A 72089-nucleotide genomic window follows, 5' to 3' on the forward strand; every position below is an offset into this window, starting at 1 on the left:
GGGCCTAAGTCATACGTCCACTGGAAAAAATAAAAGGATCAAATTGATCCAAATTTGATCCTTTTGCAAAGGAAGGATCAAATTTCAAACACTGAATGCTCATTTATCATAATAGAACATGTTAATTTGATTCATCCTTTCAAAAAGGATCAAATTTGGATCAATTTGATCCTTTTATTTTTACCAGTGCCGGCTTTGAACCGAATTTCATTGAAATCGGTTTAACCATTTTCAAACAATATTAATAAAATATCAAACTTGTAAATTTTCATAGTTATTAAAGAACTGACAGTTTTTTTGGTCATTTTTTAATCATATACCAAATTATATAATCACCAAATATGGCGAAAGATTGGACCACTTCTCATACATTTTTGCAAATAAATTATTTTTTGAATATTTATTAATTTCATTTTTCTTTATTTTAATTAACCTAGGAGGTTTAAAGAGGTAGGGGGCAGTAGGGCACCTTTCAAAGTGGGGCACCTTTGAAATTGGGATTTTTCACCTATTTTTAAATAAAATTGAGCCTTATCGTGATATAATTTAGCTGCACAAACATATTTAAAATCTAAAATATATCCCGATTAGGTTCAATTTTATTTAAAAATAGGTAGAAAATCCCAATTTCAAAGGTGCCCCACTTCCCCTACATTTTTAGATTGTTTGGCAAAAATTTTAAGGTCCTGGGCTTTTTGTCTTGCCGATACCGAATTTTGAGATTTTGAATATGTCATATTTTTCCCCAAGTTACCTTTCTAAATTATTCCTTTTTTTTAATATCAAACAATAATAATATTTCTGTTTATAATGATCAAAAAGTTAAAGATAACAACTATTGGTCTTCAGTTGCCACACAAATTAATCTTGATTTTAATCCTACTCTTCTAACTACCCTTAAGAAATTTTGCCAAGATTAAAGTTCTTTTTCAAAAAGAGACAAAAATTTACCAAGTAAAATTGAATTCAGTTTGAAAATGAAATTTTCTCTAGTGAAAAGCAACTCTATTGACAAAAGCGAATGGGTAAGTAAAGGGACATCATCTAATTGTTGTGTATGGAAGGAAGATAAATTAGACACAGGGACAAATTTAATTTCAACAAAAGTTTAGATGAAACTCCAAGACTTTTTGTCAGACATATCCGAGAGAGCTTCATTAGTGCCAATCAAATAATTTTCTCTTTGAAATAATTGTCTGTAATAAAATTGGGACTTTGAGAACTTTTGTGGTTTTAGTGGAGTTTCTTCTGCACAATCTCTTGAGTCTTTTCCCATACAATTTTGCGTGCAATTTCCCAAAGGAGAAATATTCACCACAAAACAATGTAAATTGTCAAAGGAACACTTAAGAGAGGAAAGAATTTTCACTCTGAGAATCTGAGATTGTCACATAATGTGGGAATATTGAACTAGTTAGAGATTAGTTTAAGTTGATTATCTCTGTGTTTTATGTACAAAATTTTGGGTTTTATTCAAAAATAAAACCATCTCCATTCATAAACGTTAGGCATTAGAAAGCTCTTTCATGCTTTCACTGTGAAAAATGATGACGGTACAATGGGTTGTAGCCAACAGTAATTCAACCCATTCATATTCATGGTCCAAGTGTGTCCATAAAACGTCCACATTATTGTTCATTTACTCCATAAAAGGATACTCGACTCAACTTCAGTGAGCGTCATTTGTTTAAACTGATTTCAAAAAGTGAATTTTAATTTACCCAGAGTAAGACACACTCAATCTGAAGTGGAATCACAATGGTCATCCCTCTCGGCTATTAATCACTTAATTGAGGTGTTAGTCCTTCTAAGTCTCACACTACCTTTCATTCAGTAAAGTGGACAATTATAAATGGTCTGCTTATGGGTATTTGAGCAAATATTTTGCTTACGAAGAGAAGCATGAGACTTATCGTTTTGTGATCGATATTATATTTGCCATACGCATTACTTCCCGAACATTACATATACAAATACAACAATATAAATCCCATGACTTAATCTTAAAAATTTCCATTCTCATAAGACTAAAACTGAAACAAAAAAGAACAGATTTTAGAATATTTAAAAAGTATCCATTTTCCGATAAGCCCAAATGAGTTCTACTTGGTATTGTCCGATTACGAATCGATATTGAATCAGCAGTTTCCTTTCGAACTGTTAAGCATGTTGCCTCTTTCATGACTCAAAACGCTAAGAAACTTCGTGAAAAATAATTTCAAAGGAGGTGCAATAGAAGAACAACCATTTCATGGAATTAATCAGAAAGATAACGTTAGTTGGATCAGCATCTGTCGTAACTTCCTCATCGTCTCATCAGCACTTCGTCTAACAACATGGAAATACACACGCTATACAAGAACTGCTGATGAGGTGATGAGGAAGTTACGACAACTGCTGATCCAACTGACGATAAGTACCCAAGAAGCAATTTTTTCTCAATATAGTCTTGTAAAATTCCCCAAGTCAGGCATTATAGAACCAAAAATCTTTTTATTTGCTTATAACGCTCTTGGTTCCATCACTGAGATTACTATAAGTAGAGTGGCGCACTCTTAAGGATCTTAAGAGCTTCTATAGGTAATTCAAAAGAAAATTCTCACTTTTAGTCTTTTAAAAGTGCACTTAAAGACTTGTTTAATACTTGGTTCTATAAGGCAGCTAATTTGTTTCTTGGGTAACCATGACTTTAATCGAATTTTACGAAAGTCAACCTATTTCAAAAGAAGTTTTGATCAATTCAGATTCATCATCAAAAGTGCAAAATAATGCGAAAATTTTTGTAAGTCATGAGAAGAGATAGAATACCTTTTTTATATTCAATATTACAGACTCGTTTTTAAAGCGAAACAGATATGAATATCACTGGTTTATCATTTTAAGAGTCTAGATTTAAGATATCAAATACTTTTTTTTAAAGTTTTTTAAGATAAATTTAAGATATCAATATTAGGAAAGTCTAGATGAAAATAGTTATTCAAAAAATTAGGTTTAAAAAAGTTGCAATTTGAGGCACTCAAAACAAGCGTGAATGAGATGGAACACCCCTAAATTTAGCAAAATATTTTTATTTTATTTTATTAATTTACGAATTAATTTAATTTTTCACTAATAAATGATTTTTTTTTGCGGAAATGTGGCTCATCTAATTCTATGACAATTCCACTTGAGTGTACCTGAATTTTAGAGAAAATAATATGTTCAGATTAATTTGAAAAGATTTCGAAGAACATTAACCAAAACTCACACCGGAGCTATTGCCAAAACTATTGTGTTCCATCTCTCCCCAACTTCTCGTGTTCTTATACAAAAATAAAAATTTTTGGCCATTTTTTGTACACCCAAAAATTTATTTTCAATCTTATCGTACAAATTTCAAGGTAGAAAGCTGTAACGTGGGGGTTTTCATTAGAATGTTGAAGGGCTTAAAAATATCAATTTAGGTGGAGATCGTGCGTAGGATGTAGGCGGGAGACGAAGTGGTCCATCTCTCCCACTGTTCCATCTCTCCTCGAATTACTATATACATCGCATGATAGTCTCTTAATTTTATAAAACATCATCATTATACATAAATTTCCACAATATAACGTATCTATATACTAGTAAAATTATAACGAAATAAGGGAAGAGCACCAGCGATCGGAAGTGTTCCTCGGATCGTCAAGTTATTGTCATATTATTGCACCAATAAAAATGAACTTTCAAAAATTATTAGCTACTTTTTACCATTTAATTCTCACAAGAATACAGTGCATTTGCATTAGTGTAGATTTAATTTATAAAACCAATTTTCCGTCAGACACCTGATTAAATTCGTGACGATCCGAGGTACAGAGTACACAGTATCAATTACATCTATTTTTTTTTACTAATTTATTGTAAAATTTTGAAGTTCAAATGCACAGATATAGCTAAATGGATCATTAATATAGCGATTGGCATACACAAAAATACCAAATAGTATTTTGAGACTTACATTTTCAACTAAATATCGAGCATGTCTCTTAACATTCCGATCCGGGGTACTTTTCCCTTACCTGTTATGGCATGCAAAATTATATTTATCAGGGAAAAAGACAATTGTTAAGTTCAATGATAAAGGGCATTGGGCAAAAATAGTCAAAAATGGGACTAGGCGCATTTTATAGATAATTGTGTAGGATGAAAAACAACCAAGACCCAAGACGATATTCGCCGGGAGTCCTTGTAAAAACGCCTTTATCCTTTCGAAAAATAACTATTTTGACATCGAATTACTCAACATGAGCTAAAGGGATCTTCATGAAATTCGGTATGGAGTCAATGTATGGCCTAAGCTATTTATCAATGGATACTACCCTCTCCCACTATCCCTCCTTCCAGTAGCCCCCATACAAAATATGGATCTTTTTCATTGTAACTTTACACTGAGAAGAAGTAGAAAGCTGAAACTTGGCATAAGATCAGAGTTTATGAAAGGCTTTTTAATCATGTATATAGGCTCTTCCCTCCTCCACTTCTTCTTGTAGCCCCCATACAAAATGTGGACTTTTTCCACTTTAACCCCTCATGAAAAGAAGTAGAACTTAGAAACTTGGCATAGCATCAAGGGCAATGGAAAGCTCTTAAACCGTGTATATAATGTTTCCTTCCATCACTCTTTCCAGCAGTCCCCATACGAAATGAGAAGTTTTTCCACGATAACTCCTCTCTGAGAAAAGGTAGAAAGCTGAAACTCTGCATGGAAAAAAGGTTTATGAAGCCTATTGAGTCATAAAATCTGATTACGATTTCAAAAGAAAGTAAATAAATCACAGTTACAAAAATAAGTCAAAATATGTAATGATTCTACTGAAATCGATGAATACAATGAGGCCATATCTCTTTCTATATACACATTAAAAATATCTCAATTAATTAACACATAACACATTATTAACATGATAATTAACACATTTCTTTGTTAATTAAAAAGTTTGATAGCCTGGAGAGCCCCTTGCGGTCGACTTGTGAAGTTATCTATGCAGCCCTTTTGTAGGATTTTTCGAGACCTTTCGTTTGAGTATTCATTGATTAAATTCTGTTAATAAATCTATGAGATATAATGTTTCATGTTATGACTTCGAGCCCTTATGTTTCAATGTCCTCTTACGCATGTTACGCACGCATTGTAAAGACATATGCTTTTATGTTCATTTCTGAAATATGCAGTCACTTATGTTGCAATTTATGTATTTCTTAATAAAGACAGTATAAATCCTGACATTTCATATAAGAGATTATTTTTCTTCTACGAAAACAGTTTTTATGCTCTAGAACTTTACCCCCTTTACCCTCATGGTTTAGAACTTTGGTCCCAAAACAAAAGTTGTTACCTATACTATGGCCTATTCAATGATATAGGTCTCATTGGTGGTCGCACCATAGACCACTTTTGCCCATTGCCCTTTATGTTCCATTTGTATATGTATATATATATATCATAAGTCTTATATGAGCCCTCTGGTATCAATAAGATACTTCAGATGGTTGAGATGAAGTCACATCTAATTAAAAAATCAGTAACATCCTTTGAGACTATTCTCTTGAGGATACTGTTTTAAGACGAAGAAAAGAATGTTAATTTGAGAAAGGTTTTAGAAGGGAAAAAATTCACGAAAATATGAATAAATGAATAAAATTTCTTATGAATAAACGAAGAAGGGAGGACAAAAGAGGATAAATGGGAGGAAAATTGTCGTCATTAGGGATACAATACAAAATGGAAGGGAGTGTTAGAATGGTCAACAAAGGAATATTCTATCAAGATTCTATCTTTAAATGTAAAAGAAAGAAAACAAATGAACAGCGCTTGATAACACTTGTATTTACCTAAAAAAAATTATACTCGTCTATTGAAGTATAAAAGTATATTAAAAATTACTGCAAAATTAATAGGAATGTCTCGAGTTTTACATTCACAACTTGAATTACATGAAATTTATCATACTTCTAGATTGCTGTATTTATTACTGTGCTTCCAAGTGGTGCTCACATATGGAGCTAGTATAATGGACATTCCCAATGGTAGAGTTTCAAATTCACCCTCAATGGACATGGGAAATTTCTCCAGAGACATCGAAAGATAAATGGGAATGTCAAACAATAATGGAATTACATATAAAGGGTAGTTGACTAAATTTTATACACAAAAGAATTTCTTAAGATATTTTAAGATTAAGCCAAACAAAAACTTTGTTATGTCTCTATGAAATTTTGACAAAGAATTGAATACAAGTAAATTATGTGTTTGCTTAAGCTTAATATGATGTATGGTGTAATAAACCATATTGGTAATTCAATCAATCAATTAATTAAAAAAAAAAGAATTTAATGGTAAGTAAGGGAAAGTACTCTCCCTTCGAACGTTTATGCCTTCGAATAATGCGTGAATTTTCTTTTAGTTTTCCTAAGAGTTACACATTTCTATTAAAAATTAGTTGGCTTATCATCAATTGTTGATAATTCCGTGATAATTTAGTGTAAATCTCTTACGAATAACAAAAGAAATTCACATTATTCGATGGCATGAACGTTCGAAGGGAGAGCACTTTCCCCTAATGCTTGACATTTTGTTATATCTTGCTATTTTCAGCAATAATTCTAGAAGAATCAAATTTGCCAAGATTATTACAAAAAATTCTTGTTTAAGTTTTGTTAAAATCTTGTTCATGAAGTTAATCAACAGATAACCCTGGTAAAAATATTGTTTTCTCCTCTATTTCAATCTATTTTTTTTTTCAAAATGAATTGTAAATAATTATTTCTTAAATTATTAATTCATTATTATTATTAGGAATTATAATTACGGTATACTTGCTGTAAAGAATCATCGAATGGAACTATAGAAATAATATCTATAGTTCTATAGTTCTATAGTATCTATAGAGCCAGTAATATCTAATCCCTCGATTTCCACTCTAATTGTATATTGGTAAATAAAGTCATTATGGCATTTTTATTTCATATTAAAAGTCAAGATGATTATGCCGTAGTCCCCTTAATATATTTTTAATTAGCTTTAAAAATGTTGTGAAGTTATGTGAGAAGGTTTCTCATTTAAAAACTTCAATAAAAACTGTTTAATAATTTAATTACCTGGGAATAAAAATTTTAGATACAAAAGAATAAACAAAACCCATTAGAAATTTGTTTTATATTTTACAGTTTATTATAACTAAATTAAAGATTATTCTTAAAAGCACAAAAACAAAGCTTTCGGGGAGTTATTATGCATCAACGGATAGGAAAAAACGAATTGATGAGCTTAAGAGAGAGCATTTATTTCTAAAAGCAGTTTTCAAATTAAAATAGCTTTAGAGGCCAAACGGTTAGAGATAGCGACTTGGGACCTTCGAGGGACGCCCACCCCATTTTTTTTACCTTACCCTGTAGGTTTTTAGTCATAATACGCCTAGGGCCAAAGACCTGGGTATATATGGAGAAGGGGGAAATTCAACAAAGGAATTGTGTTATATATATATTTTTTTTTGTCAGTTTAAACATATGTGAATAGGACATAGGACATAATTGCTTTAAATATTATTGATAAATAATTATTCTAGCTAATAAATATTGTTAATAAGATTGAGCTGAGCGAAACTGTCGCACACTCTCCTATTCTTTTTAATGAATTCCTTTCCTAAATATCGAATAGGGGAGACTGGGGCACATGTAACCATTTTCGATAGATGCGAATTTGAGGTGATTTGCCAAGGACACCGTGATTTTTTGGAAAATATTTCTTAGCTCATGTTTTACCCTTGGGTATAGGCAATTCGTCGAGGGTAATGCGGATGCTGGAAAACAATTGAGTTTTCCATAAAAATAAAATTTGTGTCCCTGTGCATTTTTCTCTTTTCACAAAATACCTGGGGTAGAAGTAACCACTTTCTGGGGAGGATGTAAACACCTTTTTTCCCACCCTTGAAATTAACTTTGCACCACTCTCGATTATTTTAATTACTTAAGAGATATATAAAGACTGTATATTTTTCAAAAAATCACGACACTTTTTACAAAGAATAATTAAAATAGCAAAAAAACTAAAAGCATGCATATCAAAGACATTTTTCAATGGATTTTCCCCATATTTTGACATCATGTGACTTTTTATTGAACACAGCGCCACCAATTTTTTTCGTAATCTATGAATTATAGATTACGAAAAAAAAATTCTTAGTTCTCACAAAGAAAACCAAAAGAGTGAAGCTAAAATATTATAAACTGCCACAAAATTAGCAAAATATTAGAAATTAAAGTACAGTTCCCTCAAAATCCCATGCCCTGTGCATCCCTAGACCATATGACAAAGCAAGGAATTGTTAGATTTGACCACTGAGGAAGGCTTGGAGACTGAGCCGAAAGCTTTGGGAAGAATCGTTGTTTTTCTGAGCTGCCCTATATCTCCGACGCTCACCGGTTTTTTCACAATACAAATATTCCGTCGGTAACCACATAAGAAAAATCACAGTGTTTACAACTACCCCAGATTACTACTGCCCCAGTTCCCCCTATAGTTCCTGGTACTTTATCCACTTCATAAAATTCATAACTCAATTTTTTCTAGCAAGACCTCTTGCTTCTTTACCAGATACTCCAACAGAAAACCTTGAGCATTTAAATCTTCATTCATGGATCCTCTGAGCGAAGAATAGCATTAATAAATCAATTGAGTCCATAACTTTGCCAATAAATAATAATTCTGCAGTCTATTGAGTTAGGAAAGCACACAGTGTATTGCTTAGTGGAGAAAAAGCTCAAGACTTTTCATCCTAGGGAGCTGTGCACGTGCAATTTCCGAAGACAGTATGTACAGAGCTTCGCTGAGGGGGTGGCTCTAAGTGGGTAGAAAGAGAGCATAACGGTGATGGGTGGATGAGTTCAAACTATAAACTGTACGCTAGGATAATGCAATATTGAGATGGGTGCTTTCCAAAAGCTCTAGAGAGAGGAGCTGGAAAGCTTTCAAAGACACGCTCAAGGAGGAGGGTTTTATGCCATTAGAACGCTCCAATGTATAGAGGGGAAAAGTTTGAGTATTCATTTTGTCGTGTTTGACAGTGGATAATTGATGAAAATTCCCATGCATTGCGCTGATGTGTTGTACAAGAAAGTTTTGCATATTTGTCGGGATAAATTTGCACACACAAGCTGATGGACGCCAAGGGATGGAGGGTTAGGGATGTAAGTGTTATTTGTAATCCACTCAAAACAATTTTACCCTCAAAAACTTTGTATACGAACATTGTCTATCCCACAAAGTGTGTTTGTGAGGGAAAAGTACGTGCATTTTGTAATAAATTGATAGAGTGTTATTTTGTTTAGAAAATTGAAGACTTTATAAGACTACAAATTCAAAGATTTATCATCAGAATCCGACTTTATAGCAAATTTTCTTTTAAAATTTTGGAAAATTTCATCACTTGGAATTTCGGGTGTAGTGGGTTTGAGGCGAAAATTTATCTTAAGTGGAGCAATTTCCTGAAAATACCACAAGAAATATCCGTTTCAGCATTAACCATCTCAGAGATAATCCTCAGGGCCATTTTCAACAGTAATGAACCTTATCCTAATTCCCGCATTGCTTATATGTGGGAGGAAGTGCTATCAGCATGAAATACACAGCATATGTCACCATTATGCAAAAGACTAACATTGGAACATCAACAGCAAATCCGTTTGATTAATCCAAATTTGCATTAATTAAATTTCATCACGTTATTAGGGAAGTTTAATGATGACAAGAATGTATAATTTGTCTATCTTCTTGTGTAGAAAATAATTTGAGTTTCTTTAGATTTAGAAACCTTATAAAAGTTTTTGATTAAGTGTTTTTGCAGTAATTGCTTTAATTTAAAATTATTTTTTGAGCACCATTTGTTTATAACTGCAGTTATCACACTATTTCACATTAAAATTCTATGAACAGAAGTTACTTATTAAAACTTCTAAGAACCGCTCGATATTGCTCATTCAGTCAGTAGGGGGATTCTGTAGAAGTATGACAATGTCATATGACAAATTTGAAATTTTTCAAGTGGTAATTTCGATAGATTTAATCAAAAATTCGCCTCATATCGGTTACTAAAATCTTCATAAATCTGCGTGCAATTACAATTTGATGATAAAGGGAATTAAGTTTGTTCTACTCTGGAATTTTGAATGAAAATTTGTCATATGACATTGTCATACTGCTACAGAATTACCTTACAGGACACATCTACTAGAATTGCCCAATATCATGAGAATACACAAATTGTCAGTTGAACGATTTTATTTTTAAAGCATTCAGTCTTTTCGCTGAAAATGTGTAATTTTAGTGTAAAAGAAAAAGTTTTCCTATGCTAACACCGAAATAGGGATCTTCAAAATGACAAAAGGAAGAAAGAATAGGGGCAGGATTTTGTTAGAACTATAGGGGAACGTAGGCATGGTTCGCACAGAGTGAATCTTCAAACGATGCGAATTTTCTCTTTGTTTGCAAAGAGCTAGGTCGTCACATCTTACCCATACGATAGTTCATTATTAACCTTACAAGACGAGATGAGAAATAGTAATCCAGCTGTTTGAAGGTTCACTCTGTGCGAACCAAGCCCACATTCCCCTAGTAAGTGAAATTGTTAAGAATCCATTACAAGTCAAAGTTAGAAATCAATGAGTTTAATGTTCTTCACTTTATCCCTTTAACCTTTTAATGACGATTGGGTCACCCGTGACCCATAGAGAAAATAATTTTTCCTGACTACCTGAAGTTATTTCTTTCTAATGTTTGTACATAATCACGAAGTAGAAAGATGTAGGAATCTAGGATATTTTCTGCAAATCTCCAGCTACTTGCTATATAAAAAATATTTGAGCTAAAAAATAACGAATTTTCAAATTTTCACATTGGTGCTTGAATTTTAATATTTTTAATATTTCTAATTTTTTTTAAGCAAAAACCTCTTGGGACTAGAAATTGTAATAACTATACATAATATTTCTCAGCAAAGTAAAAATTATAGTTTATTGGTATTTTCAAGAAAGCTTCATAATTTTCATGGGTCATATATGACTCAATCGTCCCTAAAGGTAAAAAAACACCGAATTTGTCTCTAGTGGATTTTCGAAGATTTGAGGTTAGACTATGTTTCATGTTTTTGTTTATGTGTGCGCAAAATAGTTAATTATTCGTGTAATATTGTGTGATATATCAATTAGCTGAGATTTCCCAGTGCAGTACTGACTGAAGAAGGTAATATTTTGATAATTTATAAGATACTTCTGCGTATATGTTGTAAATTCATAACTTTTTTCTCTTGTACATGACATCAAAATGGAAAAAAAAAATTTGATGATCAATGAACCCGAAATCATCCACATATTATTCCCGGAAGATAGCGATGATGCCGACAATATTGTCCTGAACGAAAGCGACATAATCGACATAATATATTTGGAACAAGACGTGGATGAAGTGGACTTTGAAGTCTTCATCGAAAACGCATCAACTCCGGAAGAACTCCCAGATCCACAGCAATGTGCAACTGTGCGTCTAAAATTCCCAAAGACAAGCAACATTGCATCTACCCATTACCATCAAACATGTTTCGAAGAAAACTGAGGTGCACACGGTCCTATCAGAAAAAAGGATTATAAGACCAATTGTATTTGTGAGACATGCGACATTTATCTCTGTGTTACCTTACCAGTATGCGAAATTTGTTTCGATGAATATCAAAAAAATTAAAAATGAAGTAAACAATAATACATTTTTTCATAAAAATTATTGTTTTTGTCTACCAGTCTTCAAGAGTCTTTGAGATCAAAAATTGAATGAGATTTTTTAAAATAAATTTTTGATCGTTTTAATTTTTACTCGTACTCTAAATATTTTTTTTTTATTACAAATATATTCAAGTTATTTATCTTTCAAAAATAACAGAGCAAACGAGTAAACTAGTCGTCTGGAAAATTTTGTGTTTTTTTACCTTATGGACGATTGGGTCATATATGACCCATAGTTTTCCAGGACTCCTAGGGATGGGAAAATTTCTTTTTAACCGTAAATCTCTTATTAAGGCTAAAATATCGAGGGAAATTTGATTTCGTTGAATTTCGTTCAGAGGAAAGCTTCGCGTCCTTAAAGGGTTAAAGAATGCTACAATCCTGAGATCTTTAGGACATCAAAAACCTGAATAAAAAATGAGGAAATATATAACTACTTTTTACTAATTCTACTTTTGACCCTTCTTTATCTATAACCGGAAAGCAGTCTTTCATTGTAATATTCAATTATAAATTTTAAGATAATAATTTTTAAAAGTCAAATATGGGAATATTCTATACAAAGTTGCTAATTTGTACTGTCCTATTTTCTCGAAGTGCAAAAAAGACTTTCCACTTGTAAGACAATCAAAATCCCACATAATACCAGTATATTTCGGAATAGATGAAACAATTTAAATGCAATATTTAGCGTTCCATTGTGCTTTCACACCCCAATATTTGAATTTAAATACGTTCCAATATTTTAGTAGAATACTACCGAGAAACTTGCACATCTTGCAAAGATTCCAATATATGACTAATTCTTCCTCAAAATTCATCTCCACTAAGTCTACAAGAAAAGTCAAAAAGAGCTTTGAGAGCAATTTATTGAAGTTAAAATTCGTTCAATACATCATGGGTATTGGTTGGAAGACGGAAAGAATGTTGAGAGAGTGAAAAGTCAGAATTTCATTTCCTATTGAATTTTCTTCCTTTTGACCATTCATCGTCTTTCTTTTCGGAATTTTCAAGAACTCAACCATTGAGCATCGTTAGGATTTTCAAACTTTGAGCAATTTCTCCATCCACACCCTCAGCAAACTTTCAACGTAGTCAACATTTAAAGGATTGTTAAGAATGTAATTAATGGTTTTGCAGAGCGAGCAAGTAAAAAAGAATGAAGCGAAATACGGGAAAATGTGAAAATGGGGGAGAAGAGTAAAACCTCAAAAAGTTCATTTGAAGATTTTCAACTTTGCCCCCATCTCTCTCACGGCACAATCCGAGAAATGTGAATTCCATTTTACATTCAAAAGATGAAAACCAACAAAGATGGTCGAAGGTGCAAGAGAAGAAGGCGAAAAATCATCTCTACCAATTGGCCAGATTTCAAGAAGCAGTATCCTAATTGCATTTCTTTCATCTTTACTTTTGAAACTACTTATACAGAGTAATAGTACACTTATAGAAGACTAAAAGCAACCAAAGCATACCATAAGGGCTGCAAAAACTACAAAATTGTAACCTAAAATTTATTAAGTTTCTTAAAAAATATTAAAGTTAAATTGAATTACGTTATAGAAGAACTGTGCCTAATTTCGAACACTTTGTGTACAAGTGTACAGTACAAGTCTTAAAATCCTAATATTTAAAACACAATATGATTGTTATTATTTCTTCATTTTACGGAGCGTTAAAGTCTTAAACATTCGTTTTCCCTAAAATCATTCTTAATGGCCTTTATACACTAGTGAAATTTATGTTCGTATTTGATAGTTTTTCCTAAACAAGCGTAGGTAATTTGCTTCATTATATATGTACATAAATTTCTCTAGTATATAGAAACTATAATAGGGGGAGGTGGGGCTACTTTGAGCAGTGGGTCTATATTGATATACGATTTTTTCGCAAACTTCCAAAGGAAATCGGGCTTGAACGCAATGTAATTTAGCTCTACAAAACAATTGTGGAACTAAATAAAATAATTGTAGTGCCTAAGTTCCTCTAGAAGTATGCGAAAAAATCATATATCAATCTCACTGATCAAAGTACACTGGTAAAAATAAAAGGGTCAAATTGACCCTTTTCCAAAGGATGGATCATATTTGACTCTTTGAAAGGGTCACCAGGTACCCTTCGAAAGGGTCACGGTTTTGACATCTATTTAATTCCGGAATAAACGAATAAAAAAAACAATGAAAAAGTGATCTTTGGTGTTTGCTCAGATGAGAGAAATATGATATCAGTAATAAGTTTACAATAAAACATGATTATTCGTGATAAATGTGCATACTAAATTTCAAGAGATACAAAAGTGAACCTTTCAAAGGGTCAAATACGATCCATCCTTTTGAAAAGGGTCAATTTGACCCTTTTATTTTTACCAGTGTAGCCCCACCTCCCCCTACATTTAAAATAGAATAATTAATATATACATTGCTTTGAAAATTATATCGGACGTTTTGTTATAGAGAAATTCCACCGTGTGTGTGATGTGTGCAATATCGGACAGCAAGTAACATTAAAAGCTATCCAAAATAATGCTTTGTTTCCCTTTTGTACCTAACAACATTTTTCTATAACTAAATACTCAAGCATTATACATCTATATTAAATTAAATATATAGTCCTATAAATTATTTTGTTATTATTGCATTCACTGTGTGTATACACACAGCTTATAGCTTGGCAGCATTGTAAATATTCAAAGCTTTAGCCAATCAAACAACAAGATAGAACAAAAGCATTTAATGGAATTTAATATTTAATTACATTTGGATAATGCATAAATAGCACGTTTTTAGCGTAAATTCTGCTATTATTAATAAAAAGAAACTATATTGCTTATAGTTTCGTATCTCATATATTCATAGGAGTAGAATTAGACAGTGGGGTGTTATAGTTTTCCTTAGAAAGAATATTAAGCAAACTACTATTCATACAGAGTAATTAACTTCTTCCCTTTTAATTGAAATATTAAGTGACATTCTTTACGATCTCACCTATTATAATCGGGATCGGGAATCTTCGTTTTTTTCCATTTTGTTTTTTACACTTTTGTTTTTCCCAGTTTGTCTTTGGAATCTTTGTCATCGGTAATTTTTGTTTTTTGAAAACTTTGTCTTTGGAAATCTTGTTTTTCATACATTTTGCACAATTTTCGTAAATTTTGTCTGTAACACATTTTGCACAAGTATATTTTATAAATTTCCAAAAATTTCCCCTCTCCCAGAAAATTTCCATTTGCCCCAAAAGACGAAACTAAAAACTTTCCAAAACACAGAAAATTTCCCTTTGCCCCAAAGGACGAAACTAAAAACCTCCCCAAAACAGAAAATTTCCCATTGCCCCGACAGACGATACTGATAATTTCCCTTTGCCCCAAGTACGAAACTAAAAACTTTCCAAAACACAGAAAATTTCCCTTTGCCCCGAAATGTGATACTGATTATTTCCCAAAACACAGAAAATTTCCTTTTGCCCCAAAAGACGAAACTAAAAACCTCCCAAAAATAGAAAATTTCCCGTTGCCCAAAATGACGAAACTAAAAATTTCCCAAAACACAGAAAATTTCTCTTTGCCCCGACAGACGATACTGATAACTTCCCAAAACACAGAAAATTTCCCTTTGTCCCAAAGGAAGAAACTAAAAATTTCCCAAGACAGAAAATTCCCCTTTGCCCCAACGGACGAAACTAAAACTTAAAAAACACCTTTATAATATTATTACTTTATTTAATAAAATATAATTGTTTGAAGTATATGAAAGACAAAATTTCCAAAGACAAAGTTTCCAAAAAATAAAAATTACCGAAGACAAAGATTCCAAAGACAAACTGGGAAAAACAGAAGTGTAAAAAACAAAATGGAAAAAACAAAGATTCCGCAAACCAAGGCCCCGGCCCCCGACCGAGCTAAAAGAGGTCAAATTGTTTCTTAAAATTACTCTAGGTCCGGTTCGAATTATCAGAACTCGATCAATGAGGGCGTTTTGGAAATCTCTCACAAAATGCCAATGTCCTTGTAACAAGTTCGTAAAACCATCGCTAGTTTTGATATTATTAAAAATATTATTTCTTATTTAACTAGCACCGATCCTATGACACGGATCGGGCTGAAATTTTAGTACGTTAAAACTGCACTTTATATATCTATATATTAAACAAAAATAACTTAAGTCCCTTGGGAGCTCCTGATGCGAGCTATAAGGGATCAAAGTTGAAAAATTGACCGACCAGTTCTAATTAACATTTTGACCTAAAGTTTTGTTTGTAAGTTCGTCTTTGACTGAAAAGTTCACCACTGGTGGCACTGTGATAGCGTAAACATTGAAACTCATTAAAAATTGAGCTAATACTCTTACTTTCCCGATTCATTGTCGATTGTGACCAGTGCAGTCTGATTTAAAATTTGATAACCTTTTAATAAAACCCAAAATTGACCAAATCTATTGCAAACTAGGCCCTCTAGGGTGGTTGAACTTTGACTTTCAATAATTGAATATGGCAACTAAACCGGTGAAAAGTGTGTAAGACAGGCTTCACACCTAAAGTTAAGCCGTATGGCTTAATATCTTTAATTTCTTATCGGTAAAGAATTTTTGGAAAAATCTGAAAAATTAATCTAATTAATTGCTATTTATTAGGATTTTGAGACCTAAGTGGTCTTCAGACTAGAGGTTTAGCCCAGTTTTCGAAGGTGTCAAAATCGTAAATAGCGAACAATTATATTACTTTTTTAGAACTCAATGGCTCCGTTCAGTAATAACCTTTCGAAGAGACAAAGCAACTCCTAAGCCAAGCCAAACCCATTCGAAAATCTACCCGAAGCCTAAAGTGCAAGCTCACGTACTCGCCGCCTTAGCGCTGATAGTTCTGCCATTTCGAATTTCGATATTCTTGACACTTCAATCGTCAACAATGTCAACAACAGTGTGCAAAGTTTGCTGCAAAAAGTGAATTTTTGTGTAGTTTTGTGGAAATTCAGGATGGCAGAACGTCTTAATTGCACTTTCACTCAAAGAGATATCCTTTTTTGGAACTTGCTCATTTTTTTGTAACTCGTCGGTTTAAACGTTCGAACTTCCAACAGGTTTTCAGGTAAGTTCTCTCTGATATACCTTCGAATCGGTAAAGGAAAAACCTCTACCGGAGAGAGCTCTCAAATCGGGAAGGTTATTACTGAATGAGAGGAATAGGTCATTTATCTTCAATAATATAATCCTAAGTTATTTTTTTTTTCAAAAAATCATGATTGATAAGAAATTAGAGCAGTTAAGCCATATGACTAAGCCTGAGGTCGGAATCCCGTACTACGGGAACTGGGCTAAACCTAGTCTGAAGACCGTTTAACATCACAGAATCTGCAAGGAAATAACCTCTCTGGAGCATTTTTTGAGTTTCAAATTTGACAAATTCCTTAAGGCTGGGTTAAATGAAGCATTTGCAAAATACTAAATTGACCAAACCAATGTGAGCTTGAATAAAATGCATGTAGTTGTTTTATTTCCAATTTAATTATAAGGTAAAGTAATTAAATTTATAATTAATCGTAAAATTTGTAACACATCAATGAATCCGATAAATTACCATTGAATACTGCTCTTCTAAATTACTAAAATAATTATAAAAGGAGTCAATTTATGTTGATCATGTTCATACGTTCATGGTGCCGTGAAGTCAAAATGAAATCATTTTTGATCGGAGTAAGACTGTTTCTGCTGTTCTTTCATGCAGGTAAACTTAGTGGTGTAGGCTATTCTATTTAGAACCTAGCTTTGGTTTCAGATCTATAAATTGCTCAGAACATGTGACTTAAAACTAGTTATGAAAATGACATACACTGAGAAAAAAACGGGGATGCGATTAACTTTTTTTCCTCATAACTTTAACACTTTTTAGGTGTAAAAATATACCAACACGTTAATTTTACACCTTTTTAAGGGTAGAATTAACATGAAAAAGGGTAACTTTAACCCCCAATACACCTAAAAAGCATAATATTTACACCGATTCCGGATAAATACTAAAGGGTAAAATCAACATTTCCGGAATGTTATTTGAACTTTTTCGGATTTCTCTCAGTGGAGATAAGTCATATATGAGAAAAATATGAAGTGTTTGAAGACAGAGTGTGTGCGAAGCCTGAAAGCCCTTATAATTAAAAGAGAAAAATTATTGTTTCGTTAAAAATTCGTTTCTTTTTCGCTTATGGTTTCAGTGTATTCGGAATATTAACCTTGAAAGTGATTTAAAAAAAAAATTATAAAATTCTTTGTTTTACAATCCTTATAAAATATATAAATATTTCAAGGGATTTTTGTTTGTGAGATCAATAAACTTAAAATGTTTTTCATCCTTTTCAGTGTGGATAGAACCAGCTCCTGATCCTGTGCAAACATTGATTTCAAGGATTGGTATGTGTTTCAATGGGGTCCCGGTCAAAATCCCGAACGCCAAAATCCCGAAAGCCAAAATCCCGAACTCCAAAATCCCGAAAGCCAAAATCCCGAATGGGCCAAAATCCCGAATTTTTAAAAGTGTCACAGCTACTCTCACGATTGTACCCGCGCTCGCAGGAGGCAAAGGGAAATCTTCTGTGTCTTAGAAAATTAATCTAAACATTTTCCTCCATATAGTTTCATCTCTTTCAGGATTTTGAAAATTCGGGATTTTGGCTTTCGGGATTTTGGCTGCCACCGGTTTCAATGCAATGCTCGAACTCGTGATTAATATTTGTTGGCACACTAGCCTTCTAAGTTCTTTCCAATTAACCCAAATTTGTCCAAATTGGTTGAGAAATACGCTTTTATCTTTGAGATTAATAAATTTAAAATACCCTTTACCTCTGTTTAGTTACGGTGATACCACAACGAGAAGTTCCACATCCCGCTATCTACCTTGTACCATTTCCTTTGTGGGGTTAAACTCGGTATGTACTAGTAATATATTGTAACAATAATAAAAAAAATGACAAATAAATAAATATAAAAAAGATATTTTTATTTATTTATTTAGTTTTATTTAAATCTTACTAATAATTTATTTATATATAATCTTACTTAATACTTTGCCGAAAACCGCTTGTCGATATCTCTCTTCTTTCTCTCTCCAGAAGTATTTGTACGACGGACGGACGGGACGTCCACGAAAATCGATTTTTGGCGCACATGATATTCGTGATCTATGAGTGTCAAAACATGTATATCCAAAATTTGGGCCCGATCTGACGAGGTCGATTTCACCTTTGACTACAAAAGCTCAGATTGTAAAGAATCTCAGCTAAAATGACATGGACTATGGTACGAACAAAGTGTCAACTGGTACCAAATATGGACTATAGCGAGACTCTACTGTATTGAATCACTGTATCGCAGTCTTAATCAAACAGAAGCCATTTCTCAAGTTCTTATGATTTTATACTAGAATTTCACTGACACAAAATAAGGAGTTATACCTTATTTAAATGATTTACAAATCTGTCTGAATAAAAAAAATACTACTCAATTATTCTACTTTTAGTATGAGAACACTTTTTAAATGTATCGCTACGCATAATCCGAATTAATTTGTTAATTGAGAACAAGTACGTTTTGTTCCAGGTGTAGATCTCATCGACCATTTTTCATTGCATTTCGATATAATTGTCGCGAGATAAGGTTATGTTTTTGTTGTGAAAACGAATATCCCCAGTGTGAATTTTGCATTTTATCAACGTTAAACATCTTGAAGGATGTCTTAGAAACTGCAATATTCAGAGGAAGGATTGAAAAATGGCAAAAAACAAATGGTCAGTAAAAAGTCAAAAGTGGTCAGCAGAAAATCAAATTTGATCAGCAAAAAATTCGAAATAATCAACAAAAATTTTCAATTTTGTCAGTAAAAAGTTAAATTTGGTCAGCAAAAACTTCGAATTGATCAGTAGATATATTCGAGTTGATTAGTAAAAAATTAAAAACTAATCAGCAAAAAATTAAAAATGGTCAGTAAAAAGAAAATATGGTCAGTAAAAAATTAAAAATGAGCAGTAAAAATATTCGAGTTGCTCAGCAAAAAATTAAAAATGAGAAGCAAAAAAATTAAAAAAGCAGTAAAAAAATTGGGAAATTTTAAATTTTTTGTTGACCACTTTTTATTTTTTACTGATCATTTTTAATTTTTTGCTGCTTTTTTAAATATTTTTACTGATTATTTTTAATTTTTTACTGACCAAATTCAATATTTTTGCTGCTCATTTTAAATTTTTTACTGACCATTTTTTATTTTTTGCTGACCACTTTTCATTTTTTACTGACCGCTTTTAATAAAGTACTGCTCTTTTTTAATTTTTTACTGATCTTTTTAAACTTTTTGCTGCCCTTTTTTATTTTTTACTGATCATTTTGAATTTTTTGCTGACCAATTTTCACTTTTTACTTCTCGTTTATTCAATGCCATTGAAAAATGTCCTAGATACCATGACGGCAAGTGATTCCTTTAAAAATCCTTTAAAAAACGTCTGTTAAGTATGCAGTGCCCAGAATGATCCTGAATGATAAACTTTCCGGAAGACAATCAAAAGGAAAATCACTGGTAAAGCCTGTACTAAGCAAGAAAAAGAATGATCTAAGCTTGTGGAGGAACAAGCCTGAAGTTGGATTTCTTGTCGTTAAATCCGAGCTCCAGAATTGGGTTAGAATTATGGTGAAAAATTAGAAGATGCAGACACCCTTCACTAACAATCTCCCTGTAAAGTGATAAAAACTGCTCCTGATAGCTGGGCAATTATAGGTTCTTACAAGGGATGGATGGCAGAGAGTGTTTCTTCGATTACATCGTAATCAATTAGAAAATTCTTCAATTTGTATTATCTTTAAAGGGTTTTATTTGCCCGCCGATACTTGCATTACTCCTGGCCGAATGTCTCCTATATCTAACTTTATATGGCCGATGCAATATACACAGTGCATGGTTGCAATTTTACCTGTTTTTTAACTAATTTCTCTAAATATTAAGAAATCAAATGTAGAGATACAGATAAATGGATTATTAGAGTTCCAATTGGTACGTTCAACAAAAGTACCAAAAATTGGTTTAGAGCTTTTATTTTGAGCTAATTGTAGAGCATTTTTCTTAATTGGCCGATATCTACTTCCCTCACCTCATTTTATTATGTAAATTTTGCCTTGAACTAGGGTAAGTGTGCCAAATTTCGGCATAGTTGCATGCAAGCGTCAAAGTCCCAAGTTTGAAATGTAATATTTTAAATACAAATTGATTTTTTTTATTCTTTCTTTTGTAAGAGTATTTCTTGGAACCTTGTAAAGAGTTTACCGTCTTTATTTACTCTAAAATCATTCTTAACATATTTTAAAATGAATAAAAACATAGACATAGCTTTGGCGCCCTATTTCGGCCACCTTCATTTTCGTAGTTCCTTGTCCTTCGAAAATTCTTTCAATAACTTTTTCACGTTATCTCGTTTGCCGAAGCTACATTTTTTGTTATTCTTTTGCATTGTATAATCTCTAGATTACGTAAAATCTAAAAGTTCATGGAAATTCGAGGAATAAAAAAGGTGGCCGAAATTGCAAGCTGACCGGAATTTGGCACACTTACCCTATTTCTTTTCAATTTTGTTCGTTTATGTTCCATAATTTTCGTCAGTATTTCTATGAATGAGATTTTCATAACAAATTCTATTCTATTTTCTCTTATACTCGTCTAAAAATATGTTATTGTTTCTATTAGATTTCTTTTCTTGAAGCTTTTCTACTCGTTTATTGTTCATTAACATTTCCTGTAGTTTTTCTTATCCCTCCTACAATTGTGCTTGAGGCGAGAAAAGCTTCACCAAATTAGATCAACAAAGGCGTTTCATTTCATTTCCTTCACATTGCTTATCGTAAGAATTGTGCATGAAAGATGGTAAATATGTAACAGAATTTCCTTGTATAGGCTTTTCATCTGCATAAGACATCCTCACAATGGTAATACCACCCAATGTGACAATTCCTATTCATTTCTTGGGTGCTAGACGACTTAACATGAAAGCTCTTATTGTCATTCAGAGGAGAGAAAATGGCGAGAAGTCAATGCTACAAGTTTCCCATGGATGAAGATTTAATTAGAAACTTGCATTTTCCCTTCTCTTCCAAATGGCAAGAGCAAAAGATTGGAAGATGAACACAGGTCAATCAATGAAGTGGACATTTTTCCCTCCACTGACAATTTCTTAACTTGTTCATTTTCCATTTTATTCCCTCGAGCTTTTTTCCCATAATATCAAAATGACCCGTCGGGGTAGAATTAATGAATTTTCGTTCATTATCTTCTACTTGGAGATTTGTTGTTGAATCCCTATTTTTTATGACTTGGTTTTTTCCTTGAAACAATTTGTCTGTTCAACAAGAACATGCTTCAGGGAATGACTCAGTCAATTTATACTCCGCTCATCAAAATAACTTTCTCATTTTTTTTGTGAAAATTTCTGTAAAAAAGAGTGATTTTTGCTCCCACTCATTCGGAAGTACACAGGGACCGTTGGTAACGTTGAGAAGATAAAAAACGATAAAAACAGTTTGATTTTAATTAACCTTCTATATCAGCAATAATTCCGAAGAATCGCATAAGACTTGATTGCAAAAACAAAAAAAATTTAATTTTCTGTATTTTAAGCATTTATTTTAAATGGAAGCCGTTAGACAGGGACGGACGGTCGGACGGGACGTTCACGAAAATCGTTTTTTGGCACACGTGATTTTCGTAATCTATGAGTGTCAAAACATGTATATCCAAAATTTGGGCCCGATCTGACGAGGTCGGATTTCACCTTTGACTACAAAAGCTGAGATTGTAAAGAATCTCAGCTAAAAAATAGACCACTTTTTATTTTTGTTGTTTTATTCCTCTACTCTACAGTCTTCTGTTTTATTCTTATTTTTTTGTTACATACCATCAGACCGAAATTCTTCCAAAGCATTTATTTTAAAGTATTTTTTACTTGGTTCGAAATGGTTAGTAAAATTTGTATATTCGAGTCGTTAGATAACACAAAATTAATCAGAAATAAATTTTATTCATACTAAAGTTGCCAAGATGCTTTATAACATCTCGGATTTTCCTTTGCCAAGAATATTTCATTAATCCTAAACTTTAAAGATTTACGATGGTCATATTACTCACCACATTTGATTTTTGTTGAATATTTTAACTGAAAGTCAGCAGTGGTAAATTCACATTTTACTGCTCGAAGTCAAAGAGAGTGCTGTAGAGGAAGTTTTTCTAAATATATTGCAGAGTCACATTTATTCAGAAACGTAGAAAAAAGAGATGGCAAAGCGTTCCAGCTTTGTGGAATGCTCGAACTCACGAGATAGACTTCTCAGTGAATTAGTTTTTCACATGATCTTTTGGTGCTTACTGGTCTTCAAGAGATTAAATTGATTCATAAATCACAAAAGCATTTGAAAATCAAAAAACCGGTACTTAACCGATTCATTAAAGGCCCATACAACCGGGTTCAAAATTTCAATACCTTTCCAAAAAATCCAAATTTAACCAAACCGGTTGAAAAATGGGCCCACCAAAGTGGTTGACCCTTGACTTTCACTAATTCAAAATGGCGAATTTTTCGGTTACAAGTGTCAAAGGACAAAATGTTCGCCTGGACTATCTCCGAAGATCATTGAAAAAGCCTGGGCCAATTTTGAGAAAAATCAAAAAACATGGTTTCGGAGGGGTTAGAGAAGGGATGGGGAGCGAAAAACTCTTAGATATTGTTTTTTTATTGGGGTCATCGAAGACCGTTTAAGCTCCAGAATGGTGAAAAGTTGAAAAAAGACGATTATATAAATGCTCTCCCTTATTATTATAAATGCTTGAGTTCGAGCAATAACTTAGTTTTTACGAAGCTTGGAATTATACGAAGTGAACATACTTTCCTCTATAATCAAATTTTCATTTCAATTTGTTATTATTCTCGAGATTAAACGGTAGGAGATATCAATTTACGGTCTTCGCTGACCCCAAACAAAAAAACATAGGAAACCGGGTACAATTAGACTGCACAGTTAAAAATAAGTACCACTATAATAGTAAGGTAATTTTTGACATTTCTATTACACTAGATCCCGGAATTAAATACATTTTCGATACCGAAAAAAACGCGCGAAATGGCATTATGCATCGAGAAAATTTGCATACCCGCAGGGGCTTTCTTTTGCATAAATCGGCCGTGGAACGAATTTCGCGCGGAGTAAAAGTAGTTAAAACAAAAAGATTCCACTGTTTCATAGAAATGCATTAACAAACAGTACTTTTTGGCCACAGTTCTTCAATAAATGGTTAGAATATTAAAAAAACAAATTACCTTAATAAAAGAAATTAAAGTTTTTTGTCTGAAAAAGTAGCAAAATGATTTCAAATTTCGCGCGTCGCACCATAGCATAAATTCAGGCGTATTTCAAAAATGATTTCATAAATTGACTCCCAAAGGTACACAGTAAAAAAAATTAACACTATTATAATGTGTAATTGTTTAATTTAAAGTTGTTGAATTTCAAGATGTTGAATTTGGAATTGTTGAATTTAAATTTCTATATGACTTTTGCCCAATTAAAAGCATCTCGACTGAAGTATAAGTCTTAATTGGAAATTCAACAATTTTTACACAACTTTTGTTTGAAAATTCAACAACTTTTATCTCAAAATTCAACAACTTTTGTTTAAAAATTCAACAAATTTGGTTGAATTACACAAGGCTTTACACTATAATAGTGTTAAAAATTATGATTAAACTATAATAGTGTTAATTAGGTGAGATTCTTAACAATCTCACCTACTATAATCCTAACAAAATTTCATGTCGTCCGATCGACCTCAAACTTGGCCAAAATGTGTTTCGCCACTTCCTGATCACGAATATATATGTGGCTATTTTACGTTCCCGGCCGGCCGGCCGGCCGGCCGGCCGCTCTTTGGAGCTTAATAGCTCCTAAACTAAAAAAGATATCGACTTGCGGTTTTCGGCAAAGGTTATATATCGGGTGAAAATTGCAACTTGGTGCATTGACCCCCCACCCCCCACCCCTCCTTCCGCCATTTTGAAGACCCCCCTTTTATTGTTTTCTCAATAGCTCCGCCCCTATGGCATTCAGCGGACTCAAATTTTAGTATGTTATAGCTGGGCCTTAGAGCTTTCCATCAATACCAAACTTAAGGTCCCCCGACCCCCCTGACCCGAGCTATAAGGGTCCAAAAAAAATTCTTAAAATGGCCATAACTCCGGTTCTAATTGTCAGAATTTAAAAAGTGAGGGCTTTTTGGAAAGCTCTCGTGAAATTCCACTTCCCCTTCTAACATCGCAAGTTCATAAAACCACCGCTAGGGGCGCTATTATTAAAAAGAAAATTTTTAAATCTTATAAGTTAAATAACTAAAAAATTCCATTGTGCATCGGGCTGAAATTTTAGTATGTTGTAGCCGTTGATTATACCTATCAAACAAAAAAAACCTTAAGTCGATCCATAACCCCTGACCCGAGCTATAAGGGGTCAAAGTTCGAACATTGACCGGCCTCTATCTCCGGTTCTAATTAACATAGCGACATAAATTTTACCTTTTTGGTTTCGTCTCGATGAGCGCTTTCAGATGGAGGTTCAAAAAGTCACCACAGGTGGCGCTGTGATAGCATCAAAATTCATCGAAATTCAAAGTCACTTTTCTCAAAAACGGCATTGTGCAAGTTAATGAAATTTTAGTATGTTGTAGTCCAGTCTAGGACGTTTCCAAAATAGTGCGTATGCGCGCTGTGGTTTCAATAGAACCGGAGATATGAGGGGTCAAAGTTCACGAAATTCAAAAAATCATATCTCCGGTTCTATGTGACCGATTTTGATGAATGAGGGCTTAAACGAAAGATCTCACCAAATGCTACAACTTTCTAGAATATTTGAACTTCGTGGGACCAACACCAGGGGCGCCACAGTCGAAAAACCAATTTCAATATCACATAACCTCAATTATCTCGACTGTCGCTGAACTGATTTTGATGATTACTTTAACATAATTGTAGAGCACATTTGTCTCTACATTTCGTCCATACATCATTTTCCGCTCAGACTACGCTATCACTCCGATTTTGCCGTTTAAGTGTGAAAAAATTGATTTTTCCAATAATAACGCTTTGAAATCACTCAGATGCCAATTTGACTGCCTCTACTCCACCGAGACACTTAAAATAGGGTTTTAAATGGAAAGTCCCGCAAAATACAACAATTCTTTGATTTAGTTGAAGTTCAACAAATGAACACTTGGGGCACTCTGGATGAAAAAACGAGTTAAGAAACAAAAAACCTCGCTTATCTTGGCTTCTGAGTAATCCATGAGATCAAGTTCTACTGCAAAATTATAGAGAACATTCTGGTCTACATTTCATCCATATAACACTTTTCTGTCAGTTCATCCAAATCCTTGATATTTTGGTTTAAATACAAAATTTGTATAATTTCACGAATTTGATTCAAGATAACTGAATGGCGACTCACAATTTCAGCTCTAAATCGAATTTGCATGCACTCCGAGTTAGCTCACGTTAAGAATCTCACCTACATAAGCCGGTTAGGATTATCTGTCCCTTTTTGATCATGTGTCAAAAATATCATAAAGTTGTGTATTTTTTCACACTATAATAATGTGAAAAACTGTAATCATACTATAATAGTGGTAATTTTTAGAATTTGTCAAACATTTTTAAATCACGAAACATTGTTGAAAAAATTATATGATTATAACAGTGAGAAAATTTACACAGATCGCAATTAAATAATTAATTTATCCGATTTCACACTATCATAGTGTTAAATTTTTACACATTTTAACATTGTTGAAAATTTTTCGACTATAATGGTGGTAATTTTCAATCACGTGACAATAAATTACCAAAATGTTGTGCATTTTTTAAACATTTTTAAATTAAACAACTAAAATGGTCGATTTTGCACTATTATATAGTAGTAAAATTTTACACATTTTTTTTACTGTGTAGGCAGACTTGCATAATTGTATGTGCACAATTCCGTCAGGTGCATAATCCAGAAGGACTTAATGCCGGGACTGAGTGTATAGTGGTAATTTTCGGAGATGTGTAATTTTTAAAACGTGTAATCTCTAGCGTGTAGTAATTTCCTTTACTTGTAATCTTCAGAATGTAATATTAAATAATGTGTAAAGTAGTGCGTGTAAAATGAAAAACTTGTAATTTCGAATGTGTAATTTTACTTTCTTGAAAAATTTACAATATTTTTTTTATAATTTTATATTTTTTCACATAAAAAGAAAGGATTACAGCATCCCAGACTTTACGAAGTGCACAAACTCGTGACTTAAATGCTACGAGTATACCTCAAAAATACTTTCAACTCATTTACCATTTACCAATTCTCAATAGATTTGAACCGATTCATATCATTCAAGGATCCTCCAAAATAGTGTTAAAAGTAATAGAATTGATTTTCGGATAAAAAATACTTAACTTATTGGTAGAAAATCAGGGGATTATATCTACTGCTCTCTCTGGTGGAGTTCGAGCTGTAATTACTCATAAGTTCGAGCATTCCGCAAAGCAATAACGCTTTGTTTTTGTTATCTCTTTATTGCTTCCTCTGTCTTGAAAATATTATGTTTAAGAAAAAATTGGATTAAAAATATTCAATGAAATTTTGTTATTGGTAAAAATCTTAAAATATTCATATACATGAGGCATTTGCAGAACATTAAACATTTACTTTAAAAGAACCTATATTTTCAGTGCTTTTACCTGATAAACAATCTTTCTTGGAATAAACATTCTTCCTAAATGTATTTTTTTGGACAGGAGAATACCAAGTTATCACAAACACTTACTTCCTGAAACTTAAAATGGTAGAAGAACCGAAGACGTATTTTTTCACCCAGTGCAATTTAGTAAAGTAAAAATGGTAAGTAAAAATGCAAAAAGTTAAGAAAATTATCAAATTTGGAAAGTAGTGCAATATTATTAGAAAGGAGAAAAGTAAGAAGATATAAATCATTTTAAATTTTTAATAAGCAAAATAGATTTTTCACTTACCAAAAATATTTTACCAATTACGAAATATTTAAAAAAAAATATCACAAGAGCTTGGTGGTTTCAAAATATCTCCCCCTGGGCTCAATAATATTATCCAATCCACTGAAAAATAAATCGTATTCTACTGAGTACTTTTTAATGCCCTTATCCAAGATGTAAAAGAATATTTATAGATCAATTTATAAATTTTAAGCATAAAAAAAGAAAAAGAACATTTCGACCGTGACAAGACTTGAACTTGCAATCTTCGGATCCGAAGTCCGACGCCTTATCCATTAGGCCACACGGCCTTGTTGCGTCACACGATCTCTAACCACAGATGTATCGTAGACAATTCGAGTGAAAGTTTAGTACAACTTAGCCGAGACACATTAACTTGCTATAATTTGCACCAAGACGCACAAGCGACATCCATTTATCACATGAAAAAATAATTTAAAATTAGAATACGTTATTCCAAGCAGTATTTTTCATTTTAATTTATCCCTCCAACGGTGTTTTCTTTAATATTCGAAAAAAGTTCTAAAACAATGTTTTCTAGGATAATTATGATCCAATAAAGTCGAGAAAACCATCCATTCTTCATTATCTTTTTTAGTTTAGGCGCTAGGTGAGAAAATATATTTTTTTTTGAAACTCTTTTTGCTTCTAAAATTCACATTTTTGGTTTTTTCAACTTTTTTAAATAAAATATACAAAATAGAATGGCATATCTTTCAGTAAAAATAAATTTATTTTAGTCAGATAACTTTAAATCGGTATTTTTATGGAAATTGGAAATTAGTTTTTTTGCACAAATATTTTTTGTTGCTTTTTCTCTGACCTGTCACACAAAACTGGGAATAGCAACAAAACGAAGAGTCAAAATGAGTTCAAACTTTCAAGAGATGTTTATAAGACTATTACCGAGAGCACTATAGCACTTTTAAATAAATAAAACCTTTATTGTCGCTGTAAATGTGATTTTTGTGAAGACCGCCTGGAGGTGGTCTTACCCGTTAGAGGGTTATTATACTTTTATTTTTATTTATTTGTTTATTATAATAATTTGTTATAAATAATCATTGCAAGGACGAAGAACTTTCGCAGAGTGCTGCATATATCCACTACCATTGAGGTGGTCCCAGTCCCAGGCGGACTTTTAAGTCGACTTAGGGGAGGCCGGGGTAGAATTAGCCACTTATAGTATTAGATAATGATATCTTATAGTTTGCCTTTGAATGAATATTGAGGAAACCACTTTTTGTTCTAAATATATATTTCCCTGATTATTCATTGAAATATTTATCAGCCTGATACAAACATTTTTTGTACAAATTATACACAATGAAAAATTTCATTTGGTGGCTAATTCTACCCCGGCAGGGTTGGGCGAATTTTTTACATTTTACATCATTTTTTACATAGTAAAAACGCCTTTAACATGTGCTACATTTTTAACATGTAAAAGTTTAATGTAAAAAATGTAAAATTGATTGATACTCTTCAAATAAAAAGTTGAATTTTTTTTTATTCAATCAAAGATTTCGCTGTAATCAGTAAAATATTTTGCGGCTTTTTGCTGTAAAGCTTGTCGTCTAAAATACATGATGAAATTTACTGACAATCCCAATTCAAATATTCTACTACCCGCTTGAACCAATATAATAGTAACCATCAAAACGATTAATATTTTTTTGAACTTCAATATCTACATGTTCAGAGAGTTTTCCAATTGTTCTTTGGTTTCTGCTAATCATCAATATTGTAAAAATCATTGAAATTAAGATTTATTTCCTACTCTCTTCATAACGATAATTGTTTTGGGGGATTTTGCTATATACCTTGTCCAAGACATCACATTCCAGAAAAAGTGTTCATGAAGAGAATCAGTGTCTCCTTGCTAACACTGATTCTGTGGTAATGAATGTTTCTGTGATAATATTCTAAAAAACCATCGCGCTTTATTACTAAAACGAGACTAACGTATTAAACAAAAATTCACAAAGAAATTATGATATTATATCGATTTTTAATAAGATCTGCACAGAATCCGAGTAATAAAGATCTAAATTGCTAAACATTTCGTTTGAAAGCTGTGAGGATTTTATATTCAATTTGAACCGTTTGTGCTGAAACTGTGCGCTCTTTATTTGCAATTTTAATATTTTCGTGTTGAAGCTATGAGTGTATTACACACAAGTGGAATCATTTCAATGTTTTATTGATATTCCTCGAAAACAATATCAATATTGATATTGATTACAGGAAATGTTTAAAAGATTCAAAAATGCCTAATTTTCCTTTTTTACATTTTACGTATTTTTTTTAACATTTTTACATATTTTTTACATGTAAAATGTAAAAAATATTTTTTACTACAGTAGACTCTCAAATTCGGGCATATGGGACTGAAATGTCAGCTGAATTAGACAGAAATTCGGGCGACAAACTTTTTGAAACGCAACGATTTTTTATTCATGTGCATATAGATATTGAGTTTACACACTCATATATAACGGAAATTGCATGAAAATCCCTCAATAATGCAAAATCACATCAAAACTAAGACAAACCATGCCAAATTTGAGCATATTTGATTCATTTGATAATCATAATCAAACTTGAAAAATGACAACAAACTTTTTTCAAATGTAACCGCTGCCCGAATTAAAAAGTAGCCCGATCTTAAAAGAGCCGAATTTGCGAGAGTGTGTATTTAGAGGCACAACCCTGTACCCCGGTCCCCCCTAAGTCGTTTTTACGTAATTTCACTTGCGAGAAACTTTATAACTTATGCAAAAAGTCGTTTTCGGATGTTCGGGTAATATCAAAATATAAATAATTCAATAAAAAACGTACGGTTTATTTTTTAAATTAAAAAATATCTTCTGGAAATATCGCCAATTTGACATGAAAAAAATATAATACATCAATTTACTTGGAGCTTCAGAAGAGCAAATTTGTAAAAGTTAATTTAGCCCCTAACAACAAAGAAAGACATCAATGAAAGGATAAACTTGGATTAGGCCCATAGAGTTAATTAAATTTATGCGATTTTTGCCGATTCATAGATAGCACAGAGTATTGAAGAAAAAAGTGCAAGATTTTATCGCACTTTTCACTGCCCTAGAAATCCATCATAAAGTCAAGGTAAAAGTGTCACAAAAGCGATAAAGATTGCGATAAAATGAAATTACTTAACTGCATTCGCAGGGGGAATAATAAGCTTTTCTTGCGGTAGCTGGTGGTCATGATAAGGGTATTAATTGCGAACGATAAGATACTCGAATATTCACCTGCTACCATCCGCATGAAATCGCTCCAGTTGCCACTGTTACTTCGTGAGAAAATGTTCACAATCAAGAACTTGAGAGCATTTGGGTCGCAGGTGCGCCGTATGAGCTCCAATGTGGAGAATCCAGTAGTAGAACTTCCTGGACTAGGGCGACTAAGAGGATCTACGACCCAAAGTGCATGGACAAATCGAAGGATCTATCAGTTCTTAGGTGTAAAGTATGCCGAAGCTCCAATTGGTGAGCTTCGATTTAAGGTAAGTTCTTAAAATCTTTTACTTTTTGGATTTGCCTTAAGGAGTGTTTGTGCTTTAGGCTCCTGTTCCCGTTCAACCATGGAAAGGTGAAAGAGATGCCACAACCTTTGGTCGTCCTTGTCCAATGTACCATGTTCTGAAGACACTGAAGAGTCCTCCCAAAGATGGACATATTGAGGATTGTATCAATCTCTGTGTGTACTCTAACGATTTATCAGCTTCAAAGCCTGTCTTAGTCTACATCCACGGCGGTGGTTTCATCGAAGGTAAATATATTTCCTTAATTTACCAAAGAATGTGAAACTTCCTCAAACTGTGATCCGACTCTTTTGTAAATACCAAGGGAATGATAAGTTATCACTTAAGGTGGATTTTGCCCTACGATTCGCGGAAGTACTAACTAATCTTTCACACTGAACTATACAAGGCCATATACAAAACTCTAAGTAAGACATTCTTTCTTCCCTTAGGTGATGCAAGCCAATTCCCACCTAATTATCTCTTGGAGAAGGATGTCGTTCTAGTGGTACCACAATACCGACTAGGTCCTTTGGGTTTTCTTTCAACTCAAACCGAAGCTATTCCCGGTAATGCTGGACCACTAGATATAATCCAGGCTCTCAAATGGATCCAGGAGAATATTCAGTACTTCGGCGGAGATCCTAAGAAAGTCACAGTTATTGGACATTCAGCTGGTGCGGGAATCCTATCAGCTATCACCTACAGCCCACTTGCAGAGGAAAATCTCTTCCGCAGCGTGATTCTACAGTCAGGAGGATCTTCAGCGTCATGGTCTTGGGATCATGATCCTGCCAAGAATGCCAGAGAAATTGCAGAACTAGGAGGATTTAGTCCTAAGGCCGACCTCGAAGAACTCAACCAATTTCTACTGAGACTAGATACTCAAAGCCTAGTTATGCTATTCATGAAGTACCTGATGACCGGTACTCCAAATGGAATTCGCACAATTGGTGGCCACAGAATGACCATCGGAGGTCCGTCGAATTTCCTACCGGACACTCCGTATGAGATCTTGTCACGAGGTGGCGGTAGGAAGAATTTACCCATGATGGCAGGAGTACTGAAACACGATGGTGGATTCCTAATGACTGGAGTCTACGATGTTCTAAGTCAAACAATTGGTTTTGACAACAAAAACTTCAATTCCTTCGATTTACTGGATTTCTACAACCGTATCTTGGGTACACATGAGGTTACAGGAACCATGGTAGCATATCAATCTCGAAGTGTATTCACGAAGAAGGCTCTCAACAGTGGAAATTTCTATGCTCTCCTGGATGGACTCTATGATATTTGCAATGCTCTCTTCATCAAGGGACCTACCCTCAGAGTAGCCCAAGAAAATGCCAAATTCAACCCACAGCAAACCTGGCTTTATTCCTTCGATTACAGAGGACAACACACCCGATTCGGATATGGCACTGATACATCCAAATATCCATTCAAAGGAGGTGTTAGTCATTCCAATGAAATTCTCTACTTATTCCCATGGCCAGAAAATGCAGCTAAACTCAATGAAAAAGACACTAAAATAGCTCAGAAGATGGTTGACCTTTGGACATCATTTGCAATCGATGGAGTACCTTCTTGTTCTGCCAGTCCCAATTGGCCAGCAATGACTGGTATGTATTCTTTTTGTATCCAAGCACAAAATACTTGATTATTCACCTCTAAGCACAATCCTTAATCTAACTTTTAAACAGAAATACTCTTTGAACCTAAACTCAGAAAGATAAGAATAAGATGACGAAATGTAGCCTAACTTTTGCTACCAAAGCTTTGTGCCTTAATTAGAGATTATCCCCAAGATTACAATGTATTTGAAGTTCAAGCGTCTAAAGTTACTAATTCCTTCATGTACACTCTTTTTCAGAAATTGTCGGACCGTATTTGCACATTGATCAAACAGACTCAATCGGAGAGGACTTCCGGGATGAATTCACAATTTTATCCCGCGAAGGATACCATACCAAGAAGTTCAGTCAAGAAATTGAGGCAGAAGTTCATCATACTCATGGAAAGGAATTTCAATAAAGGCTAATTTTGTAACAGGTGTCAAAACAAATAATCTTATCAATTGAACCAATTACCTCACCTAATTCTCACGCCTTATCACTTAAAGTCTTACCGGTAAAAATATTTGCTGGGGGTACTTAGTTGTTTTGCTAAATTTGCTTCCTGTTTACCAAACCTTGAAGCCCTCTATCCGATGTAAGGTTCAACAACGCTGCGTAGGTGTAAAATGTTACAGATAATTTAAAAAAAAAACAAACCAAAATATTTGCTACGAAGCCCAAGAGAATTAACTAATCCTACACACAACTTTGACATTTTCTTTCTTGATAAGACAATCATTTTATCAGCCGAATAGAGATTAATACATTGATGACGAATAGAATGTTATAAAAGGAAATTCGCAAAGGTGTCACAGGTTCACTCATTCGGTACCTGTGCTCACAGAAAGTGGTGACCGTGGCTTTTTTTTCTGATTTGTGAAAAGTTAGCATAATATGCTCCTGGGAAAGAGGATTGTAGTGGCGTCTTGGCGCAAAAGTTTAGAGTTTCAAGTGCGTAAGATGAGTTCTACAGCTGAGAATCCCATAGTGGAACTTCCTGGTTTAGGACGACTTAGAGGTTCAGTAACACAAAGCGCATGGAGTGGAAGGAAAATCTACCAATTTCTAGGTGTCAAATATGCCGAAGCACCAATTGGTGAACTTAGGTTTAAGGTGATTTTAAAATGTAGAATTAAAAATAAATATCGTAGGTCTTTGGAATTCACTTGAACACAAACTTGTTCAAGTGATCGACACCGTCAACCAATCAGGGTAATTGGTTAGCAGATCAAATTACATTATCGGGATTGATTACCTGATCAAAGTGACCGATAAGCAATATGGACAGATCAAACTGATTGATCGGTATAGGTCAGCCGATCAGTCAACCTGTCACTCATGGTTAACTGGTTAGCGGTATTTGTTTATCCCGTTTAGAGAACTTAATGTGACAATTTTGCAGGCTCCAGTACCAGTTGCTGCATGGGAAGGTGTCAAGGATGCTACAAAATACGGCACTCCAGCTCCTTCTTACAATACCATTCTAGCAGTACCCAAGGAGAAAATTACCCCCGACCTGGAGGACTGCATAAATCTCTGTGTCTACACAACAGACATAAATGCATCAAAACCTGTAATGGTCTATATTCATGGAGGAGGATTCTTCACTGGGTCTGCTTCACAGCATCCGGCGAACTACCTCCTTGAAAAGGACGTCGTCTTAGTAGTGCCCCAATTTCGACTAGGTCCACTTGGGTTTCTCTCCACAATGACAGAAACCATCCCAGGAAATGCTGGAGTTCTTGATGTCATCCTTGCCTTTGAATGGGTTCAAAAGTACATAGCACACTTTGGTGGAGACCCTAAGCAAGTGACGGCCTTCGCTCAATCTGCAGGAGCTACTCTTCTATCAATTCTCACGTACAGCGATCTAGCAAGGGATGAACTCTTTTCTCGTGCAATAATGTCATCAAGTGCATCATTTGCCACCTGGTGCTATGACTTCAATTGCGTATCCAATGCTAGAGATATCGCCAGAAGGAGTGGATGTTCCAGTAAAGCATCACTCGAAGAAGTCAATGACTTCCTTATGAAAGCTGATGCCAAGACACTAGTGGCTTCTTTTATGGCTCACATGCAAGCAGGTACACCAAATGGCATCAACACAATTGGAGGACATAGAATAACTATAGGTGGACCATCAAACCTCCTTCCTGAAACCACTTTTCAATTGATGCGCAAAGGCAAAGGACGACGAAACCTACCATTAATGGCCGGAGTGGCAAAGCATGATGCCACATTCCTTATCTCTGGCCTCTGTGATATCTATATGCATACCGTTGGCTATGATAATCACAAGTTTAACCAGTTTGAACTAATTGATTCTATCAACAAGATATTGGGCTCGGATGAACAAACTGGAGCACTTGCTGCATTAGCAACAATGACTCTCTTTGACATTGAAGATCGCAAGAAGGGTGACTTCTATGCTATGGTAGATGCTATATTCGATCTAAGTGGAGCTCTAGTGGTCAAAGCACCCGTAATACGTGAAGTTCAGTACCACATATCACGCAACAAGACCCCTACCTATCTCTATACATTCGACTATGAAGGAGAGCACACGAGATTTGGATACGGAGAGGATACTTCCAAATACCCATTTGATGGTGGAGTTGCTCATTCAGATGACAATATTTACTTATTTCCATGGCCAAAAAGTGTAGCAAAATTGAATGAAGAGGATACCAAAATTGCCCAGAAGATGGTAGATCTCTGGACTTCATTTGCAATCACCGGAGTTCCAACATCACCTCAAGTCTCAAATTGGCCTGCGATGGAAAGTATGTAGCAACTCAATATCTCTATTGATCATGTGAATTCCAATTTTATAATTTATTTATAGATCTGGTTGGCCCCTATCTTCACATCAACAAAGAATGCTCGATAGGAGATAACTTTTATGATGAGTTAAAAGTAATATCCAGGGAAAAAAGGAATCGTAAGAGAAATCAAGCTCTTCTTCTTGGAAATAAATGAACAGCCTAACTTATAGATTCTGGACGAACTTCTACTTTAAACAGAAACTTCTTTCCCAGTCAACAGACTTAATGAGCACTAAGCTTGGAATGTTTCGCAAAACGGTTTTTTTGTATTGAAAGTTTAAGAAGTAAAGAGTGAGAAAATAATTGAATAAATTCTGAAACTATAAGTTTTTTACACTCTCTCTCTAAACACTAAGAAAAACTTTCGCATTAAAAAATGGGTTTACACAATAAAAAAAAAGAAATTAACCTCGAGATTTTTTTTTGGATTTGCTGTAATGGAATAGTTCGTCTTTTGAAAATGGTCGCACTTTTCTCCACTATACCTGGATGTACGCTGACCCTTACTACAACAAAATTGACCGGACTAATGTTTAATTGATAGGTCTAAGTCTAAGACAAATTCTAAGAACTTTTTTGTTTCTAAGTTCTTGGTTTTACAGTTATTTTTCAAATACAACCTGCGACTTTCCACAGGTTTTCCAAATTTGACTCTAAATTTTCATACTTTCTATTCAAATTTCTTTTAAAAAATTATATTTGAAAAAAATTCAGACATTTCTCGAATAATGCTTGCAGAAGTACCCACTGAAAAAAAATCTGGGGTGCGATTAAGTTTTTTTCCTCTCTTTAACACTTTTTAGGTGTAAAAATATATCAACATTTTTTAATGTTAATTTTACACCTTTTTATTGGTAAAATTAACATGAAAAAGGGTAACTTTAACCCCTAATACTCCTAAAAAGCATAATATTTACACCGATTTCGGATCAATATTGAAGGGTAAAATAAACATTTCCGGAATTTTATTTTAACTTTTTCGGATTTCTCACAGTGCCGGAAAAGTCAGTAAAACTTACGAAAAAAAGGAAAATTTTGCATTGCTTTTGGCTAAGTCCTCTTCTTAAGTGGTACAAAGTGGTGAATTCAACCTACAAAACTTTCACTTTAACACTTGTCCTCTACGCATGTAGTGTTAGCAATTTTCATGATTTTATATTAGTTATCTCTATACACTGATATACCTTCTGTTGAAGTGTTTGTTTTGAGATATAAAACTCATTTACTACGCTATCAAATTTTAATCTAATTTAAGCTAGATTGTCTTACAATAGTCAGCATTGTTCATGTGTCGTCCGAGGAACAAAGTTCTGTGCAAAGTTGAATTGAGACACTTGAACATTTTGTCACTCAACTCTGAATCAGATCGTTGAGATTTTTGCATTCCATGTTCAACAGTTAAATAAATGTGAAATAGTCTCTCAGAAAAAGTGAAATCTGTGAAATCTTAAGTAAGAAATTTTTCTAGTATAATCTGTGTATAAGTGATAAGAAACGACACATATCACGTAACACCAGCTGGAATGGCTTTATCAAGTGAAGAAATCATTGTGGATATCCCAAAATTAGGTTCACTAAGAGGTTCGAAAACAACAAGTGCTTGGACTGGGAGAAAGATCTACCAATTTCTAGGAGTTAAATATGCAGAGGCTCCAATTGGTTCACTTAGATTTAAGAAACCTGTACCAATTGCACCATGGACAGGTATCAAAGATGCCACAAAGTACGGAAAAACATTTCCAAATCCCTCAAACTATAAAGATATTCCTGAGGAGGAGAAGTTCTCCCCAGATTGGGAAGACTGTATCAGTCTATGCGTATACTCAACTAACTTATCAGCATCTCAACCTGTGATGGTCTACATTCATGGAGGTGGATTCTATGAAGGAGGTTCACCATTTCACCCACCCAATTATCTCCTTGAAAAAGACGTAATTCTAGTAGTACCGCAGTATCGTTTAGGTGCTCTAGGCTTCCTCTCAACGATGACCGATACCATACCCGGAAATGCTGGAATTTTCGATGTCATCCTCGCCCTTGAATGGGTACAAAAACACATTCGGTACTTTGGTGGAGACCCAAATAACGTTACAGCTTTCGGGCAATCTTCTGGATCTGGAATAGTATCACATTTAATCATAAGTCCCCTAGTCCCAGATAATCTCTTTCATCGTGTTATCGTTCAATCCGGTAGTTCCTTTGGTACTTGGGCTACACATGTTGATCCTGTGACTGATGCAAGAAATATTGCAATAGCTTCAGGAAAATGCACTGAGTCATCGACAATTCAGGACATTGAACATTGTCTCCTTGAAATGAATGTTAAAACATTATTGCAATGTACAAAGGATACACGTATACGACCCGTCGTAGGTGGACCTTCAGGGTTCCTCAACAAGTCCCCGAATGACTTTTTTCTAAAAAGTCAATGTCGCAAGGGACTATCTGTAATGACTGGTGCTACAAAACACGACGGAGGACATCCACTCACGGCCTTTTACGATCGTTTTAAAGAACTCAAAGGTTTTACAGACACCAACTTCAATTCCTTCAAACTGATGCAGTTTGTCGTTGGTAGATACGGTTCCGTAGATGAAACTGGAATTCTTACAGGATTTCTTACAGCAAACTTATTTGATCCGAATACTCTGGCTCAAGGTGATTTCCACAAAATGATTAGCGGTCTTTACGATTTCGTCAATACTGTTGTGTTCAAAGCTCCAGTTTTAAAATTAGCTCAGTTTTGTGCATCAGTCAACCCCCGACAAACTTGGCTATATACCTTTGACTACGAAGGAGAGCACACAAGGTTTGGCTATGGTGCAGATACTTCAAAGTATCCGTTTAAAGGTGGAGCGGCCCATTCTGATGACAACATTTACCTTTTCCCTTGGCCAGATAGTGTTGCCAAACTCAACCAAGAAGACACGAAAATTGCAAAGAAAATGGTAGAATTATGGACGTCATTTGCAACTAATGGAATACCGTCATGTTCCGATGGTCCCTTATGGCCTCCGATGGAAAGTGAGTGAATTTTATAACTTCAACTCTTGCTTAAAGTATTACTAATTTCATTTCAAGCGTGTTTTTGGTCAAGGAAATGTATTCAGAAAATTATACACGGTGATGACCTTTATACTTTCTTCCAATTTATTTTCTCAAACGAAATTTCGGAGGCAGATTTCCCCCTTCCTGAGGTACGGATTCCCACCGAGAATAATTGAATAAAGGAAAGCGAATGAAAGAGTTAACTGGAGACGTCTGTAGTGCAAATTGTGGTAACAAAAAATTGTGACATTCTTTCCCGAATTTTCCGTACCTCAGGAAGGAAGAAATCTGCCTCCGAAACGTTGTATGAGAGAATAAAGGAGAAGGAAGTACGAACGTCATCACCGTGTATAATTTCCTGAATTTCATTATAAATAAAAAAAATAGATAATCGTTACATTTTGTTAATAACTAATATGTAAGACTAATCGGTTCCGCGGTTAAAGGCCCTGCCGCTATTTTGAATCCCCAAAGACTGATTGGGTACGTAATGTGCCTTGTCCTAGCTAGGGTTAGCCCTCGTAGGAGTGAAGGCTGTTAGTCTTTACGAAAGATTATTAGTGAACATGCCTTCCGATAAGCTTAAGACTTTAAGCTAAGCTAATATGCCTTCTGATGGTGTGCTCTCAACAGACAGTGAGTCGATCCTGAGCTATGAATACATCAACACACCCTAAACAAGAGTAATCTTGTCGGTCCACCACCACCAATTGTGCTTTTAAGTGATCAAGATGGAAAAAAAACTTAGAAAAATAAAATCCCGGTTTTGATTAAAAGCTTATAAACCACAGCCAATTAAGCTATTATCAAAAACTGCACTATGCAGTGACAGATTACGACTTTCACTTCTCTATTATGTACATAAAATAGAATAGCTCATAAGCTCAGCGGTTTTAACGGTTGTAATCAGTTCTGACTTCTGAGCCGGTTACAAACCGATAAACAATTTCTATCCGAAAATCAATTGTAATACAGTGGGACCTCGATAGAGTCAACTAATTATTTCCAGGCCTGTTGACTCTATTGGGTTCGTTGACTCTATTGGAGTCCGAAAAAAATTAAATAAAATGTGATATTTTGATAGAAAAGGGTATTGTTTTATATTTGTTCTAGTTCAGTGATAAATTCAAAACGATAGTCGAACATTCAATTAATTAATCCATGAATTCTACACTCTTTGGCCCAAAAAAAAGTCATATGTATGGCAAAAGTTGGAGGTTAAGGACTGATTTTACAGAATGTTTTTATTAATTAGTAAATATCTTAAGTATAAATTATTCTCCATGTGGTAATATTAAGGTCCATGCACGATGTAAAGATAGGGAAATGGTGTCCTAAATATTTCTTTTTTTTTCACTTTTTTTTTTTTTAAAGAGCTTCGGTAGAATATTGAAAATTCCGATGCATATAACATTATTAACTAAAATTTCTTTTAAACTGTTAGTGTATAAAAGAAGAGATTGAAAGTTCTTTACGTTATGCCATGATTCTAAACTTCACAAAAAGAACAACAAAACCAATTTTTCTCATTTTCTTCGTGTTCTGTAATATGGGCGCCAAATGGTTAGAGATATCGACTTGGAGTCTTCAGATGACCCCCTAATAAGTCAACCTGAGGATTTTTAATATGACCCTCATTTCATCCCTATCCTCTCATTCACCACTAAGATCGTTTTTTTGTGATTACAGGAAAACACATCATACTGGTTTTTCGCAAGATTAAGGACAAAGATGGGGTGTAAATCAGGGTCGTATTAATAATAATCTTCCAGTTGACTTATGGGTGCTCGTCCGAAGACTCCCAAGTCAATATCTTTAATCATTCAGCACTATAATCTTAAATGTACAAAAGAAGGACATTTTAATCGTTTTTTTTTGCTGACCAATTTTTATTTTCTGTCGCTTATTTTGTTTTTGATCCAAAATTAAAAATTATATAGCATCCTGTACGTTTTTCCTTATATTACAAATTTCCTTATATTGCGATCATAGGCTTAATCAAAAAATCTTAAGGCAAGAGAGAAAAGAAAAGACAACCTTCAATCGGTCAAAACGCTTAAAATCAGGAAAAGAAAACTATTTTATTCGGAAATGATTACAATTACACGGTTAATATACGAACTTTATCATAATATTATTATGTACTCACATAAATGTTTTTCTTTTGTTAAAAACGTTACATTGATACACCAAAACACGGATTTTAATTTCATAATAAAATCATATAATATTATTAGTTTAATAATAAAGGAAAAGTTGACTCTATCGGAGTCAATTTGGGTAAAAGTTGACTCTATCGGAGTCCGTAAAGTAAAAAAATAGCTGTTGACTCTATTGGAGATTGACTCCATCGGGGGTTGACTCTATCGAGGTCCTACTGTACTTCAAAAAACTATTTTGGGTAATTTTTATTTTGGGCGCCGGTAAACGATAAATGATGCGAAAGTACTTTTGATGTATAGTATTTAAATCACGAGTTCGAAGATTTCGCAAAGTATGGAACTTTTGGCTATTTCCTTCTAATTTTATAATAAATTTAACTTTACATTTTCATCAAAATATTGAACTTGATTTTATGTATCTAACAAAATGCAAGTCATGCAAGTACATAAATTTAAGTTTTTTCTTTACTTTTCCTTATAAGAATAATATTCAAATTCCATATACCTAATTATACAAAATAGAGTGCCAATGGATCATGAAATTAATACTTAAAGTGTCAATAAGTGTTTCTTCGACCCTACAATTTTTCTATCCCTACCTGTCCAATGTACTAATTCATTGATATGAAAGAATAAAAGAGGACATACGGGACACAAACCCGTATGTCCCGTATGTTTTGTTGTTATACAAACCAACAAAAAATAAAAAAAAAATATAATTATTTCACGTACTGTCTTGCTTATTACAGGTCATGACTTTACTATTTTAAGAGGTGATTTAAATTATGAAATTAGTTAATCTAATCTAAATAAAAAGGACTAATTTAAATAAATTTATTCAAATTCGCCAGATTATTGCCGAGCAGATTTTTTAAGTTAATGTTAGTGATAGTTTTTATGGATTATTTATAGTGATTTTTGTTTTATTAACTATTCCACGTGAAAGAATCGTATTTTACAAGAGAATTTGAAGTAAACGGAAATGTGATTCACGTCTTCATTCATAAATCATATATCGTATCAAATTGTTCTTTACATTTATCTCAAAATCAGTTAAATTGTAACTCAAAGCATGAGAAGCATCCGTTGTTTGTATAATCAGCCCATATCATTTAGATAAATATTTCAATATATTTTTCAGCACCTATTGGACCATACCTTCACATTGATAGAACATTATCAGTTGGACAAAATTTTCACGATGAATTCACCGTGATATCCAGAGAAGAACAATGCTATAAGGAGAATAAGTCATCTCTCTAATACAGGAATTTTGTTGATGATATTGATGGTGATGTACTAGACAAAAAATCTCTCCATGCAGCCGATAAATTGAATTCTATAGAGACTATGTGTGTAGCATTTGTCTGTATAAATAAATTTAGCACATATAGATAGTGACTGGTCTGGTCAGTTAGTATGAGAATCAATAAATCAATCACAAAAGATAAGAGAGTATTTTCCACTCTATAAAATCCACGGTGGGATGAAATTCATTCAGTTGGTGAAGAGCATTCCCTCCAAAAACATTCTCCCTTGTGATTCTGTGCTGTGAATATGGATTGGAAACAGTTTGTCGCCCTTCTTTACCTTCTTCCAGCCGTGACTGTGGCGAGACCAGCAGTTGAGACTCTCACAGTTCGTGTCCCAGGAATGGGACCAATTATTGGGTCAACAGCGGAAACAGCATGGACAAAATCCACCATATACCAATTCAGGGGCATTAAGTTTGCAGAACCACCGATAGGAGATCTCAGGTTTAAGGTAAAACGGCCAAATTTGATTCAATTTCACAGACTAAAGAAATTTGAAATAAAGTAAAATAATTTTTTAACTCCCTAGCTACCAGTACCAAAAGCTCCATGGACAGATCTTCTGGACACTACTCAACCTGGAAGACCTTGTCCTGGTATAACTATTCTCGATGACTCTTTAGAAGATTTCGGACCAGAAGCAGAAGATTGTATCTCTCTCTCCATATACACGAAGAACGTAAATTCACGCTACAGACCCTACTTTAAACTCAAATTTAAATATGTCTCTAGCTTTCAGTATCCAATCCAGTAATGGTTTACATTCACGGTGGGGCTTTTTATATGGGAGCTGGATATCAACATCCACCAAACTACCTTCTTGAGAAGGATATTGTGCTAGTAGTGCCGCAATACCGTCTAGGTCCACTAGGTTTTCTCTCCATGAAAAGTGAAAACCTGCCTGGGAATGCAGCCATCTTTGATGTGATCTTAGCACTCAAGTGGGTTCAGGCTCATGTACGATCTTTCGGAGGTGATCCTGAACGGGTAACTCTAGTAGGGCAGTCTGCAGGAGCGGGATTAATAAATGCTTTGGCCTATAGTCCCGTTGTTGAGGAACATCTTTACCAACAGGTAACTGGGAATTTTAACAGAAGCCGTAACATATCAACTATAATACAATAATTCTGCACAGGTTATACTGCAATCCGGAGGAGCTTTGGGTACTTGGGTTTGGGATGAAAACCCCGAAAGAAACGCCAGGGAGATTGCATTTAAAGGTGGTTGCAATTATACTTTATCTGATGTTGAACTAGAAGACTGTCTCAAAGACATGGATCTCTGGACATTATGGGCTGCCTTTGCAAGTCACATGGTAAAATAATCTGACTTATTTTTATGAGTTTTTAATTAGAATTTGATGGTTTTATAGGATTCAGGTGCCCAAAATGGTCAAAATGCCATCGGAGGTCATAGGATTACAATAGGTGGACCTACAAACTTCCTCCCTACCAACCCATTTGAAATCATGAGCAGTGGCGGAGGAAGACGCAATCTTCGAATGATGACAGGAGTCACCAAGAATGAAGGCACTTTTGCTCTTATCGGTGTCTACGACACTATCAATTCAACAATCGGATTCGACAATCACCAATTTAATCGTTTCCGTTTGATTGATGTAATTAACAGAATTATCGGTATTTCTGACTACACGGGAACATTTAATGGATTCCTATCAAAGAGTCTTTGGAAACCAGATCAACAAGATGGAGGAGTCTTTGAGGACATGATTGACGGTCTTGTAGATCTTTGTGGTGTTGGCATAATCAAAGGTCCGGTACTTAGAGCTGCTCAGGGAAATGCTTTTTTCAATCCCAACGAAACCTGGCTTTACAGTTTTGACTACATGGGTGAACATACGAGATTTGGATACGGAGCCGACACATCTGAGTACCCCTTTGAAGGCGGAGTTACCCATTCAGATGATAACATATACCTATTCCCCTGGCCTCCGGAAGTAGCAGAGCTCAATGAAGAGGATACAGAATTTGCTAAGAAAATGGTGGACCTATGGACATCGTTTGTGAGCAATGGGGAACCACATTCACCGGAGATTTCTTCTTGGCCACCAATGACTAACCTCACTGGACCATATCTTCATATCAACAAGGATAGCTCAATTGGATTTGATTTCAATGATGAGTATTCAGTTACTGCCAGGGAAGGAATACCAAGTCGATTAAATTTAATCTAATCTTAATACAACCTGAGAAAGAGTTTTCCACCGTTTTACTCTGGAGGTTGGTTACCAACGCTAAGACGGCGGTGGCCGCTATCACAAAAACATTGAATTCTTTGTACACCTATATCTCTGTCTAAATTTTTGCTTTCAAGAGCTCTAGCTCAAAAGCAGTACTTGAAATAAATAATAAATAAAAAAAAATAATACGGATTTCAAATTGGAATTTTAGCCCAGTTTCCAATGGTCTCGAAATTCTAAATAACAAAAAATTTACTGATTCATTTTTTTTCAAAATCTATTGAATCATTAGCCCTTATATGAGTATATAATCCAAAGCCACAATTTTCTAAAAAATCTTTCTTAATTAAAAATGATAGGAGTTAAGGCACTGTCTATAGCTTAGGTCAGAAGACCGTATACAATCAGACTGAAGTCTCTGAAGTCTACAAAAATACTTCCCTGTATTGAACCTACGATATAAAAAATATAATAAATCTTTCTAAAACAAACACTTCTTTTTTTGTAAATCCAATATACTGTCAAGTGCGCTAATCTTGGCGCTTCGCTATGTTGGCATCCCATCAGCGAAGAATAAATTCTAAACAGCGTCAAAATCATCTGCGAGACCTTTAAAATTCCAAACTATTTTACGGATGGAAGGCCTGGAGATGCTTGGTTCAGGAATTTTCTCAAGCGTCATCCAGAGCTCGGCATGCGCAAGCCAAAGTCCTTCCCATTGGAAAGGGCTGTGTTTACTGCTGAACATCTCACGGAATAGTTTCCGAATTGTCAAGAAAATTTCACAGAACACGATCTACTGACCATTTCACCAGACCGGGTTTTTAATTCCGACGAAAGTACCTTTTCCTTGACACCGGAAGATGGAAATGTATTGGCCAGGAAAGGTTCACGTGTTGTGCCAGCTCTTAAAAATTCTCGACTGAAAGAATGTGCCACAATACTCTTCATGGTGTCTGTTACTGTCCAACTTGTTCCTCCAATGGTTGTTCATTAAACTGATATTACACCAAAGATTGCCGTTCACAACGCAACAAAAATTTTAAAAATGAAATAAAAAAAATTATTTTCTGGTTTTAATATGTTTGTAAATTGAGTGATCCAATTAAAATACCATTTGAGCCAATTAGCGAAGAGGCAATCCACTTATAGTGGACGATACCTTATTTCAGTATTTTCAACATTTTATAAATTTTCTTTAATATTTTTGATATTGTTTTTTAATATTATGTTTCTGAATGAAACAGTGAATAATTCTATGGATTTAGAAGAAGTAAAAAAGAATTTCATCAGTCCAGAAAACAAGCATTTAAGTAGCACTCTACAGATCCGGTTACCGCACATTACTATAATTTAGCTGATTAATTTAATTGATGAAGTTTTATTTTAAATAATCTATTGTAAAGTAGCTTGCAGGAAACCCGTCCTCATTAAATCTACGATATACCTTTTAGATATATATTTCGTTTTAATAAGTTTAAGCATTTTGCAGTTGTAAGTATTAAACGTTTGACATTAAAGAAACCCCATTTAACCGAATTTTCCGCTATTCCTAACTCAGAGACATGTTAAAAAATGTAGAAAAAGATAATTCAAGTCAATTTCGAGCAGTAAAATGAATGGTGAAGAGATCGGTAAAACGGGAAAAAAAATTATTAACTAGGGTAAGTGTGCCAAATTTCGGCATAGTTGCATGCAATCATCAAAGTCCCAAGTTTGAAATGTAATATTTTAAATACAAATTGATTTTTTTATTCTCTCTTTTGTAAAAGTGTTTCTTGGAACCTTGTAAAGAATTTACCGTCTTTATTTACTCTAAAATCATTCTTAATACATTTTAAAATGAATAAAAATATAGACATAGCTTTGGTGCCCTATTTCGGTCATCTTCATTCTCATAGTTCCTTGCCCTTCGGGAATTCTTCCAATGTCTTTTTCACGTCATCTCTTTTGTCAAAGCTACATTTTTTGTTATTCTTTTGTATTGTATAATCTCTAGAGTATGTAAAAACTAAAAATTCATGGAAATTCGAGGAACAAAAAAGGTGGCCGAAATTGCAAACTGGCCGGAATTTGGCACACTTACCCTATCCTTAGCCCTAAGGTCCATTTCTGTGGGGTTCTCTCCAAGTCATCGGGTTTATATCTCAAACTATTTACCTTCTGGCTTCTGTAACAGCTGATCGGACAGCCCGACGAATGTGAAATAATAGTTCTCCGAGAGCTGAGATAAGTAGGTTTGTGAATTTATGGAAAATCAGTGGATTTTGTTCATATATCGCTCTCTTTCAGTTCCATCAATAAAATGTCTCGCCGAAAAAAACGTGAGAGTATGAATGCATAATATCGTTCAATGAGTACAATACCAAATTACAGGTTGTCACATTCTGTAGACACTCCAACTGGCTGGCAAATACGCCCTGTTTTCGTACCGAGACCAACAAAAAAAAACACGACGGATCTGTGTGAAAAACGAATTGATTTTCAATTTCACACAACGCAACAATTAAAATAAATGACCATTGAATGGAAAAACTCACTAGTCTCTCCTTTCATTCACCCCATGAGTGAATTTTGAACTATAATTATTCATTAGAAAGGATGGTATTCGAATTGTTCGCGAATTTTTCTAAGCCAGTCAAAGGGTGATATTAACTCCGGTGGATGCTATTTTTAGTCAGGGTGCGACAAGAAGGAGTTTTCTTGGAGGTGCCACAGAGTCTCTCACTTTTTCACCTCATATGGACTTCCTGCCAGGACCACTCTTTTTGACAGACATTCCATTGAACGTGTCATAGATTATAGGTTTGCGATTATACACCATCCCGGACAATAGTTTAAAAGGGCGAAAGAAGAGAAGAATCTTGCACTAAAACTACGCCTGATTTTCTTCTTTCTTTTTTTTTGCAAACAATTGCTCCTCATCAATAACATCAATACACAACTATATTGAGTCTTTCTTTCTATTCTTATACCATGAACAGATGGGACAAAAGACAGGATATCCATAGAGACTCCTTCTTTTTCTACAAAATCACTCAATGAGATCCTGAGGTGTGAATTTTTCTTCATCTCCTTCATTCTCTTGTTTCACGAGAAATACCAATTCAAGTTAATATTGAGAATATCTGCCCTTCTTTCACACCTCTTTGAATGACTGTATTGCTAAGGCAGAAAAAATGCATCAATCTCCACTTTTTCCGAAAAATATCAAGATATGAAGAAAAATCCATAGAAGAGAAGGTGGAAAAGTCTTTATAAAAATAAGCACATAAAGAAAATTCTTCAAAAAAAGCATGCTCAAGCACTGAGAGAAAGAATTTACATTGTCAATTCTTTTTGAGTATGATCTCATATGAACAGCTAAAAAGACCCTACAATAATCTTTTAAATCAATTGAATTTACAAAATAATCTTAACTGTGTTATCACACTTGTACATTAAAATTTTAATATGATTCACATAAAATTGTCGCTGGTGAGAGTCCAAATGTGTAATTTGTGTGTTTGAATCATTTTATATTCAAAATTTGATCTATTTGTTGATAAAAAGGTAGACTTGGCCCGCAAAATTTGATATAAACTGATTTATAGCATTAATGCGAAAAATTAATGCGATTTTCTCTTTAATTTTTTAATGTGAAAAATATTTATGCTTTAGGTAAATTTAAACTTATTTTTGCAGGCCAAGTCCACTTCTTTATCAATAAATAGAAAAACCCCAAATATTAAGTGACTAAAGACACAAATAACACATTTGGCCGCTCACAAGCGACAATTAATGTGAATCACATTAAAATTTTAATGTGCAAGTGTGATAATGCCGTAAAATATAACAGTGCATTCAACCTTTAAAACTTTAACACTATAGTACATCGCATCCACGAGAATTCGAGCACTTCGCAAAGGTTTTTCCACTGCGTTATATATTTTGCTGATAAGAATTTTGTAAACAAATTTAAAAACATATCCAAATCAAAAACATATCCAACGTATCCAACCAATCGTCAACGATTCAAAGATTTTTTATATACAGGGTGGTCTAGTTTGACTGTAACCTTTTCATACAACAGTAGGGGAAAGTGACCATGCTTGATACGATCCAAGCTTGATAATAACTATTTTTTTTCTACGTTAATCAATAATTATGACTCACAGCAATATATTTTAATAGCTGGTCCTAAGCCTCACATTTCCTAAAAAAAAAATTAGGATCCCAGCTCTTTTTCAATAGTTTCACGAAGCAAAAATTAAAAATGGGTCCAAAACTGTAATTTCAATACATGAGATTTCATAAGTATTTCTTAATTAATGTCGCTGTTCAGGAAAACTACTATCATAGGCACATAGAGGGTTCATCAGTATTAATATTTATGTAAAAATATTTTTACTTGGGGACACTGTTTTTGATGGTGGTGACAAATTCATAAATTCTACCTGTGTCCATCCTGTATTTTAAGAAGGGTCCATAAATGATAATTTAAATGTAGCAACTCTATCATTAGATGTGATTCTTTCATAATTACTCATATTGTAATCCTCCAATTTTATCGACAATTGACATAATCTTCAACCTTGTTGCCTGAATTTTAAGGTTTCAGAGTGACATTTTCATGGACTCAAAGTGAAAAAATGGTTTTCACTAGCGCCCTAATGTCATAAAAACATGGCTTAGAAAAATTAGATAAAAGTTATTTTAAAACTAATAACCAGTCATACAAACGATTTAAGCAGATAGATTAGAGTTCCGTCTAAATATTGATATGCATTTTTTTGTATCCGGTGAAATTTTTACAGTGAAAATGGGCCTCCGAATTGTCGAATCAATTATTATATAGGAAGGCCCCGGACCTAACTTATATAAAAATCACCACTGAATTTCCATTTTCTTCTTGAAGAAAATCTAAGATTTTTCAGGAACTATTTGAGGTGGGATTATGAACCTAATAAGTGAGACATTTTTTTGTCATATTGGAGGAATCGCTTCGGTCTGTGTGATACTCAGAAAATAATCACAAACCTTGGAAATCATTTTACAGTATAAAGCATGGGAACTTTCCCCTATCCTTTTTTTTATTTAAAATTAATTTTATTAGTGTAAACGAGAAACAACACAGACATCTCGCAATATTTGAGAATCTAAGTGAAATTTTCTACGTAATCAACGTTAAAATGAACTACGACCCAAAGTCTGCTGATGAACGCAATGCAAGCAGCTCGTGCGTTAGTTTTCGGTATACTCCAGTATTTTTAGCGAAATTTTCTTAGGCCCACGGCATCAGAACTCTTTCTAGGGCAATTTCGTAATATACACCATTCACTTTGTTGCTACGGTCCAAAAACCCCAGAGGAAAGCGATAATTTGCTATCACGAAAGGCCATACCATAAAAACCGATCAAAGAAGTTGATGTTCAGCAACTAGATTCTAGCGGCCAAGCAAAGCTACATCTTCGCTCTATCAAACATAACTTTTTTTGTGCATATCTGTAAGATATGATCGTGTCCTTTTTGGAATTTTTAAGACTTCTTATACAGGTTCATTTTTAATCTTCGTCTAATTCTTGTTCGTAATATGTGCATCCCACAGACGATTTGTCTGCTACGCTGATTTCTTTCAATTATTTTTTTCACGTTAAGGACAGAATCACATTGACAGTAAAATGCTCAACGTATTTCGTTAATTTACGCATTTTCATTGGGATTCTTACGCAAATTCTCAATTACCGTATTACCTTATCTCATATTCGGTGGTACTAGGTGAAAATAATATAAGAAAATTGATGAAATGAAACGAAAATTCGATAAACGGTGAGCAAAAAAACTGTAACGATTAATTTCTCTTATATTTTTTTTCACGCGTTTTTTGCACACTGGAAGTCCTTGAATTTTCCTCTACAGGAAAATTAAAATGTAGCGGCATTTTTTTACGAAGGTGCCATGGTTAACTCAGCTTCGTAACACTTTTTCCCACCTTTGTAGGCCTCAATTTCCCCGAAAACATTACACCGGACACAAAAATTTGGGAATCACTAGGGTGGAGTCTACACTTATGGATGTTATACACTTATGGACAGCGTGCAAAAATCTTAAGTTCTTACGTAAAATAGATTTCGAAAAGTTATAAAATTATTAGTTTATGATGTAATTAACACTTTTTTTGGCCTTTCGAAATCTGTTTAATGTAAGAACTTAAGATTTTTGTGTTGTCCATAAGTGTGTACAACATCCATAAGTGTAGACTCCACCCTACTTAGATGGAACTTTCATCTACTTATTTTCACTGTTTGTAGGAGGTATCACGCATTAAAAATCACTTTTAAGCTATTTTTCTAACACATGGTTTTTGACACTTGAAAAACCATTTTGTCCTGCATTCTTACAGTCAGTTAAGAGCTTGGTTAGGTATGATTCTCTCATAATCACACCTATTGTAATCCTTGCTTTTTCTCTATCGTCACGAATCTGTCTTACAGAACATTTTTTGAACACAAGTGATTCTTAGAATTACCAGTGATTAATTTAAAGTAAAATGTGAAAAATTCCGCTTGAAAACAATACAAATTGAATGAAAAATTCTCAAAAAGCACCGTATGGGCAATAAAAGAATCACACCTACCATAAGCAGATTCAGGCTTAATGTTTGATTTGACAGAAGTGAAATAAAAACATCTGATGAAGTCTTATTTTGATGGTGAAGTGCGTGTTTTCCTTCGAGATTTTAGTGAAAATTGTTTAATATCCCAATTTTCTTGTGAATTTACTCAGTGAAATCTCTGATGAGTCAAATATCCCGAGCGGCATGCACAATGTGACCCAAAACAGTGAGGAATTCTCAAATTCAGTGGTCAGTCATTTTGACAGATGTTTTTACGAAGCTGCAAAATTCAATTTTTCTGAGCTGCAAGGGTGGTAGTTTTTATAAATTTTCCTCCACCCATAAAAACGACTCCCTTCAAGCAAAAGGTTTTCACGGTAAATATTCACCCTAATAAACCCTCTATAACTTGGAATAGTTGCTTTTCGAAAAGACACTTGCAGTGTGCAAAAATGCATAAAATATTACACGTCAGAATTACGATTTTAGGCCCATTTTTTTTATTTTTGCCTTTTGAACTCAGGAACCCTAGGCTTGCAAGTTTTTTCAGGAAATGTGAGATGTAGGACTAGCTTTTAGATTATACGTCCATGAATAAAATTCATTTAGTAACTCGGAAAAAAATCAACTTTTACGAAGCTGCAACATTACGAAGTTGCAAAACCTTCCCCTATATTGTTTTGAGTAAAAGAATTGGCAATAAAGTTGGGTTGAGTTTAATTGCCCTACATATCTCCTATTCTAATTTAAATTTCTCCAAAAGCTGTTTTCAGTATAAAATTGAAGATGATCGCTGTTGTAATTAAATAATGAAATAATAACATCCTATAAAGAAATCTGTAGAAGGATTCTGTAACAGTAGCAGTATATTCTAACAGTAGTAGTATAAAACATTTTTATTTCCAAAAAAAAATTTCTAGTGACCAAAAGGGAATTTGAACCCTGAACACATGCATGGCAAAGCGAGCGCTCTAAAAAACAATTCATTTTATGACATTTATTAATCAAAATTGTGGTACGTTTTTCTGTTTAGATTTTCTAAAAATAGTACAGAATGGAACACTTTAGTCAGAGCGTAAAATCCAGCAATTAAATAAAATTTTAAAAAGAATGAACTATAGAATTCTGTTGAATATAAGTATTCCAAAATATTTTATCTCAGTGTCACTTTCGTCTTTAGGATCATGAAAAGAATACTTCTAAAGAAGTGTGCAATAAAGCTAAATAATACAAAAAAAGAAAAAACATGAGGGAGGCTTTAAGGGTGCAAATAATAAAGGAAAAGAATGAAACTTTCTGCAGAAAAACTTCTATTGAAGCTCCTCGGCGAATTGTCAATCGAAAAAATATAACGCGAGAAAGCTCAAAAGAAATTTGAATTTCTTCATTCTCAAACCACCAAATATATAGCAAAAGATTTCTTTTTCCCATTTTTTTTCCAATACAGCACTGAAAATACTCCCCCTTATGACCAATTTTGTTAAATGGGTGAAAATTTTCCAACCATCTATTAAAGGCAAATTTTCATCTTTAAACTTTTGATTCTAGGTATACCAGAGTAAAAAAAATCACACCATTTTAAAATCAATTTTGAACAAGGAAAATTCCTACTATGAAATAATGGTTTTGTCGTCTATTGTGATGTATTTTGGAAAGTACAATCTCCCGGAGATTTTCAATGGACTTGTTTAGGAAAATCTCCTTCTTCTCTGCATTTGACAGATATTAAAAAGAACTCACCTTATTATTGAAGCAAACTCTCAACCCTCCGTTCCAATCACCTCTTTATTTCATCCGCAAAAACCACCCCCTCAGACCACAATCATCATGGGGGGTGCTTTTTTCCATCTGATTGTGTGTCAGTTGAACCACATAAAAGTCGATGGGTCGCCAATTTTACACCCTCCAGCAGGATTTTCTCCACCTTCTGTAAGAGATTTCCGGAAGAAGGTAAGCTGTTTAAATTTAAATTTTAATTGAAATAGATGAATATGACAATATAATTCACGACTATTAAAAAAAAGAGTTCCTAAATTTTTTTATTCGAATATTTCAGGGATTCTCCTTTTTTATGTTATAACTTAACTGAAATTATAAATTTTACTTTTAAGTGCTATGAGAAAAAAATGTCAAGGATACCTAAGTAGGGGATCAAATTTGAACTTCTAGGGGCAATTTGTTGGGTGAGGGGGGGGGTCCAAAGAATATTCCAAATCGTTATCTCACACCATTTATCTTCTAAACACGAAAAGCGCATTTTTTGACCTTTTGACCTTGTCGTATAAAAGTGAACAAAATATTTCTGAAATTTAGGACTATCACCAATGAATACTTCGGCCCCAAATTAGGGGTGTACCAAGTTGCACTGAGTACAAAAAGTACAGATTTATGATTTATGGACAGATTTTTATTGAACATTTATATTGACTTCAGGTAAATGGCTTAACTTTTGTAATTTCTTATCAAGTAAAATTTTCTGGAAAAATTTCTGCATACAATGTCATTATACACTATAAGATTTCACATTAAAATTTTAAAGCGAATTCCCGATAAAATTCTTTGAAATTTGTCATTTATAGGAATCATGTACAAGAAATATGCTTAATTGAAATGGTACAAGGGGTTTTGTTTGCGAAAGACTATGGAAAAATGTGTAATATTACTAAAAGAAAGGATTTTTACATTTAATGAACCACTTTTCTGTTCTTCAGAAGGAACCTCAATCCAAAAGAAAGGCTTGTAAACGATATAATAGCTTTCGAATCAACTTTCACACGGTGTTCTAGAAAATTACATAAACACGTCCCCGGAACTGAAGATTTCTCTACACAATAATGTCTTACCCATTTTTTTTGGAGGGACTACACTTGATAGTGGGACCTTACTTCCAACAAATTCACCACTAATCCACTGTGTATATTCTATTCTTTAAAAATAAATAATTTTAAGTAGGAATAAACGAATGAATAAAAGCATTAAACACATTTTGTTCAAAAGACTACCTGTTCGACTGTAAGGAAATTTTAATTAATAAACAAATGTGCTTGTGCTATTTAAGCACATTTAAACATATTTTTATGGACCAAATTTAACTTTTTGTCAAGAGAGGGAAGTACGGCACCTTTGAATTGGGCAGCTTTGAAATTGTGCTTTTTTTCTTTCATTTTTAGATAAAACTAAGCCTTATCATAAAGTAATTTTGCTTCGCAATTGATTTGTAGAACTAAATTTAAAGAAAAGAGAAATTTTAAAGCTGCCCCAATTCAAAAGTGCACCATTTCCCAATAAATTTTTGAAAATCCACAAACTCAAAAGATTTAAAATACAAAATAATTCATATGAAAAAACAATGAGAAATTCGTATTAAAAAGTAATGTGAAATAGTATGATAGGACAGTTATGATTGAATATTAAGGTTAAACTTAGTTTTAAATCCGTATTAAGTCCCAAAATAGATTCAGGCCGATTCTTGGCAATATGAAACTTGTAAAACTTACCAGTAAGGATTTATCCCAAAGCTTCATACACTGAGGAATTAGGATCATCAATTAGAGGTCCTTTGCATAATATTCCTTTATTTAATCCTGAATCTACTTGGGTACTTAGAGTATTAGCACCACTTCGTGCCATGCCTTTCTATTGCCACCTTAAATAAATTAGTATAAAATACTTTCATCGTTATCTTTATTTTTATAAATAATTATTTTTATTTCATAATCTGTTTTAGCTTTTAAATAACAATAAGTGAAAATATTTGACAATTAATATTCAAGGACATACGAAGAGATTGTTATATATCAATTCTTAATATTTATATTTGTTTTTAAGTTAAATTAAATATATATTAGCTAGCAAATTTTTACAAAAAGTTTAAACAAATTTAAGTCAGAAACCATTGATCTTTTAAAATGTGTCTCAAGACAATACAAAGGACAATGGACAAAATCGTTCAATCTTTCGCCAGGAATGAGACCTGTATCGAATAGGTATCAGTAAAGGTAACAACTTTTGTTCTGGGACAAACCCCAAGAGTATGTAGAAAAAGCATTAGAGCATTAAACATTATGTTTAAGAAAAGTTACGATTTTTTTTACAAAAATTCTTTTATACAATACTGGTTTGTCTTATGTTAATCGCTTCAAATAACAATTTATAAAGGAGAGCTCAAGAAAGATCTTCCTAGAACAACCCGTCTTCATCTCTTCATTTTCCCTAACATAATTTATATCTTCCTAATAAATCTTTGAACGTCTTTCAAATTCAGTAAGAAAGGATTGTATGTAGGGAAATGTTTTCTGTGCAGAAATATTCTTCTTGAAAAAAGAGTTTACGTCTCTGAAGACCGCAGGGTCCTATAGGATATCGTTATTCAAATACTTTGATTAATAAGTTAAGGGTAAAAAAAATTAATTAAGCCATTATACTTTGAACGTTTTGTTAAAATTCTTTTGATAACAATAACTTTCAAACCTATGACCTTCAGCAATCTTGGCTCCTTTTTCAAAGAGAGTATTTCTGTAAAGGATAAAAAAGAACGCAGCACTTTTAATTGAATTAAAGGATATTGGAGGTTTTTAGGATAATCTGGATGATTACAAGAAATATGGATACGATTTCTTCTAGGAAAAGGTTTCTTGAGATATCTTTTAGAAATCGTTCTCTGACACCAACAACTTACGATAACGATATACATACTATTATTGAGAAAAAGCAAGTTTCATAAAATAATTCTATCCATTTCTTAAGAACTCTTAATTCTCTTATTCTTTAAGAACTCTAAGATATCTCAAAAACTTGACGTGATATACTATAAGTTTCTTAGGGAGATATATTAAAAAAAACACCAAGGACTCCTATAATACCGAAGGTTTCCCATTACACGAAAAAAGTTTTCGTTTTGTTGTCCTGTAATGCTTGATATCTTTGAAACATGATTAGTTTGTATGGGAGCTACCAGTCGGATCCAGTCAGAGGGAAAATCTAAAAATATTTATTTAAAGCTTAAGTCATATGTCGACTTTGAGCTGAATTTCGTTTAAATCGGTCAAGCCGTTTACGAGTAATAAATTGTCAAAGTTGTGAATTTTCATAAGAATATCGTTAAAATCCCAATGACTGACAGTCCTTTTTGAGTTGGGTCTCAGTAAATTTTAAGTTTTACACCAATATCTACAAAATAGACTTAGTCCCATATCTGGCGAAATGTTGGACCAGCTTCCATACATTTTTGCCCATTGTCCTTTGATCTATACACTAAGACAAATCCGAAAAAGTTAAAATAACATTCCGGAAATGTTAATTTTACCCTGCATTATTGATCCGAAATCGGTGTTAATATTATGCTTTTTAGGAGTATTATGCGTTATAGTTACCCTTTTTCATGTTAATTTTACACTTAAAAAGGTGTAAAATTGACATTAAAAAATGTTAATATATTTTTACACCTCAAAAGGGTTAAAGTTACGAAGAAAAAAAGTTAATCGCATCCCTTTTTTAAAGTGTATAAGTACTACTGATCAAAAACTTTGATTTTGCAGTCCTCAATAGCCCACTCTCCCTCTGTGAGAGTTACATGTAATATTCAAATTGATTGATAAAGGCTTAAAAGAAGTTGAAAAGAAACTAACATTAACTGAACTCATTACTAAAAGCTTCTTCAAATAAAAGAATTTCTCAGAGTTACTTCCCAATTTCGCTGTGAATATCTTCTTTAAACCTTATATTCTCAATATTCGAGTTAATTTTAACCGGATATGTATTAGGAAGTAATCCAATTTCCTGTTTACTGTAAATGTAAAGCATAATATGCTATAATTGGAATGTATTTTGTGGTGTAAATTTCCCAACAATGTTTCAAATGCACACACCATCAACACCTATTCAAAGAGAATTGAAAGAAAGACACTAGAAAATGCTGAATGTGGGTAGAAAACCACCCCCAATGTCGACAAGGGGCGGTTTTTCACTGTAGACAAGAAAAGAAACGAAGGAAAAAAAAGCTGGTGAGTTAGTTTTAATGAAAGAAAAATACTCATTTGAAAACGACGGTGAGAGACAACAAAAGGACTGTGAGTTGAGAAAAATGGAGTATTCAGGGAGGAAAAAAAAGTCGTGAATAAAATGGAGAAAATTAAACTTCCGTTTCACCCATAATGGCTATGCTTCAATGGGGAAATGCAAGTCATATTGAAGTAGACGAATAGGTGAATTACTATTGGGGATCGGGAGGTACAGGACACAACAAAAAAAAAACAACTGAAGAAGTTACAGAATATTCTCATTATTGCTGTTCCTCCATTTAAAAAAAAATCTATGAGAGCAGTCTCTTACATCTATTCACTTTATATTTGCTTTGGTTTCTCTAACTATGAACAATTCAGTAGGGAAATGGGCTACTTTCCACAAATTCTTAATTAACAGATGTTGCTCATCATCCTGGGCATTGTTGAGATCAAGAAGTTACATAAATTGAGATGTTTTTTTTTGTAACATCAGTACACAGCAAAAATAATTGATTATTACACAAATTTTTTACACTATTACGTTACATTACCAAAATACAGAATTTTTGTAAATCTTACAAGAAATATACAATGATAATTTACTTAATTTTGTGGATTTTATTTGTTTAAAGTTAAATATGTAAGTCACACAGTGTATTGAAATGAGTAATTTTTACACAAAAATTACACGTTTTGTACAAAATTACACTTTACGTACAAAATTTCTTCGGAAGATCAATAAATTAATAAAACATGATCATATATGAACATGAATGCTTTTTTTGCATTTTTATGGAATAATAACACAATAATTTGATGTGAAAAAGATAAATTATTCTTTATATTTTTCAACTGTGTAAGGCCACACATGCATAATTTCTATCTGTGTATTGTGGAGAATAAAAAAGAACTACCAAATTAAAAACTAATAATTTAATTCCCTTTCCAACCAAATCATCAAAATTTGTGTAGTGATTTTCAGCAATCAACATTGAGGTAAATAATCAAGAGAAAATATCCAACGAGCTTAAATAGATTCCAATGAAAGCTAATCGATTGGATCTTGGCCAAAGAAGCAATTTCTACATGCATGATAATTGGATAACTGCGCTCATACCTTCTCTTAAGAGTCTTTTGAAATACCCAATAATGAGGGACAAATTGATGGTGTTCAATTTTGTGTATTAGATTGTGAGCTTTTCTCATTAAATTTAACAATTCCAACTCTCTAAAATACCATGAAATAAAATGCCGAAAAGCTACTTTGCTAGACAACAACCACTGGAGGATTGGTTTTAATCAACAACCCTCAATACGTTCTTTCACCTTTTGTCCCATTCTTTTGCTCCACAACACTAACTTTTTTGATCTTCAGCGTTGTCTCAATGGCTTTTCATTGGTGAATAAACATATCCAAATACCATTGATGGACAAAAGTGCATTTCTTTCTCAATGGTGTCTCTTGCCCATATATTCACTCAAAAAACCCAAGAATCATCCTCCATTTTAATATCATCCTCAGGTATTCACTAATCTTTATTTATCGATTCCTCTGCGTTTCCATTATTAGCCACCTTTTGTGATATGTCTCTGACTTTTTAACCTTCCCAGTGGACAAAAAGGTGGGCTTAGAGTCCACTGTTACACTTTTTTCTTTCATTTCTTCAACATTTCAATGGGAAGATTTATAGAAAAGACAACAATTTCTAGACTTTTTGAATGAACATTCTTCTATCTAGTTTAAAAAAATCTTTTGACTAGTTTTCATTCAGCTTTCTCAGAGAATTTTTTAGAGATGGGGTTACGCTTTGAGTTGAAATTTCCAAGATCCAATATCCTTTAATTTTTGGACAGTTTTTCAGAAGCAAAGACCTTTAGTAAAACATGTCCATAATTAGATTGTACCCACGGAAAATGTTTCAATATCAAATACTAGGTCATAAAAAATTATTTAAAAAAAAAGAAAAATATTTCTTGAAACTTTACTTCATTGTAAATTACTTGATAGGGTAAAGTGATACAAGTTGGACAATGGTATAATTTGGACAGGGCTTTTTTCTTGATAAATTTAGTACTTCATTTTTATTTGTATATTTTTAATGCTTTAGTTTTATTATTTGGTTCCTTGTGCTTGAAAACAAATTTTGTACTGTATTTATGAAGAAAAAAGCCATGTCCAACTTGTACCTGCGAATTGTCCAACTTGTAACACTATGTCCAACTTATATCACTTTACCCTATACTGTTTTTTTTTTATTCAAATTTTTAATTAGCAAAATATCGTATTATAGCTTCTTCTTGATTTATCTTAACAAGGCCTTCACAAGATCATCAGACGACTTTATTCCACTTTTTCTTAAAAGCACTCAAAAACTTACCAGGGCAACAATATTACAATATTCTTGCGCTGGATCTTACAAAAAGCATTGATTCAAAAACTATGACAAATTTCCAAAGAATTCATGGTTTGGATAGCGATCTATACGTGGACGTCAGAAATGTTCTTTATGTAGGGCACCACTTACTTAAACGGACGAGACTTGTCCGTTTATATCCCGGAATGCCTCCAAAAATTTCTGTTGCCCCTGTACAGAAGTCATGACATATTTCCGATCTTCTGGCCAGATTTTACATGGTATCTTTACTCAAAGTCGACCAGAGAATGGTACGAGGAGAATAATGACCGTTACGTAACTAAGGAGATGAACCCACCAAACAACGCTATTCGTTTCATTTTGAGAGATATTGGATTATTATCAAAAATGACCCCAAAAAGAAGTCCAAAACTGTCCGGAATATCGAGCACTTCAAGAACAAGTGGGTTTGGATTAGTTTTTGATAGAGATTTATTATTATTACTATTATTATTATTTATTTCAATCAATACCAATAGGGTCCGCCCCTCTTACATGGTTTGAAAAAAAAAGAAAATCAGAAAATAGTAACAGAGTAGAAAGAAAGGAAAAAGAGAAACGAATTTAGCCTGATCCAGTTTGGTAGAATCTAGCGATGCCGAGAGTCCCCGAACCCTGGCAGAAGCCCCAGAAATCAGAAGTGAGGTCAAGTAGCGCGGACGACCCGATGAAATCAGACGAAACAGAAAAGAAACCGCTCTCTGACGGAGGAGTGATGGGAGATCACAATCCAGCAGAATGTTGCAGTGCCTAGAAATATGATCGCGAGGGCCGAGACCACAAACGTATCTAACACAAGTGTTAAAGATCACCGCTAGACGCCTTAGTGAATTTACATTAGTTTTGGATATTTTCCTTTTTGCTACACACTGCACGTACTTCTTTTCCCACATTAAGGGAAACTAGGGCACCACCAAACGCAAAGTAGCACCGGATACTGCAATTTTTTTAATTAGATATTAGACTTTAGAGGATGAGAGTTGTATGAATTCATAGATATTATAGGGATAAGGATACTTTTCTATTGAAGAAATGGTCGTCATAGTCCAAGTAGAATAGAAATAAAAATTCTAGAAGTCTGGTGGCGCTCCAATTTTCCCAACAAAACCTAGCGAATCAAACCTTTTCCATCCAGCGATTTGGCCGTCAGCGGACTTAGAGGTCAAACGATTAAAGATAGCGACTTGGGGTCTCTAGAAAATCCCACCAAACTCGAGTATGTGCGAAACTTCTTGAAATATCTTCTTGAATATCTCTTCTTGAAAATCCTAATAAGTTCGAATAGTTTTTCAGGGTGGTTTAAATTCTAATTTAGTTATGACCCAATTTTAATACTAATTTTATTTTGGTTCTATTCTATTGATGTAAATTTTGAGTCATCTTCCAGATGAACTTCACTTATATGGCACAGTGAAAAAGAACATTTCGCAATAATCGTTCTCATGAAATTTCGGCACATACTCTTATTCACAAAATTCGCAAAGGTTTTGCATAGATCTATCTCACATTACAGTATGACCATATCGCGAATTATAACCACATTATAACCAAATTTTGAAAACACAACTACAATAACACCTCGGAAATTCTGGCCACATTATGACCACATAATTCCGAGAATTATTATCACATTCGCTGCATATCACATTACAACCATATTATTATCATATTTTGACTGGAATTATAACAACATTATGCCGACACTATAACCACATTTTGACGGGAATTATAACCACATTATGACCACAATATTAAAATAACAGTTGATATTCCTTGTACGCAATAAAACTTTAGTTTAGAATAATTTCTAGTCCATAACGTTAATAGCAATTCATTTTTCAGAAATTAAATAAATATCTGCTGGAGCTCATTGAAAAAAAAAAACGCAAACAGAGACAACCTTAACCCATGTGTTCCCAAATTTACCATCACGGTAGCACCCCAACATTAGCAATGAAACAGGAGGATAGTTAATACATAGGATATCTACCAATAACAAAAAGATATCCTGAAACTAGAGCCATTCCTTAATCCTTAAATTTCCTAAATATTTCTTTTTAAGGTATTCCAGTAAACTTTTCATCACAAAGTCGAATAATCTATCACACTTTCTTTTCACTTTGCAATATCTGACTCAAATATATATATTTTTTAACTTCCTAATGTCGGGATTTTACACCAGCCCAGCACTCTTAGAAAAGTTTAGACATCATTACTAATGAAAATTAGTTGATCAGGTGATTATTATCAAATATATTTAAAATAGTTCTTATAATCTTAAAACATTTTACTCATAATAAATTTATTAGTAGTAAGAACATAAAGCAATATTTGCGTGGATAAGTTACGGCAATAATTTCATAATGGTTTCATATAATTATATTTACTTGTGTTAATTAAATGAAATCGATATCCCAACTAAGATTGGTCACTAATTCCTTTTAGTTCTCACAACTAATGGAAATAAATGGGTCTATATTTTCATAAAGTTCTGATAACTTTTTTAATAGTAAAGAGTGGAGCTTTTCTAAACTATATAACCACAACTAATATGATATAGTTAGTACAGCCAATAAGATGGGTATCAACCACATTTATTTAGTTATTGGAACTAATAAGTTATAGTACCCGTTACTAATCTAATTTAGTTGTGATAACTAAATGAAAAGGATACTGCAACTATGGTCAACTATTTCATTTAGTTACCGTAGCTAAATATATGGATGGGTCTATGCTTACTATATTTTATAGGTTCCATAACTGTATATGAGGTAGTTGGGACTAAATTTTTTTTAAGAGTGCAGTAACGAAATAGGGCCCGGCCGGTGGATTCCTTTCCTGTTAGCAGGAAATTTATATTTCCCGCCTTTCGCTTCAAGCAAGGTCTTTTACTAGCTGTATAGTTCAGTTACCCGCATGCATAATGTAGGAGATTGGCTGTCAGGAAACACTATCAGTCAGTCGGATTAAATATCTTGGAAGTCTTCAGATAGAGGCACAGAACTAGATCGCTGCCGGGGAATTAACCACGATAAGTCTTGGCCTCCATAAGGATTCAGGGCATTGTGTGATTATCATTAACTTTGCAAATATCTCAAAATTTCTACTTTGTTTAATGATATCTCACACCGTGTCACCCACCGACGAGAGATTTAAGGTAAGGAAAACTTTCTCTACGAGGTTCTAGTAATGGTTCCTTAAGCCAAAAACAGATGAGATACTAAAGAAAGAGATTCCATGTGAAAGTATGCCTTTCAAGTGCATTGCACTTTGAGTCTTCATGGATGGAATTTGCACTTGAATGTGAGATGGATGAAGGTTGAAAGGAACGACAGATGTCTTTTGGAGGGCTTTAAAATATGACTGATATGCCACATGACGATATTTCCCATCCAAACATCGCATATTATCCCAGAGCATAGAATAATCCACGCAAGGATGATTCACTAAGTGCTTCATTATATGTCCAAGAGGCGGGACATTATAGAGAAAAAAAAGTAGAAATTTTCCATGTCATCTCATAGTATAAACATCTTCTATTGGGATTTATTTCTCCACTCATTTTCAATATTGAAAAAAAGAAAAGAATTTTGTATGAGGTCCTCGCACAGTCGCAAATGTCGTCTATTTGAGTGGAAATTTAATTTAATTGAATGAGAGAAAAAGAGAGTCCTTCACCCGTTTTTATTCCTATTTCTTTTTTTTCTTTCATTGCTGGGGCTTTTTCTATTTGTACTGAAGTCCCTACCAGAAGATGAGGACAATTGAGACGCCATTAAGTCTATTTGAGTCTCCTGAATTGTCGCAATAGTGGAATTGAGTGTCAAAGAAGGATATTTTCTATTTGCACTGTATTTTACTTTTATTCTGGGGCTCCTTCTTTCCATACATTCTCAGGCCTGAGTATATTTGCGTAGCGAAATGAGGCAAAAGAATAACATTCGGATGAGGATGCCATCCCCATGGGAGGAGACACCACAGAAAGAAAAAAAAGTCCCATTAGTTTTAAAATGGAAATCCAATAAGGTTGAATGGTTTTTGTATTCGAAGACTCGTTTATTTTCTCTTGTGGTTCACCACGCAAATTAAAGGAGAATCATGACTATTTGTCCTTCCCTCTGGGACAACTTATCCCACCCTCGCTACTGTATTAGAGGTATTGCAATTGATTTTAATTGAAAATACTCTTAGGATTTAATTGCGCACGAAGAATGATAAAAAGTGATTAGAAACCTTTAATGATTTATTTTTTATTCACTTTCTAATAACAGATATTTATTTTATTTTAAGGACGATTATTTTTTTTTAATTTCTGTCGATTCTATTAGAAATTTAGTTTTGTAGGCCACCTGTTTAACGGTTTATTAAAAACCTTTAGATCTAACGGGTCCATGTGGTTCTTAGGTTAACTTCAAGACCAACTTTCCAATGGTCTTTATATTTTAAGAAACCTCCCTTAGAACTAAGTATGTTTACAATAATATATTGAAAAATTCGTAAAGCCTCTAACAACATCGAATATGATTAAGATTTATTAACCACCTTGTAAAACATTGACATAACTTTATTTTGAAATAGAAATACCGCAAACTGTCTCGATCATTGTAAATATGCGAAAGTTAAATACTAAAAAAAATAACTATTAATTTTAGGAAATTGTTGTAAATCTTATCATACCATATGCACAATATGCATATTATATAGTATGTGATATATCACAGATAACTTATAAAAACTTTAGAGAACTAGAACCATACGCCAATTAATACCGCACGTACAGTGAATATCAATAGTTTGTTGCCTAATGCATGTTTGTGAAAACAAGTGAAAAAATGATAGAAAAAAATACTTTTTCAATTTTTTCTTTTTGCAATTCCTGTAATCCATAGATATTATTTATATTTTTCAAAAAATAAAAATAAATAGTTTTATTTCATATCAAAAATAATTGTTTTCCAAAAGTTGGTCATTCTTGAGAAATCAAAAGTTTGTTGCCTAATTTAAAAAAAGTAATTTAAAATGGTCAAAACATGCAACCAACTTAATGTAAACCGGTCACATTTTGAGTTTATGTCATTTGAGAGGCAAATGGTGGGTTTGTATATTTTTAAAGTTGTCAATGGTAAATATATGTGTATAAGAGTGATGATAAATAACAAGAAATAATATGTTTTTTGATAACTCATAATTTACGTCAAAAAGGCAAATTACAAAAAGTTAAAAGGTGGGAAATTGTCCAGAGATACTATTAGAATGAATCTGCGTCATCAGTCGCCAAATATTCTAAATACTAAATATACTATAAACTAAATTTGAAAATTTTACTACATAATTTAATATAAAAAGCAATTCATTAAAAATAAAACGGTAATTTCTATAAAATTAAATCAGAGGCGTGCAAGAACCGTTGAAACCGAATAAACGTCAAATGAAACATGTACGTCAATGGTCAAAACGCTACCAGAACAAACTTATTTTGACGTTTATTCGGTTTCAACGGTTTTTGCACACCTCTGAATTAAATTATCAATTATTATAAGTTCCTTTTGTGATAGTTTCTACTTTTTTACAAACATGTTTGTTTGTCTGGCAAAAGTTTACGAACAAATTACAAAATTTTACGAAAATTTTTCTGTGTGTTTACGAAAATTTACGAACAAATATTTGTAAAAAAAAAACTAAAAACGTTCATTAGTGATCATGTTACGAACAATATTTGAGTAAAAAGTACAAACTTTTAGGAATTTTTTAGTGGATTATACGATTTACTAGCATTTGCTAAGTTCCCACCCACATTTACAAACACTTTTACTACGAACATTTACGAACACTTTTACTAACCTTTCTCTGATCTTTTTGCTCCGCACAGAACGCAATTTAACAACCGCAACAGTCGAATCAGAGAGCTCTCCGCACAAAATTTGACGGTATTACCAATTATACACCACTAAATCTCTTCAAGATTAAATACTAAGTAACAAGATTTTACAAGAAGAAAGTCATTGAAAATGTATTCATATTTTATGTAAACTCTTTGTTGGAGAGAATAGGATATTCTGATGGTAAGGGATTTTCCTGTTCAACAAAGGGGGGTGATTTTTTATTTATTTTTGTTGCATTCAGCTTCGAGTGACCTCTGGATTTGGGGTGACTTTTGCAATCTTTTTTTTCTTCACTTTCTTTTAGCGTCCAGAAGCACCCTCACAATATGCAAAAGGTCGGATGAATGAATTGATATTGCGAAAGAGGATTTATTTAAATACGAATGGGACATAATCTGTAAAGATCTCTTCAGTAAAAAAAAAATAATCAAGAAAATAATCAACTCTCGATTACTTTAGCAATATCGTCAGAGCCAATGAGAAATTCACTGATAAAAAGGGAAGGAGATTCAATGAGACTCCTTCAAATGAAATTAATCGCTTTTATTGAACTTGGGAAAATCTTCAAGATTATTTTCCACCTGTGTCATTATCGAATTTCGCGAGAAGTCTAAATAACCTCTACACTCGAAAGTCATCCCAAAGTACTCCCCGAATCACTCTTTTCATCATTTGGCTCTAATAATTGCCATGCAATCTTCCCAATAAACCACCTCCACTTACCTCATGGACCAGAGAACCAAATTAAATTGCCCGTGAAGCAATTTAAATAAATTTTTAAGTGAAGATCCCTTTTATGGGATTTTTCCTCGCTCTCTAATCTGTCTCATCACCTCAATTTACCTGACAGATTCATTCAACCTCTTCCATCTCCTTTTTTCCCAGTGTCAATATTGACACACCACAATAATGACAGCGAGGGATTCCTTATTCATCCTGAGGTGATGGTAATTGAAATTCATTTCTCTTCACAGATCATGATTTCAATGTCTATTGTCGCCGGTGTGAGTGTTATTTAATATTTTGCACCATGTAGGAAATGCGCATGATGGTAGCAAATTGGTTTTCAACATGATTCAAAGCATTGGCGTTAGAGGTATCATAGACAACTTGAGTTAATAAGATTGCAGATTGTAGATTAAGGTGTCGTCAAATATAATGACTAATTTTGAAAACAATTTTCAATGACAAGTTAATAGTTTTATAATAAAAAGATGATGTAATTCATTACTTAATCAATTCCAATTGTCATGTGCCATTTTAAAACGGTCAGTAAAATATTTCAAACTTTGGTCAGTAAAGCACCAAATTGTGCCCCCTCGCAGCGAATACTGATAGCTGAAAACGGCAGCGGAAATCGTCAAGAGATACTGCCCGAATGAATCAATATTATCAATTGTTTAATCTTATGGAAAATCATGGACAAGATGTAGGGTAAATTAAGCTAATTCAAAACCTGCTTTAAAACCAACTTAGCAAATCCCAGAAATATGATTTTTTGGAGAGATTTTATTATTGTCTCAGACGGAAAAGAAGAAGAGTCCAGGAATAAGAAGAAATCCTACCCTCAAGAGCAACTCAAAAAGGTTTTGGAAGCCTTTCGTCACGGTTTCACTTACACTGTTTGTCTCCAATTAGAAACTTTCCCTTGTCTCCATTTGGATTAATTTGTTTCCAATAGAAGCATTTTCAAAGAATTTTCACTAAACAGTTACATTCTAGAAGAGTCAAGGAGGAAATTTATATAATTCTCTTCAGAAAAAATATGAACTTAATGTGTTGAACTTTCTGTCAGAGTTAAAGCGTCTGAAAATGGTTTTGAATTAGGACATTTACCCTACCTAAAACCCTAAAATATTATGGTGATGAGGCACGAGTACATCTAAAAACGCTACTGGCAGACCAAGGGACTCGACCCAGAGAGTTGATAACCCCATTGTAAGTATCTCTGATAATGACCTTACGATGTCTGCTCCAACAAGCAAACGATCTCTGAGAAAAGCGGCGAAAACACAATTTAGTCGAGTTAGTGTTGAAATTGTCCAAAAATGACCTCTGTAAAACAAGAAAATGAAAGAAAATGCTGCAACATAAATTTTGATGCCCTTCCAGCCACTGAAGAAGGCCCATATCGAGGCCGAAAGCTCTGGGCAAGACCAAAAAAGTGTTTTCCTCTTATGATGTCTACACATTAGAAGCAATTTTCGTCAAAAATTGTGTGTTGTAAAAAATTTTGACGTTTCTGCCTACAAGGATAGGGGAAATTTCCTTTAAAAAGGCATTTTTTTAAAGAAATTTCTCTTAGTTAGTGTGTCTAGGGTGACCACTTTTCCACTGGCGAACACAGGATACACTCCCTATCGATACAAAATCAATTTTTAGGGGAGTTGAAGAATTAATAAATAAGTAAATTAATAAATAGTCTGTAAAATCTTAAATTTTGGTCAGCATGAGAAAACAAAAAAACATAAAGGACTCTACTCAAGAAGTCTTTACTTTTAGCTCAAAAAATTGTGTGACGATCTCAAAATTCTAAATTAAGTGCTGATCGAATTGGGATCTTTCGCTAACCATTATTTTTATTTAAAGTATAAGTTTTTTTCTGAAAATTAATTAATAAATTTTCATTCAAATAAGAGGTATTTTGGAAAGGTCTTATTATGACTTTTAAAAAATAACTAAATATTATATAAACTTTATTATATATTATATTATATAACTATATTATATATTGTGAACAAACAAATGATTATAATTATTTAGGGTAGACGCTGGTATTACTAAAACGCTCCAAATATCGATCAAGCGATGTTTGTAATATCGACTTATCTTCCAATTAATGGATAAAAAAAACATTTTTCTACATGAACTTTAATTATTATATTATTGTTTAATTATTTTATGTTTCACGATGTCAAATAAAAAAAATTCACAATTTTTCCGGTGATATTTGCACAAGAAAAAGTGATTTTTAAAAATGTGTGCACAAAATTACAATAGTAGCCATTCCAAAAATTCACTTTGCTGCCATTTCTCTTAAGCAAATACAGTCAGTTTTGTCAGTGAATTGAACAGTTTGTGCGCTTCTTATCGATACAATTGGTATAGATATTGGAAACCAATTAAGTATGTATTGAAGCTTATATATGAAGATTTCATAGGTAAGTACTGTTAATTGAGCGTAATAAGGTATTTTCTGTGATCGATAATCTCAAATTCCGACGTATGGAATATCGGTCACTTTTTCTTCAGGAAGAACACCAAAAAAACGCCTTCAATACTGGGATGATGAAATGGGAAAAATTCTTGAGAATGTCAGAAATGGATTTAGAATTAGAGAGGCACGGTGGCAGCCAAAATCCCGAAAGCCAAAATCCCGAAAGCCAAAATCCCGAAAGCCAAAATCCCGAAAGTTCAAAATCCTGAAAGGCATGAAATTATATGGGGGAAAATGTTTAGAATAATTTTCCAAGACACAGAAGATTTCCCTTTGCCTCCAGAAAGCGCGGGTGCAATCGTGGGAGTAGCTATGACACTTTTAAGAATTCGGGATTTTGGCTTTCGGGATTTTGACCCATTCGGGATTTTGGCTTTCGGGATTTTGGCGTTCGGGATTTTGGCTTTCGGGATTTTGGCTTTCGGGATTTTGACCGGGACCCAGAGAGGCATCTTGAATATACAATATGCCGTACGGAACACTGTATGGGAAATTGAAGGGAACCAATCCAGAAGAAAGACGTATCGGCGCTTCTGCAGTCCTTTCAAGAGAACACGAGGAATCGCTGGAAGCTTGTGTCCTTTCACGGGCTATTGTGGACCATCTAATTACCAAGGATCAACTTCTAGACAATGTGCAAATATTGTGCAGGAAGTTGAAAATTCGAAACAATTTTGTGTTGTATTAAATTATTTTGATTGTTCCCTTTAGAAATTAAAGTTAAGTATTTGAATTATCTATTTTTTATTTTATCGGAAAATATGAAATACATATTCACATTCCCTGATGGTACATGTAAAACCCATTTTCTCCTTTATCGATATTACAAGCATCGACTGGTCGATAATACCATCAGCTGATCGATATTACATGCAAATGCACTTCGAAAAGTTTTTCGTATTTTAAACCACTCCAAAGTAAATATATCAAGAATGTGAGAGATCGATCTTGTAGAGGACATCTGCAAGATTGACTATAACAAGTTTTTAATTTGAAAAATTCGAATATATGGTTTTTCGTCTGTTAAAGTTGATCATTTCCTTAACTGATCGATAATACCCCCGTCTACCCTATTGTAAATATTATTATCCTTCTTTTGAACTATATAAGAACTTCTTGATTTTCTCTAGCAAATGTCTAAATTTAAATGTTTTTTCTCCTTATATCTCCGAATTTTATATATTCATTATCTTTTTTTTTCAATGTTTTTTAAATTAATTTGGCCCATTATAATATTGTATTTTAATAGGTAGTCCAATACCTCAAATTTTCAGAAAGGAGCTATGGGTGAAATCTATAAGGAACATAGAGAAAATATTGAACTGTCCGAAGTTTGAGTCGTCCGAAGGTAGCACGCTTTCCCCTACTAATTAGAACAATCTAAAAACATATCTTAATCTAGAAAGTAACCATGTATATAATCAACTTTACTATTTATTATGAAAACCATACCTATGATGACTAAATGTGTTTTGTTGGATTATCATCTGAATAAAATCTGAATCATCTAAATCTGAATAATTATTTCAGTAACTCAGGTTGGGGTAAAATTGTCAACGAAAGGTGTATTAATTAAATTTGTTATTCATTAATTTTCATGCTTCTACCAGTGTGTGAAAATGCTTCAACAATAGATTTTGTGTTCTGAATCCTCTAACTTTGGATAGACAGAAAATGAGGGAGATGAATTAATTAGGCTGTGAGATTTTTCTCAAAATCCTTCTCATTTTCGTGCCATTTTATAAAGGGGATACAGAGTGAAAGATTGTGGATTTTTCTCATAATCCCATTATCTTGGAATTTCAATGATTTTCCTCAACTTTTATTCTTCCAACAAAACATCCTTTTTTCTCGGGGGATGGTGAAGGTTCTTTTTGTGCGTGAATGGCTGAAAAAAATGAGATGTTGAGTGAAAAAGAGGATGAATATTGCAAGTCATTTGTGTCACTCTGTTTGTTAAATAAAATGATGAATAAATATAATGTTGATGCGGCTGGTTACTCTGGGTGAGACCATTGAGACTTTCGATGATTGTCATCACGAAGGGTTGATTTGCTTGTTTGCTCGCCTACAATGAAAGTGCTGACAATGTTTAGGGGTATTAATCATGTTGTCGATTGTCGGAAATTAATGTAATTCATCTCTCTATAGAGAAAAAAAGACTTTTCTCCATCAAATATCTTGTCCTTTTTTTATATTTTGCGTCATTTGCGGCCCATTAAAATATATATAAATTCAAAATGATTCTTCTACCATTGACATAAAATCATAGAAACTTTACTTGTTTCTTTCTCTGACAAAAAGCTCTCAAAAGTGAAATACTTTTCATTACAAACACATGTTTCTGTTGATGAAGAAAAGCACCATCGTTCGTCTTTCTTGAGATTAGCACAAGTTTAAAAGCCCTGAAAGCTTCTTTCCCGTTGGAATTTCCTCCTTTCACTCACTTCCTAGAGGACTTTTCTTTGCCAAAGAAATATCATTTGTAAGTCGCTGCGAGAGAGAAACTATTGCAAAATGTTCTTTGTGCACATTTCAGGCAGTATTTATAGCAATTTATAGTGAATGTACATATATATATTTTTGGGGAGATATAGTGGAGTCTTTGTATGATACACAGAGAAACATACACAATATCCAACAATGGCGCGAATGGGGAAAGAGAGATGGTATAAAAGAGCCCCGCCCGATTGTTGTGCACAAGACGTTTTTGTTGGCGCACAAGAAAACACCAATGGATGGAGGCGCCGAGTATTCTGGTGATGACAGAGTAGAAGGGATTTTCTTGCGAATAAATTTCCCAAAATATTTTCTCAAGTATTTCGACATTCTTTAGCTCAACATACGACAAAAAATTAAAGAAATTGACTTTTATTTATATTAAAAAAAAAAACTCAGTTAATATACAAAAATTAAGAATAATCTTTAATAAACTTTATGCTTAAGCTACTCTCGGTTATTATAACACATTTGAAGTACAGCTTAATATTAATTATTTTATGACATGAAAGTGTTCTAAGATCAGAGAATGGTAGCATATAAAAAAGTCTATAATGGAACAACGTCTACCGCCGTCTTACAGCTGTTAAGCAACCCCAAAAACAAAGCGGTGGAAAAGTATGTCCTACAGTATGCATACCAATAGAATGTCAAAAATGTTATTAATATGTAATAATAATGTCAAGAGAAAAAGAACAATGAGAATTCGTTTTTTATCTTAATAAAAGTGAAATACTTATCGAAAATGCTTAATATACGAATTATAAAATATAAAACTTTTCTGTTTCGTTTCTTAAGTTTTTTAATTTTTCTTAATTTCTTTTCCAATTTAATTGATTTTTTTCAGTACTGAAAGTACAAATGATCGGTAAATAATTAAATCAGATCAGATACAAAATCGAAT

At 33.4% G+C, this 72089-nt stretch overlaps 4 protein-coding genes and 1 non-coding gene across 5 annotated transcripts; 4 read left to right on the plus strand and 1 right to left on the minus strand.

Annotated features, from left to right (window-relative positions):
• Positions 1–28076: 28076 nt before the first annotated feature.
• Trnar-ucg (transfer RNA arginine (anticodon UCG)) lies at positions 28077–28149 on the minus strand. Its single transcript has one exon. It is a non-coding gene; the product is annotated as a tRNA-Arg (tRNA).
• A 3021-nt stretch (positions 28150–31170) lies between these two features.
• On the plus strand, positions 31171–33477 carry LOC129803491 (glutactin-like). The gene is made up of 4 exons (XM_055850090.1): positions 31171–31391; positions 31450–31657; positions 31862–33034; positions 33286–33477. The coding sequence occupies exons 1-4, from the start codon at positions 31191–31193 to the stop codon at positions 33444–33446; spliced, it is 1743 nt and encodes a 580-aa protein (XP_055706065.1). The 5' UTR covers positions 31171–31190; the 3' UTR covers positions 33447–33477.
• Positions 33478–33842: 365 nt separating this feature from the next.
• On the plus strand, positions 33843–36257 carry LOC129803492 (glutactin-like). The gene is made up of 3 exons (XM_055850091.1): positions 33843–34141; positions 34431–35811; positions 35874–36257. The coding sequence occupies exons 1-3, from the start codon at positions 33923–33925 to the stop codon at positions 36005–36007; spliced, it is 1734 nt and encodes a 577-aa protein (XP_055706066.1). The 5' UTR covers positions 33843–33922; the 3' UTR covers positions 36008–36257.
• An 872-nt stretch (positions 36258–37129) lies between these two features.
• On the plus strand, positions 37130–42514 carry LOC129803493 (glutactin-like). Its single transcript, XM_055850093.1, has 2 exons — positions 37130–38877; positions 42205–42514. The coding sequence occupies exons 1-2, from the start codon at positions 37377–37379 to the stop codon at positions 42324–42326; spliced, it is 1623 nt and encodes a 540-aa protein (XP_055706068.1). The 5' UTR covers positions 37130–37376; the 3' UTR covers positions 42327–42514.
• Positions 42515–42561: 47 nt separating this feature from the next.
• LOC129803494 (glutactin-like) lies at positions 42562–45067 on the plus strand. Its single transcript, XM_055850094.1, has 5 exons — positions 42562–42827; positions 42906–43055; positions 43109–43450; positions 43512–43691; positions 43749–45067. Exons 1-5 carry the CDS (start codon positions 42621–42623, stop codon positions 44568–44570), a joined length of 1701 nt encoding a protein of 566 aa, XP_055706069.1. The 5' UTR covers positions 42562–42620; the 3' UTR covers positions 44571–45067.
• Positions 45068–72089: the final 27022 nt, after the last annotated feature.

The sequence above is a fragment of the Phlebotomus papatasi genome, chromosome 2 (genome assembly GCF_024763615.1).
Source record: "Phlebotomus papatasi isolate M1 chromosome 2, Ppap_2.1, whole genome shotgun sequence".
NCBI classification, from domain to species: Eukaryota; Metazoa; Arthropoda; class Insecta; order Diptera; family Psychodidae; genus Phlebotomus; species Phlebotomus papatasi.

Coding starts and splice junctions, on each gene's coding strand:
- LOC129803491 (XM_055850090.1), top strand. CDS start 31,191: ATGTTCACAATCAAGAACTTGAGAGCATTTGGGTCGCAGGTGCGCCGT. Junction 31,392..31,449: donor TTGGTGAGCTTCGATTTAAG/GTAAGTTCTTAA, acceptor TTTGTGCTTTAG/GCTCCTGTTCCCGTTCAACC. Junction 31,658..31,861: donor CGGCGGTGGTTTCATCGAAG/GTAAATATATTT, acceptor TTCTTCCCTTAG/GTGATGCAAGCCAATTCCCA.
- LOC129803492 (XM_055850091.1), top strand. CDS start 33,923: ATGCTCCTGGGAAAGAGGATTGTAGTGGCGTCTTGGCGCAAAAGTTTA. Junction 34,142..34,430: donor TTGGTGAACTTAGGTTTAAG/GTGATTTTAAAA, acceptor ACAATTTTGCAG/GCTCCAGTACCAGTTGCTGC. Junction 35,812..35,873: donor AAATTGGCCTGCGATGGAAA/GTATGTAGCAAC, acceptor ATTTATTTATAG/ATCTGGTTGGCCCCTATCTT.
- LOC129803493 (XM_055850093.1), top strand. CDS start 37,377: ATGGCTTTATCAAGTGAAGAAATCATTGTGGATATCCCAAAATTAGGT. Junction 38,878..42,204: donor CTTATGGCCTCCGATGGAAA/GTGAGTGAATTT, acceptor TATATTTTTCAG/CACCTATTGGACCATACCTT.
- LOC129803494 (XM_055850094.1), top strand. CDS start 42,621: ATGGATTGGAAACAGTTTGTCGCCCTTCTTTACCTTCTTCCAGCCGTG. Junction 42,828..42,905: donor TAGGAGATCTCAGGTTTAAG/GTAAAACGGCCA, acceptor TTAACTCCCTAG/CTACCAGTACCAAAAGCTCC. Junction 43,056..43,108: donor TCTCCATATACACGAAGAAC/GTAAATTCACGC, acceptor ATATGTCTCTAG/CTTTCAGTATCCAATCCAGT.